Source organism: Clytia hemisphaerica, unplaced genomic scaffold (genome assembly GCF_902728285.1).
Source record: "Clytia hemisphaerica strain Z4C2 unplaced genomic scaffold, Clytia hemisphaerica genome assembly, whole genome shotgun sequence".
In the NCBI taxonomy this organism is placed as follows: Eukaryota; Metazoa; Cnidaria; class Hydrozoa; order Leptothecata; family Clytiidae; genus Clytia; species Clytia hemisphaerica.
The window spans coordinates 1-50,840 of record NW_027104419.1 but is presented as its reverse complement, the minus strand read 5'-3'; the positions used below and the strand labels follow the sequence as shown (position 1 = coordinate 50,840).

The 50,840-nt window shown below is 35.8% G+C and overlaps 3 protein-coding genes and 1 long non-coding RNA gene across 5 annotated transcripts; 2 read left to right on the top strand and 2 right to left on the bottom strand.

The window, feature by feature from the left end:
- The first annotated feature begins 2,521 nt into the window (after positions 1 to 2,521).
- Positions 2,522 to 6,793, top strand: LOC136820278 (sodium/potassium/calcium exchanger 3-like). The gene is made up of 3 exons (XM_067076470.1): positions 2,522 to 3,261; positions 3,902 to 4,060; positions 5,397 to 6,793. Exons 1-3 carry the CDS (start codon positions 2,541 to 2,543, stop codon positions 6,335 to 6,337), a joined length of 1,821 nt encoding a protein of 606 aa, XP_066932571.1. The 5' UTR covers positions 2,522 to 2,540; the 3' UTR covers positions 6,338 to 6,793.
- Positions 6,794 to 7,597: 804 nt separating this feature from the next.
- Positions 7,598 to 12,382, bottom strand: LOC136820277 (metabotropic glutamate receptor 7-like). Its single transcript, XM_067076469.1, has 5 exons — positions 12,169 to 12,382; positions 11,443 to 11,735; positions 10,091 to 11,168; positions 9,469 to 9,807; positions 7,598 to 8,952 (listed from the first exon to the last, which is right to left on the bottom strand). The coding sequence occupies exons 1-5, from the start codon at positions 12,323 to 12,325 to the stop codon at positions 8,354 to 8,356; spliced, it is 2,466 nt and encodes an 821-aa protein (XP_066932570.1). The 5' UTR covers positions 12,326 to 12,382; the 3' UTR covers positions 7,598 to 8,353.
- A 19,849-nt stretch (positions 12,383 to 32,231) lies between these two features.
- Positions 32,232 to 33,894, top strand: LOC136820276 (uncharacterized). Its single transcript, XR_010848549.1, has 2 exons — positions 32,232 to 32,379; positions 33,704 to 33,894. It is a non-coding gene; the product is annotated as an uncharacterized lncRNA (long non-coding RNA).
- A 226-nt stretch (positions 33,895 to 34,120) lies between these two features.
- On the bottom strand, positions 34,121 to 41,818 carry LOC136820275 (uncharacterized). Of its 2 annotated transcripts, none has more exons than XR_010848548.1 (2): positions 34,376 to 41,818; positions 34,121 to 34,185 (listed from the first exon to the last, which is right to left on the bottom strand). XR_010848548.1 is itself a non-coding variant. In XM_067076468.1 (2 exons), the coding sequence occupies exon 2, from the start codon at positions 40,991 to 40,993 to the stop codon at positions 35,159 to 35,161; it is 5,835 nt and encodes a 1,944-aa protein (XP_066932569.1). In that variant the 5' UTR covers positions 40,994 to 41,090; positions 41,281 to 41,818; the 3' UTR covers positions 34,136 to 35,158. The 2 variants fall into 2 exon arrangements, 1 of the variants encoding a protein (XP_066932569.1); XM_067076468.1 differs by having other exon boundaries at positions 34,136 to 41,090; positions 41,281 to 41,818.
- Between the last annotated feature and the right edge of the window lie 9,022 nt (positions 41,819 to 50,840).

Below are 50,840 nucleotides of genomic sequence, written 5' to 3'. Positions count from 1 at the left end.
TTCAGAGCATGTCAAGGTTGTCCCTAAGGAAAATTTCCAATATAAAACTCTGCCCCTAAGATCCGTTTCCCACCACAAGAAAAGCCAGAAAAACAGTTAAATATAGCCAGTTTTCAATGATTTTGCCCCTGAACTGTAGATATTATCAAAATTTTGCCCCTGCCCTTGAAAAGTGAGCAATCTCCGCCCTTGAGATCTTGACGATTTCTGCCATACTCTGAAAATTGGGCCATAGTTATGAGCCATCGACAATCAACAATCCTTTTTTTAACAGTTTCAGGCCGTAAGGGGGGGGGGGAGAGATCAATGGCTTTTGTTGCTTGGAGAGAAAAATCAGATGGGAGATTTAGCACATTTGTCTGAATAACACTAAAACAAAAGCTTCAACGAATTGTGCCCACCTGTCTGAGCTAGATCTGGAAATGATCTGATCTAGCTTTAAAGGGCAATGCTATAAAAGAAAGGGCAATTTCATAGACAGAAACGTAGTGGTCCCAACTGTTTTAGTGACTCAGATATTAGAAATGTATTATAACTTTTACTTGAGTCCCGAATCCAATATTTTTGTAACGTAAATCAGGACTAAAAATTTCTCGTTGCAATATATGCTTTTACTTGAGTCCTGAATTCAATCTTTTCGTAGGCCAATTCAGGACCGTCCCGAAAGCAACCCTTATATAGACAGATTTGGGACTGTCCCAAAACGTTCTGTTTAAAAATGTGCTATAATTAGCACGTATAAATAAAGATCTGGCCCACACTTCAAATTCAAGCCACCGTTTCGATCTTTTAGTGACTCAGATATTAGAAATGGTTATATATACTTTTACTTGAGTCCCGAATCCAATATTTTCGTAGGCCAATTCAGGACAAGCAACCTTTTTGTTAGCTAATTTGGGACTCTTAAGTAAAAGTATATAATGTAACAAACATTAAACTGGCGCTTTTTCGACAATATTATTAGGGAGTTATTCGATAAAGAAAATTCAAATAAAAAACACTTTCTTTTTAGTTTCATTATTACTTTTACTTGAGTCCCGAATCTAACCTTCTCTTAAGCAAAACCGGGACCGTCCACAATCAAAGGATTTCAAAGGCAAATTTGAGACTCAAGTAATTGAAGTATATAGTATACATCAAAGCATCGATCAATTGTTTTTTTATCGATTTTGACTTTTAAAACATGTTGTTCTAGATTGGGACAGTCCCGAGTGGGACTCAAGTTAAAGAGCTACCATTTTAGTTAGAGTAATTTATTTGAATTGTTACCCAACCTAAAAGTTCAGAATTTGATTAGCTTTTCAAGGCAAGGATACAGTAGCTCAGTCTGGCTCATTTTTTATCAAAAGATTTCTAGTTCTTGCAGGTTCTTGAGTTATTATGACAAATAACCGAACTTGTCTATTTTCTTAAAAAGTGTTGTGCATGGTTAAGCAAACCTGAAGTTATTTTCCTTTGAAAATACAGAGCAATTTATTTTCCTTGGGAAATACAGAGCAATATTAATTTTTCTTTGAAAATACAGAACAAGCCGTAATGTACTGTTTTAAACTGTGAAACATTCTTTTTGCATTTCTAGTACTTTAACCGGATTAAATTTCGCGAGATTAAATTTCGCGAGTCAGAGTTTTGAAATATTTGGCGTGGATTTAAATTTGCGAATAAGCCAGAAAACAGCTGAAAATAGCCATTTTTTGCCATAAATGGAGACTTGGAACTAGTTTCTCCGCCAAAAATACAATTTTAAAAGTTTTGTGGTGGATTTAATTTCGCGAATCAGGAATCTCACGAGTGTTCGCGAAATTTAATCTCGCGAAAATTAATCTGATTAAAGTAGTCAGGCAGCACATGGCCTTTTTTTAACTTTGAAAGTAGTATACTTATTGGTTTTTTTTTATTTTCTTTAAATTTGGTCCATTGAAAGGCAATTTTTGAAATGGGTGATACATGTTTTCAAATTTTTTGCTGACCAAGTCCATCATCTTTTTACAATACAATAAAAGAGCCTGAGTCCACCAAAATTAGTTTATTAAGTTTTAAAAGAGACCTTTCTAAGTTTTTGTTTATTTTACTGAGATTGTCTTGTACCTTTATCTTGTAAGTGGCTTCATTCTGGAGTGTCATGTTCAGGTTTTCAACCTTAAAAGGCAGGAATTTTAAACCCTTACACATTTTTTCAAAACTGAAGCTTAATTCAAAAAAGGCCTAAGTCAACTCTGCAAGATTTACTAAGTTGCACCTATTACGTACGGATATTACTAGGTAAGTATTCAACGGCCTTGAAATTTGCACGATCTGAAATTAACACTGTGCATAATCAGTGTAGTGTGACAAATGTTTTTTTGTTTTAGGTCTAATTATGTCTTTAATTTTAAATTATTTTTAGGGTATACCTCACACTGATACTTTTGATATTTTCTTCCCCTCTTTAAATTTTGATTTTTTTAGCGGTGGACCAGCCCTACTTTTTGAAACATCAAACTAATTGACCCTCATTAATAGATTCTTTTTATTTTTAAAGAAAAAATAATGAATGAAAAATGAAGTTAAAGTATTTTGCATCATCAATAATTCAATTTGGAATAATCAATACGGCCAATGCTCAACTTGACACTCAAATCAGCCACTTGGGTCAAAATGAGACATGTTTTCGCCCAACACTTGATAATTTTCCTAAAGACTTGTTTTCTGAGGAAGATCGAATGAAAGGAGCTATAGCTGTGCACTGGGTGGTCGCTATTTACATTTTCAGTATTTTATCACTTTTGATACAAGCTTATGTTATTGGTGCCATCAAAACGATGGCTGATAGTTTTCGTATTGCCAGTGAAGCTGCAAGAAATACAATGGTAGTGGGTGGACAGCTTTTACCAGAGTTTTTCGCATCCTTGATTGGGATGTTCGTTTCTAAACAAAACCTTGGTGCTGCAACGGTCATTGGATCGTGTGCAGCAAACAGCCTATTGACGCTTGGTGTTGTTGGCTTAACCTTACCGAATCCTGTCAAGTTAAGTTGGTATCCTCTATGGCGAGACAACATCTTTTATTTGTTTACTGTTACTGTGTTGCTATGGACAACTTATGACCACGAGTTGAAGTGGCAAGAGTGTACGTTCTTGGTGCTGTTTTATTTATTGTATTTGTTGATCATCAACTTCAACCATAAAGTGGAGCGTGGTGTGAGACGGTTGGTTTTGATGTACCGAACAGGTGACGATGAAGCAGAAGCTGACCAAGAAATCGAAAAGACTCCCATGATCGGTATGAACTTGTCTTACTGTTCTTTCTTGGATTACATCAACCCCAAACTAATCATTATCTTGATATCAAAATCAATTAAAGTCTGTCTCAATATAATTTGCAGTGGAGACAAAAAAGGCTATAATTTTTGATAGAATTTGAATTAATTAGCGGTTTTGTGCTTGTTGAAAAGATAAACAGGAGTGGAATATTATCAAAAAGAAAAAACTCAAAAAAGATCGGAAAATGAAGATCGAAATGAAGAAGAAGAAAATCAACTTCTTCAATAATTGTGCTATAATTATCATTTTCACACGAGTGATTCTTTGATCTTAGAATATCATTAATGTGAAAACACTTTTCAAAGAAATTTATTCCATCGAAAGATATAGTCCAAAGTTTATCAATGATTGACTTCAAAAGCAATTAGCGCCACAAGTGATGTTTCCAGTCAACACCTACTCCTGCTGTGTCCTTGTTCTTTTAAGTTCAAAGTTTGATGAGCAAGTGGGCTATAATACTGGAGTATCGTACCTGCGATATCAATAGAGAGACTTTCTAAAAGTCTAAAAGATTTTAGTGGCTGATCTTCCAGGATCTTCTGTGCAGAATATTGAATCCTTAGACTAATTAAAAATCAATTTGGTTCTATTTTTTTAAGAGCGTAAAAGGATGTTTGAAAGGCGGAGTTCGAAAGTGGTTGTCGATCAGACAATCCCTGAAGAAAACTCAGATGATATATCTGGTGATCATTTGAATTTGGATATTTCATTGAAGGATGAAGACACATTCAGTCTGCACAATGAACACATGGAACATGGTGAGCGCCCTTTTTGAAAGTTTTCGCTTCCTAGAAAGTTTAGTATGGACATTATATAATAGGGATTAAATTTACTGGATTTCTCAGGATGGTATCAGAGTGTCATCCGCGAAATTATGTCTAAATGGAAATTTGAACACTAGGATGTTTGTGGAGCAACACTCCAAAAAGTTTAATAAAACTTTTAAATGGAAATTTAAAACAGCCTTTGAAAGTTAACTTGAAAAACCAGCTTGGACTTGGACTAAAAAACACAATATATCTCCCAAGAGTGTAATTTGCAAGGTCGTATCATTAAAAAGCACTCGAAAATGGGCTATTCCATTTTTAAACCATACAGGGGTATTGACGAACTTTTCCAGGGGGGGGGGGGCTGAGCCTTGATTTTACAAGGGGCTTTTGGTCATTTTCAGATTTTCCAAGGGGGTTATTAAAGGTTTCCAGGGGTTCTCTCCTCCTAAACTGGCATCAATAGTCACTTTCCAGGCCCTTTTTCACAAAATTTCACTTTCCAGGGGTGTCAACTCCTAATTTCCAGGGGATAGTTTGTTATCCAAAATTTCCAGGGGGGTTAGTGAAGAAAGTTCGTCAATACAATACCCCTGTACAATTTTTTTTTGGAATAGCCCAATGTTTAAAAGTTGAATTTTCTTTAACCCTTCGAGAATCTTGCAGAGGGAGGCAAAGAGGTCCTAGGATACTGTATCTAGTGATTGTTGAAAATGCTATTGACGTCAAATTTTGTGCTATGTATTGATAATCCAAGCTTGCAGCCAAAATTTCAGCAAAATCAGACAAAGTGGTTATACTAAAAGTGAGCATTTCGGGTATAAAATATGGACCAGTCTGTAAAATTGCCACTGCTCAAGTGATTAAATTGAAAGTTTGCACATTGTCTTACATTGTCAATGTCTATCACTGGTGAAAGTTTCAAGTCAAAAGCTCCAGTGGTTCCTGCTGGTGTTCAACGTGATTGAATTATACAGACCGGTTTGCAAAGTGCCAAATGTTCATGGGAACGAATTTTTTCTGTTACTACTCTCTTTCATTTAACAAATCAGCCTTCAGGAACAAATTTCAGTCAAATCAAACAACTCAATCAGTCAATACATGATTTTAGTCAAGTTTACTTTCTGGTCTGTAAAATATAAGCCAGACAAGTGGCCGAACAAATTATTATCCATATCCCATCAATTATCTATATCTACCACTGGGTTAAAATAGCACTTGACAATCTTGGGATTTTTAGGCCCCCTCCTATTAAAAAGATAGGAAGATACTCAAAGGGTTAACTCAAATTTTTGATGTTTTTATTTGGGTTTTCCTTATTTAATAGATGGTATATCACTGTGCACTGAGGATGGTTACATTTCCGCTGGAGGGTATGGCTATGCGTCAGATGGTGGTTACCTTTCTGAAAGAGGTTATCATTCAGAACGTGGGTATGGCAGCATCAACCCAGCCTACCTGTCTGATGCCAAGGAAGGTTATGCATCGGAAGGAGATTGTCTGGTCAACACCCCTCGACAGGACTACAGTCAACGTCATGTTTCAAAATTTGCACAACACACTCAGCGAATGACCCATCGTCTTAAGAGAAAACTGGTTCAAGGCTCTTATTACACTACCCTTGATATGGATCAGTATATAGATGGACCTTTATCGCCCTTTGAGATCCCAGATAAATGGTACTTTAAAATCCTATGGGCTTTCAGTGTGCCGGCAGTTTGTATTTTCTACATTACCATCCCTGATTGTCGAAAGCCAAGTTGGAGAAAGTACTATCCGCTAACCCTGCTTTCTGCTACTGTATGGGTAGCTGGTCTTACCTATGTTCTTGTGTGGATTGCTGCTGAGATCGGTTATTCCTGGAAAGTTCCCGATGCTGTTATGGGATTTGCTTTCTTAGCTACTGGTTTGTCCATCTCTGAGATAATGGCTACATTTTTGCAAACCATTGCTGGTCACGGAACAAAAGCTGTATACAGTATTTACGGAAGCAACGTCTTTAACATCACCATCAACCTTGGTTTGGTTTGGTTGATCGGTAGTATTGTGCATGACCCGTACGAGTTAAACAGTGGCTCCATTGTTTACGTCAATCTGTGTCAACTGATCATCGTGTTGACACCGTTGTTGTTACAGTTCACAAGATGGCGCTTGAATCGCGTGCTCGGATTGGTCTATTTGTTTTTGTATTGTTTGTTCACTACTATTGTGGTGTTGATTGAATATGATATCATTGGGAATATCAATCCACCTGTTTGCCAGGAATAAGAAGGATAACGACAAAAAACTTTGCATTTATGTAGGAGGATTGATCAAGCCTACTTGGTATTGTGTGTCTTTTAAAAGATACATTTACTAAACTTTAGCGGTACGGTCGACGTACGGATGGGCTTGTATAAAGTTATGCATGAGAAATTTATTTTTCTCTCATGGTATCGACATGTGTATTGACATTTTTTGTGTTTGGAAGAAATGAATGATTGAATGAATTATCATTCGTTCAATAAGTCCAAACCTTTAGACTATTTTATTACTCCTCGAGTTATTTAAATTTTTAGCGTTTTTCATACACTTTTACACATTATTTTGTATTTTTCGTATAATTTTATTAAAGTAGAGTTTTATTAGCTATTTTTAGAATATTAGTCATTATAGAATTAGGGGGGCTTTTCGGGGATTTATTTTTCGTATTCTATTACAACTTATCAAAATTTTTATTATATCTATTATCAAAAGAAAAAACAGTATTTATTTATTTTTACGTTCAATCAGATCAAATCAAACAAGCATTTTTTCTGACAGTGACCTGAAAGACTTGTTGCCAGGTAACCGAGTGAGTTAGAAAACAACCACCGTAAATACCACAACACTTCAGTTCAATTTAGGTTTAGCGCATTTTCAAACCGCATACCTTATCGGCCCTTTTTACGCCGGCCCTTATTTAACGCCGGCCTTTTTTACGCCAGCCCTTATTACGCCACAGCCTGCTTTTGAGCTTACGCCAATTAGGGCCGTAAATAACGCTAAAATTTGTTAGAATCGCTATTTATGCTTTGATTTACATTAAAATATCACTTTTCAGTAGTAATCTGTTGAAAATTCTATTCACAATCACTGATTTTTGCGAAGTTTTAGATATGGAGTAAAACAATAGATAATTTTTTATCTTCGAATCATATAAAATCAGAGAAAAATGGTAAAAAATTAACGCCACTTTTAATCAAAATTTGCAAAATTTTGGCTCTTTTAACGCCGGTCCTTATTACGCCAAGAGCCGAAAAATAACGCCAATAAGGGCCGGCGTAAAAAGGGCCGATAAGGCAATTAAACTGTGATAATTCACATCGTTCCTTAAGTTTTCAGACGATTGAGGCTGTAAGGATTTGGAAATGGGTTTTCTTTACATTGTATTTTCTTTTCTCTTCAAACACACACTATAAATACAACATGAAACTTATACAATTCGAAAAAAAAATCCAATAAAAAGAGGTAGAAAAGTTGTTATTTGCAAGATGAAATCACAAAAAGTTTGAAAAACTAAATGTTTAAACGCGTCGGCACATTGGGAGAGAGTTTAAAAGTGTTACAGTCATTATCTATAAAAAGGACTATACATCTTGTAAATAAAATTATAATTATTATAATGTAAAAAATATTACAAAAATTCTCTTAAATTCTCTTTAAAGTCTGTTCGAAAAGCTTTGTCATGTTGAGAAATTTGAAACACACTGTACAGGGTTATAAATTAATGCGATCATAGCTTTTGGAACAAACTTTCATTTCTGTTGAAAAAAAAATATGTATAATATGTTCATCTTTTGTATAAATGTCCTAAAAGTTTTTTCCTTTTGTCATACTATTTTTGGATTGTCTTTCTAGAATGGTTTTTAAGAATCTTTCTTGTCTTAGCTTGACCTGGCAATTTTTCATGGAAAAGATATTCTGACACTGTAATCTTTGGACTGCTTTGGATCTTTTTATGAAAACCCCCTCTGGTCAAATCACTAAAAAACTCAACATTAATTATTATTTCAGTTAAAGCTAAAAGAACACATTACTCAGACATTAACGTTAAAAGACAATCCAAAAGATGTTGTTTGGACAGTAATTGTAAGGTATGTTCATTTGTTTACTTGTTTGCTTAATCTTATTTCACGTGGTGGTCTTCTTTGACCTAAACTGACCTCGTCATTCTTCTGAACATCAATCTATGAGCTTCGCCATTAGAAAGCACTCAGTATGTCCAGCAAGGAACATTATTTATTCGTTCACCATCCGTTCTATTTAGGCTTCAGCGTCATTTTGTTTCAATCTCATCTGCACAACGCCATGTTGTTTGAAAGCGTCTGAACTATGGATGGCTGTAGTCATGTGATCGTCGTCTTGGGGAATGGGTTCTGGTGATCGCTGAATCTTCCCATCTTTAGATTTGAACAAAACGTACCATACTTTGGGCCAGATGAAGAAAAAATAGAAAGACATGGCCATGAGAATGCACATGACTGCTTGTCCGACAGCTAATTGCTCGTTTCGGACACGGTAGAAGATGATAACTTCAGCTAAACCATTCATGTAGAAGATCAAATAAGTGATAAGCAACCATTTAAGTTCTTCACAGATGTCCTCCATCTTGGTGGAAGAGCACGACATGAAGTTACCGATCAACGATAAAGCAATGTTGAAGGAGAAAGCTACCCAGAATCCCCAGGAAGCCCAGCTGGAACATTCGGCGTATTTTACGGCGTAATTATCGGTGGCGCTGTGCATTGTTTGCGGTGGGTACAGGTTGTTGACGATGATGAGGATTAGAGCTTGGATGAAGATGAGTGTCATGATGATAATGAAACGTGGATGTTTTCCTAAACCACCTTTCACAACTTGTCCTGTGGTAAGAAACAACGAAATGATGTTCTTAAAGTACTTCTTACATAGTATCTTTTGATAAGAAATTTGATTAGCTGATAGCTACTCTCAGGTGACTAAGGAATAAAGGCCCTTCCTCGTTTCTTAATCAGTGCCGTAGCAACTGGGGGTGCAAGGGGGGCTAATAATATCTTTTAAAACACATCTTATGTTAAAGATTGATTTTTATGTTGTTTTTTCTCGAAAACATTTTATTTTGAGTGCATTTTCAAGCAATCTAGAGCTCAAATTTTCAAAATTTTCCCCCTCGGGCCAAACCATGGTGGTGTCACTAAACTTCAGCCCCCCCAATATAAAAATGCTTCTTAAGTACAATGAAAGTTTGAACCTTTCTAATACGACTCCTCCACTCCATTTATTCAATTCACTTTTCAGGCACTGTGGAGTAATAAAAAGAAGTGTGGATAGAGATTTGTCTTTTCAATCTTTTACATGAAGAAATTCCAAAGAGTCGTTAAATAAACTTCCCTTCTTACCGTTTTCATCATAGAAGTCGTTGACATAACTTGTCCGCGTCATCATCACTGCAAAAATGACCGTCAACCCGATGTTCATGACTGCGATGTAACCATTACACGAACTCACTGTCGGTGTAACAAGCAATGGGATTGGTGCAAGGGTCAACAATAAACAACCAATCAGATACAAGCACAGAAGATTGTAGCCAGATAATTGGATGAGTTCGTGATCAGAGTTTTGGCTGATGATACCAAGAGCCAGTAAGATGAAGCAAGAGGCGAGGACGATCAAGAAGATTAAGAAGGAGCCTTTTGGACCAAACCATTTGAAATTTTGAACTTCGTACTTGACGTATCCTATGAAAAAAAGGTAATTACTTCAAAATGAAATTATCTTCGTATCAAAAAACAATGTCTTCAGTATAAACTTCTAGCCTATACCACTCCTCCCTCGGGTGGTTTTTTATTCTAATTTTGAAAAGTCTTGGCGCGGTCTTTTTTCAGTAAGCGAGAAGGAGTTTGGTGCATTTTAAACTCCCTAATTGCACTTCTAATTTCAATTTTAAATATATAGATGAAGTTTCAGTATATCTATATAATGTTCCCGAATCAATATGGAAGTCATGGATGATTTCCTCACCTGTTTTGTCTGGCTTTGCAACACAACCTTCACATGGTGTCAAACACGTGTTCGAGTTGGTGATGTTGCTGAAGGTGCCGTTCGGACAAGCTTTACATTCCCAACAACATTTGATGACATCATTTGTGAATTCTCGGTAAAAACCCAATGCACATGTCTCACTGCACGATGAGACTGGTGTTTCTTTGCTACCGTTCTTCCACTCGATGTTTTGTTTGCTCAACCTCAATGGTTCTCTGTTCGGTTGGTTCTCCCATGATCCAACAAAAACACCTTGTGAAGATGATTTCTTGAAATTCTTCAAGACGTACCTTGTACCCTCAGCGATCAAGTGATCATTGAATCTCAAATCATTTCGTCCAAGAAATTCGATGACTAGTTCAAGACCTTTGACTTTCTCTAACAAATCACGTCCTTTGAGTAATCCTTCAGCAATAGTGTAGATGGATTCATAACTGTAAATGGCTGACGACGAGGCTTTGGAGACTTCACTTTTGACCTTATCCTCAGCTTGTGTGTTGCCGCCATAACTGTCATATAAAGCTTTCAACCATGGTGAATTGGTGTAAGGTCTGGTCACACTTCCAATGCGACCCTCAAAATTGAGGGTATCCCTGTCTGGGTGAATGTAGATCATTCCTTGAGTAACATCGCTGTATGGTGCCAGGGAATCCCCTTCTTTGCTCCAGTCTTGAGTGGAAAAAATGATATAATCGGTCATATCCTCATCTACAAGTTTTTGGTAAAATTTTTTCTCGACGTCTTTTGCGCAATGCATAACAATCACTTTGATCAAGGGTTTTGATTTCATTGTAGCGATGGTAGAGTCCATGTTGCTGTCATCTAGATTGTAAACATCAGCACAGTTCTGGCTGGTTTTCAAAGAATCGGTCAACAATTTGGATGCTTGTTTTCCCTGGTAGTCATCGGAGAAGATGGCGTGAACGTATTGTAAGTTGTATTCGTTGATAAGGTCGATCACCACTTGTACAGCCATTGTATTCTCAGGGTAAACACTGATCAAGTTTTGGACTGCTAATCCTTGTGCACTGGTTACTTGCATCAATTTAGCGTTATCCTGTTATGAAGAGAGAAAGCTGCAAGTAATAAGGAAAGAATAACCGTTCCTGTTATTTACATTTAACTCGCAAAGGTCTATGACATATGTCAAAATAAACAACGTTAGCACACTTTTTCTTTGGATCAAGGTAGATCCACAGTACTTGCCGTGAGAATATGCCCATAATGCATTCTTTTTTTAAAATCACAATTGGGCTGGTACATAATTGAGCTCTTGCATGCTTACAACACAAAGTGGAGGATAATGTTGGCTTTGCACAAGTATAATTTACCTTTGAGTAGCTGATTTGTGGGATGGATTCGACATTCAATAAATTCAATGAGTTCACAGAATCCAGATTGAAAGCTGATAAGACGATATCCACAGGTTTGGGTGCAGAGCTGTTTGTGGCGTACGCCAGGGCGGCTTTGTTGAATTCGTAGATGACCTTTCGTTCGACCACTGAATCACTACAACTATCACGTATGTTGTATCCGATGCTGGTGGACGAAATGAGACTGGTGAATCTGGAGGATGCAGAGATTTGATCCACAGCAAGTTTGATGGCTTCTGCGTGTGCAGCACCTGAAAGGTTGATTGATTGCGCTAGTATAATTTAAAGGAAGCAACTGAGGGTTTGGTAAGGAAGCAACTGAGGTATTGGTTAGGAAGTTACTGAGCGTTTGGTAATGAAGCAACTGAGGGTTTGGTAAGGAAGTTACTGCAGGAAAAAAGTTAGCCCACCATAAAGATTGTGGAATCTTTCATGGATTTCAAAGAGTTTGCAGGGCATATTAACAAAGGAAACTCTTATGGATTTTTTTCGCTGGTTTTACTGGTTTCAGCTTGTTCTGCAATGGCCACGAAATTTGGAAAATGCTTGTGACACTGAATACTGAGGCTGACACATTATTCTACTTGCCATGTTATGATTGTTGATCATTATGTGGAACCAAAAGGCAGCAAAAGCTTTTATTTACTCACAAATTGTTAATAAATCATTAAATTGAATCTTTACCTTCAGGATTCAGAGTAGAGCATTTTCCATCTGGGCCATTTATAGTTAATGGTAAGATGGCACCAATGATGTAGCCTCCATCCCTATCATATTCGACTGTAGCTAGAGCAAGGTATGGTAGGAGAGTGACGAAGAGTAGTTGGATGGCTGGATGCATCCTGGAGGTAGCGGTTTGACAGATGGTGGTTTTTTATCTTTGTTTAGTTTACTATCTGGAAGACAAAAAGGTGATGGATTAATGGGAAAATTATTTGCCAAGTTAACCAAGCAGCTTCAGTAAAAATACACTTGGTGTACATGTATGCGTATATTATAAACTTATTCTCTCGAAACTGTAGTCAAATTCTACTTCTGTGCAACGCGCCGCATGCCATGACGGTATATAAAAGATAAATTACTGGTGAAAATGATAAAAACAGTTAATCAGATATCTTTCATCAGCCGTACAGAAACTTTCACAATTTTTACTAAACTCCAGACCGTACATGTTTCACTGTTTTACCCAAATAAAAAAGCAAATCGTTTTTAGACTCCATCAACCAAATTGCGTTAATAGATTGTGTTTGTTTTCATAGTAAACCTCTTGTCTAACCTCTCTCTGTCTCTCTCTATATATCTCTCTCTCCGCTAAAACTCCTCGAAATAACGAAACTTGATAACAACCACTTCAGTACCATTTCTGAAGAGCCAGCCTGTTTAGATATATGAATACACACGCAATTCCATACGCCTCTATATAAACCAATACGATTAATGAAAAAAGCCCAACTTTATAGTTGGTTTACTCAGATAGAGAAGAGACTTAGCGACCGAGAGTTAGTGGATAGTCGGTGGCCAATTATGATTAGCCAATAATAAAAAGACTCCTTTCCATCTTGTCAAGACAGCTATAACAACTGGCCCACAAATTAACGAATAAAGAAAATTCAACCATCTAAATTCGTTCAAAAACCAATCGGCAGAAATAAAGCAAAGTTTTGCTGCTAGTACTTAGTATCATCAAATATCGTTTCACCATTCCATAAGCACAGACCATACATTTCAACCGAACTGAATGTTTTTCTTTCGACTTTCTTCCGAATTACAAAATTTTCGAAAAGGAACACAAAATGACAATAAAGAAGGATGTCATCAGTTGGCTTACAAAGTGAAACAGTGATACTCAGGCCTTAATTTGGGGGCTAAGACAAGACTTAACTCTACACAAGATTTATAGGTTATTTCAACAACAAAAAAGAATGTGAAATGTTAAAACGTATGCTTAAAATTCTAGCATCTCTCTTTAAGAACGAATTGATATATTCATGACGAAATATAAAACATGCAAATTCGTATGAACATCTGTTCCGTTGCACCATCAAAACACGATTCCAACTCAACTACAACCAAGTAAAGTTGACCAAGCATCTCATCACCTTTAACACCATATAAAAATCACTATCTTTCATAGTGGAAAAAATCTTTCATAAAACGACAACTGTTCTCTTATTTAGACGGGACAGCGCCAGCCATTTTTCTGATAAGAAACATTTTTTTGAAAGTACTTTGCTAATTGAACATCGTCACGCTGTCAAGTAATAATAAGATGAGACAACATAAAGCAATCAATAGAATAAAAAGTAAGCTTTCTTTCTTAAATCTGTAACCTCGTCTTATCAAGCTATTGGAAAGATGATGAATAGGGAAAGCAACCCCCTTCCCTGGTTCATATTCATTCTTGTAAGCTTCACCGTGTGCAACTTTTTCATTAGAAACCTATTTCACTATCCCAATACAAAAAGGGATTTTTGACAATGTGATGATTTGGCAAACTCCTTCACTTTTAGATTGAAGGCAAAATATTCAAGCTCACGTTATCAGATTGTCAATAATATGGCATAAGTATGGCTAAGTCTTGCCAAAAATGTCAGTAATGTCATGGTTGATGCCTAGGAAAACATGTTCTTACTGCAAAGGCCTGTTCCACAGACACGATCTGATTTTTATAATCATGGAATTAAAAATCGATTTGTTTTTTCTCTCAACTCATTGTACTACTTATCGGCTTTTGGCTCATGTTTTCATGAATTTCTCAATTCATATTTTGTCATTAATCGGCTACATATACTACTACCATTCAGCTGTCTCCCCTGTTAGGAACGCTTGTGTTAATTCGACATAGTTTTGCCAGGATCAAATTATGATTATGATGTTTACAACCTAGAAGAGGAGAACAGGTATTTTCCATTAACTGCCTCGCCAATGTTTCTTTCACCTGCTTATTGCTTAAAGAAATAGTGTTTATTTTTCTAATTATGGTTAATCACAAGATGAATACACCCCCTGACTCTCATTAAGGAAAGTACAACGTTGAATTTGGAAACAATGTTTCAAAAGTCTTTCTTAAAACCGGAAACTTTAACATCCAGCTGAGCTTTAACATTTTTGTCAACATTTAAATATCTCAAGCAAAAGCATTTTATGTCATTGAATTTAATAAAAAGAAGCAATGACGCAATCTGGTGCCAATGTATTTTGTGGTATAAAACTTGTGTGGAGGCCACTTGGGGTAGCAAGTAAATTCAAAATTCTTGTGCGCATCTTCCAATTTTGCTGCCATTGCGAGCGTTCTTCGTTCGAAAATTCTTTAAAGATAGATAATTTTATTGAAACACCAATGAATACTTGCTGTTACCTCTAATATGACTCTAATAGTAATATAACTTTTGTTATCTGAAAACTGTCTACAATTTAAGATTCTTTTCGATGAAATTTTTTTTTCAATATCAACTTTTTTCTGGAATAATCGAGTTAGAAAACCTCGAGTTAACAATTTTCGAGATGGGAGTTTTCGAGTTACTTAAATCAAAAGTTTCTTTTTTTATAAGCATTGCACTTATAAGCATATCTAGGCTCAGATATGGGGAAAAATTAAGCATATGTCAAGCATTACTTGAGCCTACGAAAAATGTTTTTTTCCTGATTTTGGCTTTTTTTGGCTGGAATTTTACCGATTTTCAGTATTTCCCTAAATTTATGCTTTAGATTTAAGCATCCCCTCAAGCATTTTTCAGCCTTATTAAGCTTTCGACCTAAGCATTTCTGAACCTGTTTTCGGATTTTTGTATGCTTATAAAAAAAAACATGTATCGCACTCAACTCTAACTCGATTTTCTTTTTCGCCAAAAAGTTTTTTGAGTTAGCCACCGAGAAATATTCGAATTACAGAGAGTACATCCTCAGGTTATTCCTAAGATGTTCTTAACGTTTAGTCGATTTTTCACCCTGATGTTCTTGTAAGCACTAATTCTTAAAAAGAAGGGACAAGCTGGAGTTTTTACAAGCTCTTATTTGATTTGTGTGTTCGTTAAGATGTAATAAAAGAATCTTATTACTTTTTCTAAAGAACGCGTCATCCCTATCACTGAAGTATCTTGTAAAAACTCCAAGGCATCTCAAAAAGAAAAGTGTGTATTTACAAAAAGAATTGGATGGGATTTAACCAGCAAATGAGAAATAATCAGTTGAATGATTTTTGCAATCTCGTTTCGGGGGGGATGCTAGATTTGCGAGGTGACGAGTATATGTCCGAGCCAAAAATCGAAAATAGACCCCCTAGAAAGAAATTTTTTTGACGTTTTGGGACCCTTTGGCCTTTTTTCCCAAAAATCTTTGTCGATTTTCACTCAATTTTGGTCCAAATTTTTGAAAATCACGAATGATAGAGGGAAATTTCGATTTTTGGGAATTTTGGAACCTTTCAGAGTAGTGAATTGCTTGTTTGTAACCCTTAGAGAGAGTTTCCAGGGTGTAAAAATGGGACCCTTATGGGACTCACACATACCTTTTTACACAGACGGATTATTTGGCAAATTCTTCAAATTATATTCCCTCCGGTTGCTTTTTGAATATTCCATATTAATTTAGAATTATCTTTTGAAATTGTGAAGCTGATCAACGAGCTGATGTTTTCCAAAAGGTTGCAAAATAATTTTTCAACTTTTCAACATAGTTAACTCGGATTTTTCTCTACACAAAAAATCTTTGCGTTTAACGCAAACTTTTAACTTTTTCTATAAAAATATCCGATGAAGCTAACTTGAAAACTTATTTGTGAAAAAAGATTCAAGTTAATGCACTATTTTTTAACTCGAAAATCTTCTTATGAAAATGATAAACCTTGCCAAACGATGACATTTGCTAAACAGTGCCATTGAGCTCAAAAAGATCTGTATCGAAAATACTATAAAGCATTATCGGCGTGTTTAAATCAAGTCTAGTGTTTCCAATAGCTCACATAATCAATCCTTTTTTTCAAAGCTATCAACAACACATACCTCATAACTCGATTTTCAGAAAGAGCATCATTCAATAGAAAGATTGTCCATTTTTTTGAGAACATCCTCTTGAACTTTTGCTTTGAGATCTCTTAATCCTTTATTAATAAGCCAATAATGGAAATGGAATGCGTTTTAAATCTTCCATCTATGCTAAAAGTGTCTTTTATTACCGAATCTTTGATCTTGCAAACATGGTATATAAAGTATATATCAATCTATCTCCCTTTCTTTCTCTTTCTCGTGACGAATCAACGCTTATGTACTTTTTGCCAAGTTTTATACCCTAAGATTTAAGAATTTACTCAAATTGGGTCCTGACCAGGAATATGGGAGTGTACTTTGCAAAAAATGGGTGCGTGGTTTATGTAGACGACAAGGGTGGGGTTTTTACACCCTCCTTAGTTCTCTTTACCTTTTACCCTGTTTACACCACCCTGGTACTTTACTTTTTACAGCTCTTGGAAAACTTTTAGAGATAATGCATAATTTAAACTTGCTGCACCCACCAAGTCAGGTTTCGTGAACATTGATTGGTCAATAAACGATCGCGCAAAAATTGCAAAATCTTTTAAAACCCAAAATTGCTGAAATATTGGTCAACATGACTTCAAATGTTGATAGGATCAATTTGACATTTTTTATGGGTTTCTAACATGAAAAGTTATTCATGGTTGTTTTATATACCCCTTGGTCCTATCAAACTCAAAATATATCCTGGTTTAAAAAGCGTTAACGGCAACAAAAGCAACAGTCAAAGACTGATAGGGTCAAAATTGTAACCCTCAACTTCATTTTGGACCGGCGTACTGTACAACCAGGACCCGGACCGGACCCTGGACCCTAAGAAAACTCGGACCCCGGACCTTTACGAAAACCCGGACCCCTCGTAAATTTTTGAGAAACACTACCCCCCTCAAATTTTCGAGAAAACATGGAAACTTAGCTTCTTCCCTCTAGCATATAATCCCAAGGAAATTTGTTCTCGCTAAATTATAGGATAGTATAGAAGTGGATCTAATCAAGGGATTTAAAGGGTTTTTTAAGCTTTTTGAGCTTTCTTAGACAAAATATTACAAAGAAAACTTTCATACTTTAAGCCGAATCAATGTTCCGACTTAAAAATTCGAAGTCAAAGAGATAGAACAAGTCGAAGTTTAAGAATATAAATAAGATAAATTGAGGCTTAAAATGAGATTTAGCTAGGCTAGACGATTAGATAATTTGACGGAAATATCCGATGGAAGAATTTGATTCATTCTATTCAAACACAGCCATTTGATATCAAGGAATTCGGGTTGCAAATTTTGAACTGTTTATATGGAAAATGTTTATGAAAATATGGATTCCAGTTTTCTCGGAAATTTACGAAGGGGTTCGTGTTTTCACCGAAATTTGAGTGAGTCCGTGTTTTTGTCAAAGTTGGGATTCGAGTTTTTGCAAAAATTTGAGGGGGACCGTGTTTTCGCCAAAGTTTGGGGTCCGTATTTTCTCGAAAATTTGAGGGGGTCCGTGTTTTCTCGAAAATTTGAGAGGGATCCGTTTTTTTCGAAAATTTGAGGGGGGTCCGTGTCGAAAATTTACGAGTGGTCCGGGTTTTCGTAAAGGTCCGAGGTCAGGGTTTTCTTCAGGTCTAGGGTCCGGTCTGGGTCCTGGTTATACAGTACGCCTTTTGGACCCACCCGTAGGTCCTATAAATTGAACGTTGTGTGTCCGTCCTTCCACTCGTTCGTTATTGTGCTTTTCACGATCAGAAATGTTCTAAGAGGTTTTTCGGGATATTTTCGAGATGTTCCCATTAGCCCAAAACTTAGCATCATTTAATATCGAAAGCAATCACTTTTCAACCCGGGACTCCTTGAAAATTGCCGGAACAGTCTCAAAAGCCGATATAAAACGGGTTTTTCAATGTTTCCAGTTACACTCGACAGATTTTCATGACCTTGCTTTTGCACAAATAAGCTGATACTAATTCCAGAAATGTGAAAATACGAAGAAAAAAATTCCGGGTCTCCAGATCTGTAAATGTGCCGAATAAAACAGTTTTGTGGGATTAACATCATTAGTTTTCTTATGTTTTTGTAAACAGATGTGTATTAGTACTGCCATGTGTCGAAAAGAGATGTGGAAAAAATTTTTCCGGTCTGTAGAACAGGAGACATGTCGGAAATGGCGTTTTTTTTTTGCATTTCAGTGACATTTTTTAATTTTATTTGATTATTTCTTTACGGGAAAATGTATTTTACGATTATACCTAAAGCTTTGCTAACCCGGAAGCCTTAAAAGTCACCGGAATACCAAAAACCGGCGTAAAGCAAGTTTCCTTCATTTTTATGAGTAAGCAAAATAGTAATTCCCAACATTTTGAGAATTTCTGTTGATTAGCCAGGTAAAGGTCCATAAAAGTATCACTCGGCTCTACTGAGGTACCAGAAAACCACCAGTTTTATATGCTTCCCAAGAGTTTTAGCCATTCTTATTAATGAATCGAATTTCGAAATTCAATCTATAAACTCCAGGAAAATGTTTCTCTGAATCATTTCCAGTAGTTTTAACTTATCGTTAATTTTATCCATGGTTATTTTATGGATTACAATGTCAATAAGAGTAAAAGGCTAAAGAAAGCTCCTCAAGAAATATACCATAAAGAACATAACAGAATCTCTATGGTGCCCATGAGCTAGACACTTTTTGGGGCTCACTCGACGGAGGAAGCCTCACTATGATTTTCGGAAGCCTTAACTACTATATTTTAAGAAAAATTAGGGTGCTTTTTTCAAACTCACAGCTTTTGACCAAAATTTTCAACTTTTTTAGGGGGTGGTAAACGCGAAGTTTTCATTTTTGCTTGGATTTCCTTAGGAAATGAAATTACCATGTCATCTTTAAAATAGTATATCTCGGTCAATAATGTTCAAAAATGCACCAAATTTTCAAGAATTACTCCTAATATACTAATTTTTTAAAAACTGAAAAAAAAATTGAAAAATAATTTTCTAGGGGGTTTGTACCGGAGAAAATTACCGAAAAAACCGGAATTTTAGCCATTGTTTGCATTTTTTGGACTTATTTCCTTAGTTAATTATCACATTTCATCTCTAAACAGTGTTATTTGGGTTTCTTTACATAAATATATTAGAAATATGAGAAAAATGGTAGGTTTGGGTCCGACTGGGGGGTGTCCGGACCAAAAAACGGCGAAAAGCTCGGGAAAATGGCCATTTTTGACCCATTTTAGCCTTACTTTCATATTTGGTCCCTGAAATACGAATATTATGAGTTGTGTGAAATCGTTTATCCATAAAGTTCTGTAAAGAAAAGGTAAAACAATGATTTTGGACCATTTCAGGTGGTTTCCGGACCAAAAAAGGCGAAAAAAACCGGAAAATGGCCATTTTTGACCCATTTTAGCCTTATTTTCATATTTAATCCCTGTAAAGTACGAATATTATGAGTTGTGTGAAATCGTTAATCTATAACACCCAATAGTGAATGGGTTAAGAGATGATTTAAGACTATTTCAGGTGGTTTCCGGACCCAAAAAATGCGAATTAAACCCGGAAAATTGTTATTTTTGACCCATTTTAGCCTTACTTTCAAATTTAATCCCTGAAATACGAATATTATGAGTTGTGTTAAATCGTTTATTCATAAAGTTCAGTAAAGAAAAGGTAAGGCAATAATTTTACTCCATTTCCGGACACAATGAAGCGGAAAAAACCCGGAAAATAGCTATTTTTAACACTTTGTTGCCTCAATTTTGTAATTGAAATATCTAAAATGCGAATGTTGGCATTTTTTCATATGATTTCCGGTTAACCCCTTCAATGATGTGTTTGATTCGTAGTATTTCAAATTATACAACAGTTCTACATTAAATCAGTTCATTAAACCCTCGACTAAAACTTCAAAGGGGCTCAAAAAAATCCAAAGTCTTCAGGAAACTCCTCCTCATCAACATACTCATTCAGATATCGACAACATCTTCGTCAGGGAAGTTATCTCAATTTTTCTTCTTGCAAGCGTCCGCGCAGAAAAGACTGTTGTCCATGCAAGGGCACTTTCGAGCTACACACTGCTTCGTGCAGCTACAAAACATCAGTTCCAAGATTTCTTCTGGAGCTGGAAGAACAGTATTCCATCTTATCTCAAGATTACCATCGTCATCGTCATCTTCTTTCCAACCAAAGTTAGCATGATTTTGACGATTCTTCAAACACGATCTCCATACGTAGATTTGATAAGCTGTTCTCATTGTACGAAGCCTCAAGCTATCGGAGCAGGGGGTAGGGATTTCGCCTCAGCTTTGCTGTATAGAGCTTATACCTGACGTCATCAGTGCTGCTATCCTCGGCATGACCGTACATGTCGCAAACAAACTTTTGGATGTTTTCGTGCGTATTTCGTTTCTCCCAAGCGTGAAAATAGTTCCACATACTCTTTCTTCTTCGCCATTAATTTGAATGGTTTGGTCTTTCCTTTACCAGAAAAGGCGCTACCTGTATCGCAGCCAGTGAAAGCGTGAATCCCTAGAGGAGCTTGACATGGCAGATCTAGGTCTTGATCAGGGAAACGTTTCTTCAGGGAGGATCTTATTCTCTGAATGGAGATTGTTCGGGCTTTTTCCTTTGTCCCTGTTCGGATGAACATGTTCGACTGAATTTCTGTCGATGCTGCGATAGTAATCAAGAAAACATCTGTATCCGGGGTATGTATGATGATGTTCCCGAATCCAGCTTGACTCATGTGGTTAGCATGAAGAAGCATGCGGGTGTCGGCCTCTTCATAGTCGCATGATAGCTCTGGCACATTTTCAGCTGTGAGATTGGACATCAGCTTTACACATATGCCTTCGTATGCAACGTAAATGATTCGATCGCCTACATCATATTGGTCCCATTACTTGACAAGGTACTCGATCAAAGCTTTTTTGTTGTTGCTACTCAACAGGAAGGCACCCCATTGTTTGACCAACTGACTTCCAATGATCTTTTTGAATTGCGGTGAACTCTTTCAGCATTCTTGATAGATGAGTCCAAACATACATCGAAAACTATATCAATTCTTTGGGATGCAGAGTTGTGTTCGATGATGGACTCCATCATTTTATCTGCAAACTGTTGGTACGTCTTGCCCTTGGTTTTTTGCTTCCTAACAAGTGCTAGTATTCCTTCAATGATTGTTGAATATGGTTTCGGGTGCACTTGGTGAGGTGTTGTTTCTTTTTTGATTCGTGCATGAATGTGGCTTTGTTGGTTTTGACCAGCTCACCAGTACTGCTCGATAAAGACTAAGGTACTGGTCCCAACGGATAGTGGAAAACTTCTTTCCGGTCGGGTGATTGTGTCTGCTGAATTACTGCAATTTTGCCAAAGATAGTGCTTTGCTCGCTGAATTGAACCACTTGACCTCCTTTGGTTTTGACTGCCGCTGTTTTCAGTTTGGTTATGAATGTGCCCAAACTTAGACGAGATAACGGCTCGAAAAACCTATTCTCTAAAAATACATTATGAAGATTATTTAGCTGCACTTAATACCTAATATTGAGCTAAAACATTATCTAAGCTAAAATAATCAAAAATGACTATTTTGTTTTTCCCGCCTTTTTTGGGTCCGGAAACCACCTGAAATAGTCCTAAATCATCTCTTAGCCCATTCACTATTGAGTGTTATAGATTAACGATTTCGCACAACTCATAATACTCGTACTTTACAGGGATTAAATATGAAAATAAGGCTAAAATGGGTCAAAAATGGCCATTTTCCGGGTTTTTTTCGCCTTTTTTGGTCCGGAAACCACCTGAAATGGTCCAAAATCATTGCTTTACCTTTCCTTTACAGAACTTTATGGATAAACGATTTCACACAACTCATAATATTCGTATTTCAGGGACCAAATATGAAAGTAAGGCTAAAATGAGTCAAAAATGGCCATTTTCCCGAGTTCTTCGCCGTTTTTTGGTCTGGACACCCCCCAGTCGGACCCAAACCTACCATTTTTCTCATATTTCTAATACATTTATGTAAAGAAACCCAAATAACACCGTTTAGAGATGAAATGTGATAATTAACTAAGGAAATAAGTCCAACAAATGCAAACAATGGCTAAAATTCCGGTTTTTCGGTAATTTTCTCCGGTACAAACCCCCTAGAAAATTATTTTTCAATTTTTTTTTCAGTTTTAAAAAAATTAGTATATTAGGAGTAATTCTTGAAAATTTGGTGCATTTTTGAACATTATTGACCGAGATATACTATTTTAAAGATGACATGGTAATTTCATTTCCTAAGGAAATCCAAGCAAAAATGAAAACTTCGCGTTTACCACCCCCTAAAAAAGTTGAAAATTTCGGTCAAAAGCTGTGAAAAAAGCACCCTGATTTTTCTTAAAATATAGTAGTCAAGGCTTCCGAAAATCATAGTGAGGCTTCCTCCGTCGAGTGAGCCCGATTTGCCAAAATCTGGCCTCTAGCTCATGGGCTATTATAAGCACACACGATTTCAGACTCAATTTGTAGACATAAAGTCGCTGGAGAATTTTGGAGGAAAGTATCAAGCAATAGAGTTCACCTGAAAGAAAACATTGATCGAAAAATCTTATCATTTGATGAAGGATTGCCAAGTTTACAGGCCTTTTTTTAGTCCAAATATTTTCTTACACTGATGTCAGAAACAATGAATCTCGTCTCATCTAATTTCTAAAGCTTAAATGAGCCAATAAGATTTAACCTATGGATAAAAGAGCTCATTAAAAATGCACGATATATGAGATTATGAGCATGCATACATCGTAACTTTTTTAATCGTAGGGCGAGCTTGGTTACAATAGCATACTTCTCCTGTCTTTCTTTATACCTCCATGCCCGGAGGTAGGTCCAAAAATGAGTGGTCATATTTGTTTCAAATGCAAATGGTGGTTTTGTAGTTCAAAAGATATCCATATATCAACCCCCATCTCTACTCCATTGCTATGTGTTTTTCAATGTAAAATATACAAACCTTCCTCATCCTTCCTAAGACAAACTGTTTGTCTTTTTGTTTGTCAAACACTTTACCATCACCATTCTCTAGTCAAATCATCATCATTTGAAGTGATTTCTTTACACAAGCAAGGCGGAATAGCCAGTTTTGTTTTGATGTAATCGCGCATGCGTAAACTCTAAGTTAAATTTTTGACGGCAGCCCAAATCTAAAGCCTCCACCGGTGTAATTATTAAAACACCGGTGGACACCAGTCTCGAATCTCTAAAAAGTGCCAACGGTGAAGAGTGATGGAAACCGGTTGCAAAATCATTTGACACCGGTGGGAACCGGTAGGACCACTGGTTTTTTTTCGACACTGGTGTGATGGAGTATGTTGGAAATCGCGTGGCATGACACAAATATGCAAGTTCTGAAATATCTCTTTCAAATATTTAAGTAATTCAAGCTCATTTTCCTTTAAAAATACGATATGTAACATTGATTTTCCTTCATACATAAAAATTAAGAAACGTTGTATTTCTTAATTTTTATGTATCAAGCTCTACTTATGTATTGAGCACTCTTAATTGTGCAGAGAAACACAAGAAGATTTTCCTTCATAAATACCAGACAAGTGACATTTATCATTCTTTAAAATACAAGACACAAAAAGCTGATTGTTCCCTTTCTCTTCACTTACAGGTCCATGGCAGCAAACAAACTTAAGCTTCAGAATTTTTTAACAATTTACAATAATTGAAATTCTCAAAATTAGGTAACTTATAAAAGTAAATTTATAAGAGGTTGTAAAAAAGTGAGCTAAACAATATTAAATCAAGTTTGGTGGCTAAGAGAGCCCGAAGTGCAACTTTATAGGTTTAAAAAGAGGGGTATCCACTGGTACCTAGATTTTCAAAAGACATTTCTTTCAAATCGATAATTATACAGATCTAAGCTCATATTTTTTTTTGTAAAAATGACAAAGGAACCTCTGATGATGGACTAAACTGAAAAAGCCTAAACTCATACTAGATAACACCTTATGAAAATTGTATACGTCAATTTGCATAATAATTCTAACAAATGTGACTCCCCAAGTACTGTAACAATATTTGAAGTACATCAAAGTCTGATCTGAAAAAAGACAGTTCTTCTTTGGCCTCTTCTCTCAGACCGGTCTTTTTACCGTTCATGTTACATTTTTACACATGACTGACATTAAAGAGGTTTTAGAGATGAATTTGGCTTCTTCAGAAGGAAAGTAACATACTAAAGCACTGGTTTTCATGTTAAGGTATGTGTTCACCTTTCTTGACACATTCTCTTTAATTAAACATATCTTTCGAACAACAAATCTTTTTATATCAAAAGTATATATTTTCTGAAGGGGTGAAAGCCAATAATATTCTCTTTCTAATGGTAAAAATTTCAGCTGAATTTAAAAAGCTGGGCAGGATATAATTAAAATCTTAAGAATTTTAACCTTACCTACTTCAAAGAAGTTAAAGTCACCCATAGCTTTTGAATTTTGAAAAAATAATTTCGATACTATGTTCCCAATAGATTGAACTAAAAAAGTGTCTTCGGATTTTTTTGGAATTGACTTTCAAAAACTAACTCTCAAAATCCTTAAATTCTGTAAAAATCTATAAAAAAGTAAATTTAAATGTGATTTTTCCAGTTATCTGTAAATTGGGGAAAAACAACTCGGTTAGAAATAAAATCCTAAGACACTTTTTAAGTTTGATCTTTTGGAAATCTGATAAAAAAAGAATGAAGTCGATATCTAAATGCTATGGGTGACTTTAACTTTGTTAATTAAAGTAGTATGGTGTGGTAAAATTTCGTTTTTTTCTACATCAATTTGAAATTTTTAACGAGAGGATTGCTGTTTATTTGAGTAATCAGTGTAATGTGTCAAAAATATTACTATTCAATAGAGGTGAGAATAAACATCAGCTGAATTCTCTATTTTTTCTTTGTTCTTTCCGAAAGAGACAATTATTTGAGTAAATAATCCATCATAAAATGAACTTTGTTTTGAAATTTAAATGGTTATAATTCTGGATTAAAAAAAGATTTTAAGATTTTCTTCCACATTGACTGAAAAACATTTTTTTGACAAAAAAAATCGGAAAAAAGGTGATCATGTTCAAAAATAGTGTGACATTTAGGGAACTCAAAATTTGAGTATTTCTTGAATAACTTGGGAAATATTTCAAATAAAACGTTGAAATTTTATATGATGATCGGTATTTACACAAAGACCATATTTTGATGAAAAAAATGGTAAAATGAGTAAAATGTGTGGCTCCAGGTCCAAATATGTCCAAATATGTGTTTTGTCAGCCACCTCAAAGGAGGAAATGGTTTGTTTGAAAATGACACTTGAATCGGTAACTAGAGGTATCATATTATCTCAAAACAGATAAAGGAGCAACATTTTCAAACTGGTTGGTTTCAAAAAGCCACCAGTGTTGTCAGCCACATAAACGACTCATAGCTTATCTTGAAATATCTTGTAACCTAGTGAGCCACTTAATTTCGCTCCAAAACAATTGGAAAGGTTAATCGTTCTACTTATGCTTGGTCAAAAAATAAACTGTTAGCCACCAAAAATACTCATTTTATTAACAAAATTGTCAGCCACTTTGAAAATGTCACAAAACAGGCCTTTATTTTTGAACACTATCAGGTGTACACATACCTTAATAAGTCAACAGTATAAATCATTGGCCCAGCGCTAGCGATAGGGCCTTTCATTTGCAACTTTCCGTCCTCGTCCTTCCGCTGTCTGTCCGGCCGTTTTGGTAGAAACGGCGCTTAAAACCAGTAACACACTTTTTAATTTTGCAGTCTGGGGAGGGAAAAGCTTGCTAAAGTCGGATACTGGCTATAAAAGATATATTTTCTGATTCCGCGCTCCTTCAAAAAATTTTCAAAACAAAACAAGATGGCGGTCGAAGCGAGGAGGTTGATTCATACTTTCTTGAACATTTTCTTTGCTTTAGTGGTCAAGAGACTTTCAAACCAAAGAAATTTTGTAATGATTTTTCTTTATAAACCTTTTTCAACATTCTGTCATATCTTATAGTCTTTGCTCAAGTTTTAATAAAGTTTTATGAGTGAAAATTCTACCTAAAAATCACCTTCATTTTTTAGCTTCTTGTTTTCAAAAAGATTTTATTTTTAGGAAATAATGGCTTCCGATATAGAAATAAATAAACTGAAATGCAGCTGAAGATTGGAACTTTTTTCTTGATGCGACACAAGAAAACAGTCACTTCTGGATATGTCGCTGTTTTACCAAAACAACAGTCAGTGGTGGGACGTGTGCGTGGTATGATTTTCAAACTCAACACATAATTATTACAAGTTAACTGATTCTGGAATTTGGTAATGGACACTAAAATGGAGCTTGTGTGTAAATTCGAACAAGATACGAACTTTTTCCATGATGTTACGCGTGAAAATGTTTATTTCTGGTTCTGTCTCGTTTGACGATTGGTGGCTTGATTTTTCAAACTCGACACAGAATTATTTCAAGTAAGCTGATTATGGAATTTTAAGTTATTGGAGACTAAAATGCAGCTCAATGTGTAAATTTGAACAAGATTGGGACTTTTTTCATGATTCTACGTATATTAAATAAAATGGTCTTTTCAAAAATGGTCTCGACTGCGGTCGAGCAATGATGATGATGATGAAATAAAATGGCCATTTCTGTTCTGGATCTGTCGCATTAAACGATCGGTGGCTTGATTTTTCAAACTCGACTCACATAATTATTTATTGTTTAAAAAGTATAAACTGATTCTGGAATTTGTGATGGACACGGAAATGCAGCTCATAAGTAATTTGAACTATATTGAAACATTTTTCATGGTTGCAACGAGGAACAGTGAAAATGATCATTTCTGGATCTGTCACATTAAACTGTTAACTCACATTAACCACATGAATTTTATTTGCCTGGATATGCAGACTGTAAACTATTTCACCGTCTAGTTTTTTAAAGATTATTTTTCTGGTTTACAGTCTGGTCCAACTAACATGCCTACATGGATATTTCTCCCTGCATATGTGAGTGCACCTAATTGGTTAAAAAGCGCCCACTCACTATATATTTGCGGGTATTTTTTATATTTTTCTATGGGCGCGCATAATTTATGGAAATTTTCCACCTAGGACATTTTTATTCCAACCCCCCGCCGCTTATTAAGTTTTGAGATTTTTTCCAACCTCCCCCCCGCTTATTCCAAACCCCCCCCGCTATTAGGTACCCAAGAGTATTCAACCGTGAACCTGGGCCTGTAGACCCGGTTGGAATGGAGACCATTCAATAAAGTTTCAAGCGTCTAACTATTGAGAAGTACCGCGGTGACTTTGAAAATATTTTTCCTGTCTTTGATCAACATGGTCATACATTTGCTGTTTTGCACGCTCGTTTTCAACACGTTACTTTTCGCTGGGCCTTCACGCCCAACGGGCTTCTTGTTTATTGATAATAAAGTAACAAAATCTGATTTTTTTACTATTTATCCCCGATCAAATCTGAGTTTTCACGTTATGCCGATATCTTCTATTGATTTGTTACAAAATTATCCACATCATTCAGGACACAAATAGTGACGATCTATTAAAATTAGTCGTTTGTTTCTTATAAAAAAAACGTTTAGAAACCAAAATTTCATGCTCTTAAAATATTCTTTCATGTTCAAGACTTTGTGAGCAAAAAAAAAACATGGATCTCATCAAAAACTTGAGTAATTTGGCTAAGAACATTGATGTATGCTTATTAATAGTGATTCTTATACATAAACATGTGTTTTTTAAGCCAAATTTTTTGAAAAATTCTGCTTGAGCCATCTTTTACCTATGATGGTACCCTACTTTCATGCAAAAAATCAGAAAAAGTTAATGATCCAATTTTTCACAAAGTCCAAAAAACCTGTTTTTTAGCCGTTTTTTGGCCCAAATTTGCTAAAAAAATTTGTTTTTAAAAGTCAGGCTCCGTCACATTTGAGGGTTTATAGTTATGCATCTTTGTGCAAAAAATCATAAAGAATCAAAGAGTCAATCTCGAGAAAAGCTAATATCTAAGTAATTGATACTGTGCTTATAAATAAATATCAAATGTTGCCAGTTCCTCTATAAAAACACGCCAAGTAACCAAAATTTCATGTCTAAACACACATATTCTTCAAAAATAAGCCCTCATGAGCAAAAAAAACATCTATCTCATAAAAAAATTGAGTAATTTGACTAAGAACATTGTTGTATGCTTATTAATAGTGATTCTTATAGATAAACATGCGTTTTTTGAGACAACAAAATTTTTTTGCAAAATCTGCTTGAGCCATCTTTTACCTACGATGGTACCCTACTTTCATGCAAAAAATCAGGAAAAATTAATGATTCAATTTTTCATAAAATCCAAAAAACCTGTTTTTAGCCGTTTTTTGGCCCAAATTTGCCCAAAATTTTTTTTATTTTGAAAATTGGTCTCCGTCACATTTGAGGGTTTATAGTTACACATCTTTGTGCAAAAAATCAGAAAAAACTAAGGAGCCAATCTCGAGAAAAGCTGGTAACGAACGAACGGACAGAGGTGAATTTAGGACCTCCACCGGGGTAGGTCCAAAAAGCCTTTACTTAAATAGGAAAACAAAAGAAGGGAAGAGAAAGAGAGAGCGGGTTAAATGATCTAACCCAGCTGTGCCCTATTCTGCCAATGTAAAGATACATTGATTTTTCCATTAATGACAGGGAACTTTCCCATGGAATTTCCCTATCCACAAAAAACAACTTCAAGAGTTCATTTTGTCTGCACATGTGCTAAAAAGGAGAGTTGTCAAGAGAGACTTATTGAAAGAATCGATACTTAGGAGATTTCATAAAATTTCATTTTATTGTTTCATCCAATTTCAGATCTTAAACAAGAAAATAAAAAAAATTTAAAACATCAATTTTATTCTTATTTTTTTTCCATCATTCTGTCCTAAACTTTTCCTCATAATGTCATTGCTCTTTTCAAACTTCATATTGGAGAAAATTAAAAAAATATGTTTTGAGAAAACTTTCATACATTAAAGAACGTTTTTAGTAGGGAAATTGTGTTTTAAGTTATTAAAGACCTGGACACTTGCCCTTCTTGCTTTTATAAAATGTAATTTTCTATAAAGTTTCCTTTTCATGGCTGTTCAGTACAAGGTCGGAAGAGCATATATAAATAAAATATTTGTAAAATCCAATTTTATTTTTATTTTATTTTTGCAAAAAAAACGTCAGCGATTCCGTAAACCAGAAAATAAAAAAGTAATTGCCTTAGATATAGAAAAGATTTCTAAACTTCTTCACATTTCTGGACAAATTTTAAAAGCTAGCAGTATAGACCTGCTGACTGGCTCTGCTCTGTTTATTTTTGATTTTGTCGGTCACCGGCAATCATTTATAACGGCCTTTTAACTGCTCAAAGAGAGTCTGCTAATAGACTGCTTGCCACTAAATAGGCTGTTGGCTGCTCGGTTGCTCTCTCGATCAAGAAAAAGCCTCTAATAGAGGCCTTGAGGCTGTTATTGGAAAAATTCCATTAGCTGCTTTCATGGCCGATCTTCTACGTTAGGTCGCTTGAAATTTCATTTTGCCCGCTATGAGACTGGTCTTTTACCCACTTTAGCCGATGGGACTTTTGTGTACTTCAAATCGCTTGGGGAGTCACAAATGCCTGACATAGTTATTTAAATTGAGCTATCAAAAAAGATTTCAAGTTTTTAAAAGAAAATGTACCTATTTTCAGTTTTTCCAGCTAATTTTCTGAAAAAAGCCAATTTTCCAGTTTCTCCAGTATGCGCAGCCACCATGCCTTATAAGAATTAATAACAAATACTTTGATTTCAAAGCAATTATAGGCATCATTGTTGATTCAAAAAGATGGAAAAATAGCAGAGAAAATACAGGAAAGTACAAAGACAACTGAATTCAGCATCAATTTACCACCACTGCAAACCATCTGGATGTAGTACAAGTTAAAAAGGAAGATCCAAATACACACTTGAATGTCAGAAGTGCATGCAATGCAATTGTACACTACATTTTGTTCAAAGTTCCCTGTCTATCAAATCCAGTTATGTCTAACATACAAAAATAAAACTTGCAAAAACATTATAAAAGCCCATGACGTAGAAATCTATCAACTGAAGTCTGAAAACTTCAATACTATGATCAGACCACAAAGCTACGCAGCAGTCACATTGTGGCAAATAGAGAAGAACATAGAAAGTGCAATTGGAAGCAAATCAGGATGAATGATTCAATTTTTCATGGAGTTGACAAATTTCAGGAGTCAACCAAGATTTACAGCAAAGAATACCTAAATGAAAAACTCTTACCTATAATGATAAGCCTATACCTCTGAGAAAGCATACTAAAATTTCTTTTCAAAAGTCCTACCAGAGACTTCGTCAAAAGAAAAAATCTGCTTGCCTTCAGCTAAAGGTTAAGATCTTTTTGCCTCCAAAAAATTGATGGTAACGGGGCAATTTTTTTTATTTTTGCCTAAGTCATGTGAGAAAACAATGACTTATCACAAAAGCCGTCTATAGAAGCCCGATCACAGTTCGATTTGCAAACAAAGACAAAACTTTGTTGGAAGCAATCACTAAAGGATCAAGATTGCCGTTCCAGATAACAGAAAATATAACTATAAGTGAAAGGACAATCAAAGAGTGGTGTATGAAGGCCCAAGAAATTAATAATACACCTTATTGGAAATTCCACAAAAACAATCGCGCTAAAATGGATCCGTTGAAAATGGGAGGTAAACATAAATGGTAGCGCTAAAAGTTCCTTCGTAAAACAAGAACTCATTTGCTTATATCTGGCTTTTTTATATGTTCCTAAAAATACACTGAATTTGAAAAAAACAAGCAAAGCAAAGGGCCATTCCAGAAAAAAAAAATTACCCCCTAATGGATGACATCAATTTTTGAAAAAAGTTTTGGCACGGAATTCCAGGCAAACTTTAAAGAGAAAGTATCGGAATCCCATGAATTTTACTTAATTTTGCATTAAAGTATTGGAATTCCATGATTTTTTTAGGTTACAGTAACGGAATTCCACGGTTTTGATAAGTATTTTGTAAATTTGTTACGGAAATTCCGGACTTTCTTGAACTTTGTCCTTTCTAACCCCACAAAAATTGGCCACATTGACAAATCTGCTGGTGATCTGGGATGAAAGCCTTGAATTAAAAAGTTTGTAAATAAGCTGGAAAACAATTACTACTGTCAGAAACAAGAGAGAACCCCTAAATACCTTCCGAACATTCAATGTTTTGGTCTGAAAAATTAACCCACTCCCCTGTCATCATATAAAAAATGTAGACCTTTATGAATGAATACTTTACAAGTATAAATGTTGATGAAATAAGGGAGTGAAGAAATACCTGGAATAGTCCTGATGTAAGCTGATGCTTCAATCTGAATTTGGGAGTCATAGTCAGATAGTTGTGAATCTTCAGAGTGATAAAATTCGAAAGATCGAAAGCGTGGAAAGTAATCATTTTAAAAAGGAGAGCGGGAATAGGTTGACTCGATTAGTACAAAAGTGTTCCGTTCACGAGAGAGCCCGGTTTTAGCAAAGTTGGTGCCCAAGCTTTTCTCTCTCGAATGAGTTATTCCGAGTCCGAGTAAGTCCGTAATCTCTCTCTTTCGTGGTCTCGATTACTCAAAATTAAAAAAAATTAAATAAATTGGCGCGAGAAAGCTGAGTAATCCTGTTAGTCAGTTGTAGCACCTCTTTGGAGTGGACTGGTGGAGGCAGCACAAGGCATAGAACTGAGATCCAGATGCGCATGAGCCCAAGAAGAGAAACGATTGAAAGAAATGGCAATCCCTGAACACCAAAACCTAAACTTTGAAAAACCTTTTGGGTATGTTACTTTTGACTTCTTTATGAAAAAGCTTTAAGATGCTATGTTTATTTTTTTACACCTCTACAATTATTGGTGGTTCAAGTTATAGTCTGTTACCCCCCTGTGGTCGATATGGACATTTCCTTTTTTTGAAAAACTTCAGGATTATGAACATTCATGATTTTTTATGAGAAAATCTTGGATTTTCAGATACTTGGAAATATAGAAAATAGAGCAAATTTTATGGATTTTCCAATACTTGGTACGGTAAGAAAATGGAGCCAATTTTATGGATTTTCCGATACATATGACTAAATAACGAGAAAAAATCCTGGATTTTCCAAAACATTTTTCAAATTTCTCAGGATTTCCAAGTGAAAAATAAATCCAAAAAACCTTGTCATCCACATGGGGGGGGGGGGGTAATGGTTTTTTCTGGAACTGCCCAATAATAGATTGGGCCCTTCCAGAAAAAAATTGTATAGCAGGGGATGGACGACAGGAATTTTCAGATAAAAGGAGCACTTGGAAATCCAGTTAATTTTTCTAAAGTGCTTGGAAATTCCACAATTTGTCAAAATTTTGAATAAAGAGATTTTTCCACCAAAAAATTGATTTTGTAATTAGAAATCCAGGATTTTTCAATTGTTTTTGTATTGAAAATCCAGGAATTAGAAAAAAATATTTTGCCTCTCAATTTTTCGTCCACCCCCCCCCTGTGATGGACTTGGAAAAGCAGATTGCCTAGTGCTCAACTACTAAAATTTTATGGTGTACTTAATTTTGCGAGAAACACCCACAAAATAAAATAGCAGAGAGAATTTTTTAAGGGATCCACTGGATGTTTTGTATGTTTTTTGACGAAAAACAATTTTGACGCAATTTTACAGAGCTAACCGTTATACAGCATTTCCTATGATATAACTGCAAGAAAGTAAGAATATTTTTTCCCGAAGCTCAACCAGCTATTTATGTTAAAATTTTTTACATTAAAAGCAAGTTTGGATAGTAATCCGTCAAAAAGGATAAACGTAAATCCACTTGTATGATCCAATTTTTAGGAAGAGCCGTCTTTTTATGAACTTCCAACCCTAATCAAAGATTGTTTTCTATTCCATCCCATTTCTCTGTGTGGACAATGTCAGTACAATACAGTCTAATTCATAAAATACTACCAACAGGTGAGGGAATTGAAATTGATTGCACTGTCTGAGATGGTACTGTAACTGGTGAATTCTAAAGCTTTGGTAGTTCCTGAGTTGTGTAGATTTCTCTTCGTTTTGAGAGTTTTTGGGAGACATAAATGGCTCATCTTCTAATGATTTTTATATTCTTTTTACAGGTTAAAGAATAAATTTGGACATGTTGTCATCTTGGCTGGTATTAAATTTTGGAAGAACAATGTCGTGATGGACAAGCTAAATAAAGTTCAATTTTACTTTCAGTATTGTGGATATGGTTAAGCAATTTTTTCTACCTTTTGACAACCTTATCAATTTTTATCTAACTAATTTTTATTCCAATTAACAATAGGTGTGATTCAGACTCAGTCAAGTTTGTCATGGAACTACTACAGACACTAGATTTACTGGGCAAGTTTTATTTTGATCATTTGTTTATTAATCGTATCCTCTGCGCTCTAACTTTAATAAATTGCAACCATTTCTAACCCTGGAATTTTTACTCAGTGCATGCCCTTGGATTATGTTTAATGTTGAACATTTCCTTTTGTGGTACCATTTGGTCTTGGTTTTCATTGCCTGTTAATGCCACACAGGAACTGACATTAGGGATTGTACTCGTCAATAAACATATATTGTACGGCTAAAACAAAATAGCACAAAAACTAAGTTACAACTTTATCCTTAACAAAATTCACAAGTTCTAAGGTCTGTATTAACTAAACATACAAGAAATGCTAAGAGCCTCTGTACAAAGGTACAATAATACAATGAAGACAAGCATACAACAAGAGATGAATACAAGAGAACATGTAACATAGAAAGACACTTACTAAGGACACAGTGAAAAAGGCTAGGAAGCCATCTAGGTCAACCAGCACACCACTAGACAAACATATACACAAGTGACAAGTGAATCCACAATACTTTTATACACAACAGTACATTCACAAGATGATAGACAATTAGTATGCATGAGTTAACATATAACAATACAATAATACAATAACATAACATGACATCACTATGACAACATTGACACACCTCCAAAACATGACAATTGAAAAAGCTACCATTTTGACAACATGACACATCACAACAAAAAACGTGTAATTTACAGACCAACATTTAACATTGATAATTTACAGAACAAAGTCAAAATATATAAATGAATGTTACTAAATGTATTAGACTTAATAAATAATGGCTTAGATACTGAAAAGACACACAAAAGACACTGCAAACAAAAAGAGACTGGAAACAAGGGAAAACACTGACCAAACAGAAAAACACAGAAAAAACTGAAAAACCTAAAAATGGGGAAAACCCCAAACATCCTGAGGAGAACCATAAACAGACACTGTGCCTCAGCCGCTACATGGCTCCCCTCAAGATGTGCCTGATCCTCAAAACATCTTGAAAAATCCTACAAAAATAATTTTTTTTTTTTAAAATAAATTTTCTATTACTAACAAGCAAAAATGTTTTTGGTTTGAATAAATCTTCCTATTACTAACAAGCAAATTGTTTTCAAACTAATTTTTGAATACATTAAAATATTTCATCCTTTGTTTGGCTCCTTGGTGGGGAATTCAATTCCATAACTGAAAATCAGTTCAATTTTTGGAATCACTTTCCAATATCAAAACAAGTTTATTAACAGGCCGAGTATATTTAGATTGGCCTTGTTTAATTTCAACAGTTCTGACGACTCCATCATCACTATGTCGAACCGTATCGACTAAAGCCATTTTCCATTCATTTCGCTTAGCGCCGTCTTTAACGAGAACTATATCTCCAGCTTGTAGATTACGTTTAGTGTCGTTCCATTTGTGACGTATTTGAAGGTGTTGTACATACTCCTTTCTCCACCGTGACCAAAACTCGTTACAAATATGCTGAACTCGCCTCCATCGCCTTCTTGAATACAGGTCTGCTTTCTCGAAACGTCCTGGTGGTGGCATGACAATGCTAGATTTCATTGTCAATAGATGATTTGGTGTTAACGGTGTTGGACTCTCTACATCACTGAGGCATTCAACAGTTAATGGTCTTGAATTCAAGACAGCCTCTATTTCAACTAATAATGTTCGAAAGGATTCATCATTTAACGAATGACCATGAGTGGTCAATAATGAATCTAAGATTGCACGTGTAGAGCGTATTAGTCTTTCCCATACGCCTCCAAAGTTGCTTGCGTATGGTGGATTGAACTTCCAGGAAACAAAGTCTGCATTTTGTTCCATCAGATAAATCTTGATTGCTTGATCATCCAATTCATTGATCGCTTTGACGAGTTCGTTTCGAGCTCCAACAAAATTTGAACCGTTGTCACATCTGACCAGTCGTACTGGTCCTCTTCTTGCAATAAAACGTCGTAGACACATGATGAACGAATCAGTGTCCATAGAATTAACACTCTCTAGATGGCAAGCTCGTGAATTTAGGCACGTGTAGATAATACCATAACGTTTGAGCTCGCTTCGTCGTTCTTTGATGAGGAAAGGACCAAAAAGGTCCAGTCCGACGTAGGTGAATGGTGGTGCATCTTGTAACCGATCTTCGGGTAGATCAGCCATCTTTGGTGATTGAGACTTCCCACGTAACTTACGACAAGTTACACATTGATGAAGAACGTGACGAACAAGGGAATTACCGTTGATACACCAGAATCCCTTTTCTCTCAGTCTACACAACGTTGCGTTGCGCCCTCCGTGTTGCATCTCTTCATGAACTTTTTGGATGACACTCTTTGTTGTTGTTGATCGTCTGGGTAGCACGATGGGATGCTTCTCTTCATATGGGATGTTTGTTGCATTGTTGATACGTCCACCAACTCGAAGGATATCTTCTCCATCGACGAATGGTGCCAATTGATATATCGGGCTCGTTTTCTTCAGTGGTTCCTTCTTCTTCAATTGGTTGATGTCGTCAGGGAAGGCCTTCTGTTGAACTAATCTGATGATAGCCTTCTCTGCTTTCTGTTTGACTTCAACTTCTGACTTTTGCCTGTTTGACTTTCGAAGTCGAATCATTCTGTATATGATACGTACCATCTTTGACCACGAGTTAGTGCGGCTTTCGAGAACATCGATCAATTCTGGTTGAACTTTGGACGTTTGAACCTTGGACGTTTGAACCTTGGACGTTTGCACCTTGACCTTCTTTACTTCTTTGTCGTCATTTGTCAACTTCAGTACGTTAGGTTGCTTTGGCCATTGTGCTTTGCTCTGATAGAGGAAATCGGGTCCCCTAAACCAATGTCTAATCTTTTCGGTTGCTGTCAGGTTCAAACCTTTCGACGAATGATCGGCTGGGTTTTGTTTGCTTGGGACGTAATGCCATTGGTCAAGTTGAGTCTTCTCACGAACAAATTGAGATCTATTTGCGACAAATACGTGGAATCGTCTGGTATCATTTGAGATGTAACTCAATACAACTTGAGCGTCGGTCCAGAAATACTCGTCATTGATTGTGGTATCAAGCTCTCTCTTAAGGAACAATGAAACTTTGACGGATACAACAGCCGCTGATAGTTCCAAGCGAGGTATTGTAGGTCTTTTCAATGGCGCGACTCTTGATTTTGATAACACCAGTTGGCAATGAATACTTCCTTTGTCGTTCAAGTACCTGATGTAAGATACCTGTCCATAACCTTCCTCCGCCCCATCCGAAAAGTGGTGAAGGGATATGTTGACGATGGTACCAAAATCTTTTGGCTTCAAGCATCTATGGATCTCGAACTGCTCGATGGACTTCAATTGTAATTTCCATTGTTCGAATCGTTTCAATTGCTGCTCAGTGAGTGGTTCATCCCAACCGTGTTTGTTGGCACAAATTTCTTGTAGAATCTTCTTTCCTTCTAACAGGAAGGGTGAAATCAAGCCCAACGGATCATACATTGAGCTGACGGTCGACAAAACTCCTCGTCGTGTTGATGGTTTCTCTTTGAATTGAACTTTGTAGGTGAACACATCACGTTCTGGGCACCACTGCATGCCCAGGGCTCGTTCGTTGGGTATTGTGTCGGTTGTCATATCAAGGTCCTTCAGAGACTTCGATCTTTCTTCTGGTGGTATTGATTCGATAACTGAACGACTATTCGAATGAAACTTAGTGAGACGAAAACCACCTTCTTTGCACATCAGTCGTGTGTTGTTTACTGTTGAGATGGCTGAGTCTTCTTCCGGAAAAGACTTCAGCATGTCGTCTACATAGAAGTTACGATGCAATACTTCAGCTGCTTGCTCGCCGTACTTGGATTTGTTCTCGGTAGCAGTTCGTCTCAGTGCATGATTGACACAACTTGGAGATGATGTGATACCAAAGTAGTGGACACACATTTGATATTCTTGCAACTTGCTTTCCAGGTCCCCATCTGGCCACCATAAGAAACGAAGATAATCACGTTGGTCGTCAGGTACTCTGACCTGACAAAACATTGCTTCGATATCACCCATAACTGCTACTGGCTCCTCTCTGAAACGCACGAGGACACCCATCAACTGGTTTGTTAGGTCTGGTCCCTGTAGTAGCTCTTGGTTCAGACAATAACCGTTTGCCTTCATGGAACAATCGAAAACGACTCTGATCTTGTTTGGTTTCTTTGGGTGGTACACACCATGATGCGGTATATACCAGGTTTTGCTATCAGCTGGTGGTTTATCTGCCTTGGTTGCATATCCTTTGGAGATGATGTCGTTCATAAACTTGACGTAATCTTCATACATTTTCGGTTGTTTGGATAGTTTTCGTTTCAACCAATGTGCTCGTTGTAGTACTTGATCGAAGTTGTTTGGAACTACTTTTTCTTTGAATCGGAATGGAAGTGGTGAAACATAATGACCATTTTCAAACGTTGTCTCGTCTTCCATCATTTGGATGAAACGTTTGTCTTCCATGGATACCACTTGGTAGTCATTTGATTCGTGAAAATCGATTGATTGAGCGGTGATTATCATATCTTTCAGTGAAAGATCTTTGATGGTCTCTCGAACATTAATACTGACACGATTAGATGAAAACGAATTCTTACTTTTGCTGCTCATTGGGCCGGATACACACCATCCCAAACGAGTTTTATATGCATAGGGACCATCACCTTCACTTTGAATGACTTCTATTGGTTCCAAGGCTTTAGGACAATTTGTTCCGATCAGTAAACCGATAACAGCTTTCTCAGAAACCTTTGGTAGGTAATGTTTGATACTTGATAAATACGTCCACTTTTTGATTTTGTCGGATGTTGCAATGTCACTGTCATCAGCAGGCAGTGATAAACGAGTGTAACACTTGGGAAGGTTGATAATATCCGTGCTGTCAAAAGATGAAACCTTAAGGTGATTGATAAACGAGGTATCTTCTCGATGACTACCAGCCATGGTTTCGATTTCAATGGTGGTCTTGGTTCCAACGATACCGAGTTGAAATAGGACGTCTTCAGTGACAAAGGTACCTTGTGAGCCATTGTCTAACAGTGCAAACGTCTCGATACACTTGGTTGGATTTGATGGATGAGAGATGATGACTCTGACGATACTCAGACTGACGGATTTTGAACTGTTGGAGATGCAATTAGAGATAACTGGTGGAGACGGTTGAGTTGAGGACGTTGTCTGCGTTGACGTTGATGGTGCGGGTGCAGGTGCGAGTGGTGGATGTGGAGGAGTAATGATAGTCGAAACAGTAGGATTTGCTGATGGTGGTGTCGTTCGAGTGAATCTGTATTCATGGAGAGTTGTTGGATGTGACTTGCTGCAAACAGCACAGGTTCGCTTGTTCTTACAACTTTTGGCATTGTGCGAAGAATCGGTTGGTTTCAAACAGCAGAAGCATAAACGTTTGCGGAAAATGAACCTCTTGCGGTCAGCTAGATCCATCTTGTTGTAGTCTTGACATTTCTCCAAATCGTGCGGTGTTTTGTAGTTACAACAAATGCATTTATCCATTGAGATGAGGTTACTTCTGAATCTTTGTCGATCTTGTCTCTTGTTGTTGTTGTTGTTGGTCGTGTTCTTTGAAAGGTCACTGATTGCCTCCCTAGAATACAACGGATCGTCAAGGAGTACGGTCTCTTTGCTGATCAGATCGACAAAATCTTCTAAGCCGGGTTCCCTTTCATGCTTGGACCTGACTTTGTATGCAGTACGATTCCATCGGTCTTGTAGGTACGTTGGCAGTTTGCTTTGAAGAAGTTGTAACAATTCTGGGCTGTTCTCACTAGCTCGACCGATACTTGCCATGGATGATTGGTATTTAAGCAAGAACGTCTCAAATCTATTCAACGAAGTAGCATCACTTGGCTTCACTCTTGGCCATTCTGCTAGTTGCTTTCTATAATCAGCTGCTATCTTGAAAGGACTTCCAAACTTCCTCTCAAGTAATTCTTTTGCTTTCGAATAGCAAATGTTGTCTGCCAAGTAGATACAAGACTTCACAAGCTCCTTTACGTCTCCTTTGGTGTACTTGACTAACAATGTCAAACGTTCTCTGTTATTCAAAATGTTCTCCTCTACAACTTGTGTGAAGGTAGCAATGAAGTATGGGTAGTCAGTTGAACTTCCTGAAAACACCTCTAACTCGATGGAGGGTGCTTTTGTTCTTCTCATCAAGGTCAGAATTTCTGATGCTGTACTGTGGTTGACTTGCTCAACTGGTTCTTTCTTGACGTGATACTCTGGCCCACTTTTGTCTGGCTCAGCCTTTGCATTTTCATGATCTTCCAGGTACTTGGAAACATAGTCGTACTTTTGAACTTTTTCAATCTCTGCTAGATCATCATCGAGACATGGCTGATCCTCATCTTCCAATACCTTCAGTGCAGCTTTAGTCTTTTCAACTTCAAATTTCAACTTGAGATTCTCTGCCTGCTCGTACATTTTCTTGATTGAAATCTCCTCCTCTTCAAGCTCCTTTTGCTTTTGCTTGTACTGCTCTTGTTTGATGATTAATTGTCTTTCTTGCTCTTGCTTCTCTGCTAGATACTTTTGTTGCACTTGCAGCTCAGCTAGCTTGGCTTTCTTGTCGAGGATCTTTGATGATCTACTTGACCTTGATCCTGACTGTGAACTTTTCTTTGACTTGCTCTTGATTGACGAAGCTGCATGGAGATGTTCGTGATATCTCTGTTGATGTGCATGAACATTCTCATTCAGTTTTTCAGCTTGCCTATCAGCTACTTCTACTTCCTCCTCATCTGTCATAAGGGCTTTGCTGCTGATGTTAAGTTGTGAAAATTCTGAAAACATCTTTTGAAGTTCTGCCTCGTTATCGTTAATTGCTTTCGAATCAGCATCTGTTTGGAGCATAGTGTCTATCTCTGAAATCAACTTGTAAATCTCTTTGGCTTTACTTTCTTTAGCTTTGTACAATTTTTCTAAATCAAGTAGCCTTTTCTTCTCAGTGGGTACACTAACCCTTTCTGACTTTCTAGTTGGTTGAACTGTTGACATGGCCTTCCCACAAAACCACGGTATGTGTCCTTACTGTTAATGCCACACAGGAACTGACATTAGGGATTGTACTCGTCAATAAACATATATTGTACGGCTAAAACAAAATAGCACAAAAACTAAGTTACAACTTTATCCTTAACAAAATTCACAAGTTCTAAGGTCTGTATTAACTAAACATACAAGAAATGCTAAGAGCCTCTGTACAAAGGTACAATAATACAATGTAGACAAGCATACAACAAGAGATGAATACAAGAGAACATGTAACATAGAAAGACACTTACTAAGGACACAGTGAAAAAGGCTAGGAAGCCATCTAGGTCAACCAGCACACCACTAGACAAACATATACACAAGTGACAAGTGAATCCACAATACTTTTATACACAACAGTACATTCACAAGATGATAGACAATTAGTATGCATGAGTTAACATATAACAATACAATAATACAATAACATAACATGACATCACTATGACAACATTGACACACCTCCAAAACATTACAATTGAAAAAGCTACCATTTTGACAACATGACACATCACAACAAAAAACGTGTAATTTACAGACCAACATTTAACATTGATAATTTACAGAACAAAGTCAAAATATATAAATAAATGTTACTAAATGTATTAGACTTAATAAATAATGGCTTAGATACTGAAAAGACACACAAAAGACACTGCAAACAAAAAGAGACTGGAAACAAGGGAAAACACTGACCAAACAGAAAAACACAGAAAAAACTGAAAAACCTAAAAATGGGGAAAACCCCAAACATCCTGAGGAGAACCATAAACAGACACTGTGCCTCAGCCGCTACATTGCCAATAATAGTTATGAGGAAAGAGGATGGAGAAAGTCTGACTATTTATGTGGTTGTTTAGAAAGTTATTGATGGTGAATTCTTTGACCATTCCAACTAATCGATGCTTTTGAAGGTTTAGACTGTTTATGAGGTTTAAGGTTTGAGACTAATTATGTGCTTTGATAATCTTCAAACTTATCGATTAGTCCCACCCATCTTCTTTAACTAAGACTGTTCATCTAAACTTACTTTGAGGGCATATTTCTTCTCACCATCGAACCCCTCACATGTTTCCACCTTGCAACTGTTGTGCTGGTTTGCTCTTCTTTTCTTTATTTTTTTAGTGTCATGAGGTGGATCAAATGATGTGGAGCATTATTGTATGCACAATAATCAATGGGCAAGTTACTTTTGCTTTGTTTCACTAAATTTATCCTTTGCCCTTTCTTTTTACAGTTTTCCTAAAAGTGCTTTATCTTGTGATAGTTTCTGTCCCTGGGGTATGTTTGATGTTGATCATTTCCTTTTGTGGTACCATTTGGTCTCAGTTTTCATTGCCAATAATAGTTACAAGGAAAGAGGATGGAGAAAGTCCGACTATTTATGTGGTTGTTTAGAAAGTTATTGATGGTGAATTCTTTGACCATTCCAACTAATCGATTCTTTTGAAGGTTCAGACTGTTTATGAGGTTTGAGATTTGAGACTACTTTATGTGTTTTGATAATCTTCAAACTTATCGATTAGTTCCCCCCCCTTTATCTAACTTCACACTATACGTTCAATGTCATCTTACTTTATGGACAGAAATCCTCCCTCGTAACCTCTGACCTCCTGCATACTTAAAAGGGCTTTTTATTTTGTAGTTGCTGCATCTTGTTGTTGGTTTTCTTTTTATTTATGTTTTAGTGTTTGAATGGGAAACCAAAACCTTACATCGAATTAAACAAGCAATCGATAAGACATCATTAAGTTAATCAAACCTCATCTGTGGAACCTGTTCAAGTAACACCTCTTGTCAACACACCAACTGGAACCAATAAATACCAAACAGATGTTATGTCTAACTGTCTATTGTTGTCTGCTGCTCCAATAAACACACTTCATGTTTGCTACAACAAAATCTGTTAAGTAAAATTCTCTTTTGTCAGCTTTTCTTTCTTCCATGCCCAAACTTCTTGCTTACGGTAAATATGGTGATTGCTACCGGGCATCCTAGAAAAAAGTCTCCCTCTTCGAAGTGAACTTTCTTGACTTCTGGGACTGTAAAAAATCAGTTATTTTTGCATTGGAAAGAAGGAGGGTAAAATTAAAATTTGAGGGGTCATTTGTCAAATTTGGTCAACTAGATCGAAAGTTATGGTCTAAACTTTAGAACATTACTTTTCAAAAAAAGTCTAAAAAGGCGAAATATTGGGGTAAAAAATTTATTGTATAACAAAGACACAAAGGTTATTGCTTTTTCTCAAGTTGACCAAATTTAACAAATGACTCCTCAAAATTTAAGTTACACTTTCTCTTTCCAATGCAAAATCATTGATTCTTAAACAGTTCATGGAATTTTAGAAAATTCACTTCAAAGAGGGGGACTTTTTTCTGGGACACCTGGTATTTTTCTTGAAACTCTGAATTTGGCGAAATACAAGTATCATGTCATCCTTTTCGTAAGAGACCTTGCTTAAAGTTAGATACCTAGATTTTGACATGTTGCAATTCTTCTATTGTTGCTGATTAGAAGCTAAATGTTTTATTTATACCATTTCACCAAGCATGCCACTCATAATTTTTTATCCTTTATTTATCATTCAATATATAAATGAACTCACTTACTGACTACGAACTGACGTACTAACTCTACACTGACTGACTGACTGACTGACACAGACTTAGCAGGGCCAAATACAATAGTTTACTTTTTGCTTGAATATTTCTGACCTGGAAATTTTTGTGTCAATGTTGTATTTGGCCCTGTCTTTATAGAACTCACACTTAATTTATCTTTATTCATCACTCATCACCAAGCTTCTAATTAAGAACAATAGAAATTTTAGACATGGTGTCAATTTTGTGATGCTAAATTTTGAGCTAAAAACATCGAACCTTGTGCTTGCTATCTGCCAAGCTCCACAGATCTGGTGCTGTTTTGCTTTTTTTGTCTTCTAGAACAAGATCAACATCTTCATAAGTTACAATCCAGTATATGTCAACACTTACAGCTCTATTTTGAAAACACATCAGCATTGATTTTGTTGATACTCAAAGTCCACTCGTCGTCCAATTGCACAGTTTGTTAACAGCCAGAGTGTCAAGTTGTAAGTATGTTCTTTCATTTATGTAACTCGTTTTACGATTTAATCACCTTACAATTTAATGTTTTAAACAAATTTTAAATTAATGTGGGATTTGTATTTTGATAGTAAAATCTGTTGAGAAGTATTGTTGTGTTTCTGACTTATTTGTATTGAAAATATTTGAAAATGTTTTTAATCCTATTTGTTTAATTTATGATTTTAGAATTTCCTGTCAATATCAGACGAGAAGCCAACTAACTCGTACCAGACTCAATCGCACAAAATTCCCATATGAAAGATCATCTTACCATTCGACGTTTACAGAGCTGGATTTATAACTATACCGCTGACTTAAGTACACAACTCAAAACACAATCAAGTGAATGAAACTCCATCCGGCAAGTTGATTCTATTTTAACCATGATCTTTCACTTGTTCATCTCTCTTTTCACATGAAAGTGTAAATTTTTGATCAAATAAGTCATTTCCTCAAGGTTATGCGAAGGAAGTAACTTTCATAGGCACTCCCTTTTCATGTTTTTTTAGAGTTCTACTTAGCAAGAGTTTCATTACTTGTACAATCAGCTAATTGTTAATTAAAGTTTTTATCAAATAAAGACTTTAAAGACGATTAAATCTCATTGTGCCTTATTATTGTGGTTGTTGAGTCGATTTGGATGTTGCAATTGAAAGCTTTCAATTAAGTGTGGGGTTGGTTGTTGTATAAGAAGAGTGTTCGTGGTTGTTGTTGTGCAGTTGGTTTGTTGTGTAATATAGTAATCAAATACACGCAAAGTAGAAGCTACCATAGATATTTCAAATGACTTTTTCGGCCAATCTTTTACACTTTTGTAAAGCAAGACGATTAAAGAGACTTATTTTCTTCTTCATTATTCAATGACTGTTTTCTTCACATAAGCTATCGTTTAGCCTGACACGTAAAATTTCATTTATTTTAAACTTACAACTGCAGTTATCTTTCCCCTCTTCTTTTTCAATTGGTGCTCGTTCAATGATTCGATCTCGAAATTATCCACCGCTAATTCACTTTCAAACATATCGGTCATTGCTCAACAAATTACTCGCTGTCAAATTATGTCGATCGCTGCTGACGTTCAATGATTCGATTTCAAATTCTATCCATCGCTAATTCACTTTCAAACATATCGGTCGTTGCTCAACAAATTATTTGCCTTCAACATTTGTCGATCGCTGCTGAAACAAATCATTAACGATCAAAGTCACTGCTCACGATGAAAAGAAGTCTACAACACCAGGTAACTAACACAAGGGCAAATATTTGTTTTTTCCTTAATTGAATTATTGTTTTCTCTGGACAGTGCTTAACCATATCCACTTTACTAGAATCATAATAGTGTTTGTAAACAATATATCGTAACTTTTCTTGGTATCAGAAATATGTTCAAAACGTAAATCGGAAGTGTTACCTTTACTTGGTACTGAAACGCCCATTTGAAAGCTTCACTTAACTATGTCTTGGTTTCTCTCGTTTAAGTTTTTTCTATAATTCGAGCATTTAATTTCGATAATAAAGTTTGCTTTTGGACACATTGCCTACGAGCTTAAAACATTTAAGTTAGACAAGTTTGGTTTGATGGTATTGCCCTCAAAATAATTTTTCATCTCCATGGCATGTTCTTATTTTCTTAGACAAATAATTTTGGCATGGCCTTTTAATTTCTTCTTTTTTATTTAATAAATTAGTTCTGTGTTCCTTAATTGCAAGTGCTTCTTTGAATTTTCTCATTTTGAAATTCCTTTCTCTGAAAAGTACTTTTACGTCATCAAATTTTGCCTCGTGATTGGTTTGTTTCAAGTGAGACAAACCAGATACCTTTTCTTGCTCCCCGTTTGCACCCCGATATAGCTACCTTTTCGTATAGGCATGAACATATAAACAGCTGGCCATCTATCTTTTATTGTCTCTTTGAAGCGAGCTTCGTTGCCGCCTGTTTTTCAAAATTGGTATGAAAAATCCGACAATATTCCGTCATAATTTTATTTCTTTGAATTATTTAGGTAAAAAGATTGATAGAGCTTGAACATTACTCCTAACGCACAAAAAAATTATTTTCGATTTTTTTTACAAGTTTGTAATATATTTTATCAACTTTTTCAACTCTCAAATGCAGAATTTCAACTGCGTGTATACTTTTGAATCCCTTTTGTCACTCCAATAATTTTTTTTATGACTTGAAAAAAATAGATTGCCAAAGTCGGGAGCCTGTGTAATAAGAATATCGAAATTTAGAATGTGACACTCTTTAAAATTATTAGACACTTTCAAGTGAAAATTTTGAAATATTAGTCGAAGTTTTGACAAGTTGACGATGATTTTGCCTCTGTTATCTTTGTATCCAAAATATAAGCCCTAAAAGTTTGCGCATAATCAGGCTTGAAACAAAAGAATTTTGTCACAACACGCTAATTATGCAGATTTTTTATAGCGACAACAAAAGAAACCTATTTACTCGACATAAACTCTCTAGGCAAGAGACCTGGTATATGTCGAGCCGTTTTTCCATTGTTTTCAAGAAGGTCTTTATCCATCTCTTTACATTCCTCTGATCGAGTATATATAAATTCTAGGAAAAAGGAAAACATTTTTCTTTATAGACATGTTTTGACCTTTTTATTTCAAGTTTTTCTTTCTTTTGAAAATCTAGGGAAAGATTAGCCTACCTAAAAAGTTAAATCGGTAATTTTATGATAAACTAACTTACTAAAATACTGAAGTTATAGTTACTACAAAGTCCATTTCAAATTAGCTGACAGTGTTTTTTCAAACCTCAATAACTTTTGATAGAATTTAAATTAAGTAGCGATTTTGTGCTCGTTGGAAAGACGAAATGGAGTGGGATATTGTCTTTAAGAAAAAAAACTCAAAGCCCTCAAATAAGGTCGGAAAATGAAGAAGAAGAACGAAATCAACTTCTTCAATTCAATGATTGTTATAATTATAATTTTCAAACGAATGATTCTTTGATCTTAAAACATCATTAATGTGAAAAAATATTTTAAAAATAATTATTCCATCGAAAAATATAGTCCAAAGTTTATCAATGATTGACTTCAAAAATCATTAAAACACAACAAAAAAAAGCCTTTTTTAAAACAACCAGGGCAAATTTATAAGCTGTATTTTTTGATTGAATAAACAGTTTTTTAGTCTTTGACACTTCTCTTTTGTTTGGAGTTTTGAACAATCGAGAATAATTTTTCGAGACAGAAAACTGTTTTGTCATCTGATATTTCGAATCATGTGTGTCTCGATAATCTCTACGATTTTGATTTCTTGTCAACCACTTTTCATACTTCATCTATTTCATTATTAGAAAATAAATTATTTTAAAAACATTAACATGTTAACATTATTTAAACCCATCATTCATTGTATATACTTTCATATTTCAATCCTAGATTTTTTTGGTATTTCTTTATTTTTGTATTAAATTTCTAAAATATTCAAATTTTTCTTTATATGCAAGAGAATATGTTTTGTAAAACCTTCTATGCATTATCAAATAGAAATAGAAATAGAAATTGTTTTTCTATACCAATCATACGCTAAAATGGTGGGGCAGCTGCGTTTTTCGAATTGTTTGTTAGGGGGGTTGACATGATTATAATAGAAGGATTTTGTGCAGTCTTGTGACAAAAATCAATTTTTTTCTCGAAAAAAGCAGTGCATAGTACGTTGTGGTTTTAATTTTATATCCAAAATTTTATTGTTCATCCATGAAAGAGCGAAAAAAAATTAGCAATACGTTCCGATTAACCCCCGTCCAAAAAAGGATTTGAAAATACCCCCCATAGTAGAGGGCATTTTGTAAAATCGCTCGACTGTTTTGTTAAAAGCACTTGTTATACATTTTTGGAAAGCTAAGGGGTAGGGGAATCGAAATTACTATGTTTCCAATTTTTTTTCGGACACTTTGGTGTGATTTTCGGACAAATATGACGGTCTCAGGCAAAAATCATAGGGTTAAAAATTAATGAAAATTTTAGCTCGAGAAAACGGAGACCTGTTGTATATTTTTGGAAAGCTCTCAAAAAATTAAGATTAGAGATATATTGCAAGTATAGGTGATTTCAGTACCTAACTCGAGATATTGAGCTTCAAAAAGCGCAAAAACTGGACAAAATAGCTGTTTCTGGCTGAAAAACACGGTTTTTCAAGGGTTAATATCTCGAGTTAGGTAAGAAATCACCTATACTTGCAATATATCTCCAATCTTAATTTTTTGAGAGCTTTCCAAAAATATACAACAGGTCTCCGTTTTCTCGAGCTAAAATTTTCATCAATTTTTAACCCTATGATTTTTGCCTGAGACCGTCATAATTGTCCGAAAATCACACTAAAGTGTCCGAAAAAAAATTGGAAACATAGTAATTTCGATTCCCCTACCCCTTAGCTTTCCAAAAATGTATAACAAGTGCTTCTAACAAAACAGTCAAGCGATTCCAAAAAATCGAACAAAATTCCCCCTACTACCACATTGGAAGTCAATTATTCGTTCAAAATATCATGTGACTTCGTGCAAATTTTCGGAAATCAAAAGGCGTGGCACTTTCTACGAAGAAGTTTTACTAAAAAACAGTTTTCAACATCGATGCACAGGTTAACATCGTTAATTTTTAAAGGTGCACAAGCCTTAAAATTCACGAAAAGAACAATAGATGTTTTATATGTTCTTTTTCATTTTTTTTCCATTTGAAACATAAAAAGGTAATTCAAGAAAAATTTTTCCCCTACTTTATGTACTCCCGTTGTTGATGAAAACTGATTCAAATTACCCTTAAAGATAGAATTACATAGCATCAACTATACCATCTTTAGTATCCTAAGGGCCTTTGATGCGTAGGGTAAACCGGCGTTTGCGACGACAATAAAGCTAAGGCTACACTGAGCAATTTTTTCAGGCGCGTGCAATGCAATAATTGTTGCCAATTGCGCTGCACGCGCCTGAAAAGAGTTAAAGTCTAGCCACCAAAAATATATTGTGCAATTATTTTTGAAATTAAAAATTTCCTTCTCACAGCTTATTTCATCCAGCCAAAAAATGAACTTTTATTAAAAATTCCATTCTATACATCAAAATACTCTTCGAGTGTTTTGAACAATAGGACAAAAAAAGTAAACAAGAAGAAAGTTTCTCCTCTTTTTTTGCAAAAAAAATTGCAGAAGGCTGCAATTTAATAGATCTGATCTATTTTGTTACAGCTTGCAGCCTCCTGCAATTTTTGTTGCAATATGTTTTTGCCTTTTTATTGCGTTGCAGAAAAGATAGCAAGGAATTTGACTTCGCTACACTCATTTTTTTTTCGGGCTTGCAAGCGCCTGAAAAAAATTCTCATCAATGTAGCCTTAGCTTAAGGAAAGCTTTCACGCTTGCCATACAATATAAATGAAATAATAATGGAAAGATCTTCCCTGTCGAAATGTCTAAGTCAGAGAAAGATACCTGTATGTAACCTTATTCCTACTTAAGTTTTAATTCAGAAGAGTAGACATTTCTAAAACATTACTCAAATTAACCATCATCATTAAAGGAGGCCCCCCCAGTCGACCCTCAATTCACGTATTCACGCAAAATTTTTTGCTCATTCACGTATTCACGCGCGAAAAAAAACATTTTCACGTTCACGCGCTGATTTTGCTTTTAATTCTTTTGTTAAACGATTGTGATCTTATTAGGCTAAATTTGACCTTTTTATAGCCAACATAAAGTTTTCTGCAGTTTTTTGACCTTATTCTCGACAGCGTCGACCTTTAAGACTCTTACAATTATTGGAGCTTTCATAGGGAATGTTTAAGTCTGTCATCACGTCTATCACGCAAAGTTACAAAAATCTACCTCTCTGGCGACGTGGTTAAACCCTGCCTGAATTTGCTTTTTAAGGGAGGTAAGTGCAAAGTTAACCTTAGCCTTAAGGTTGTCCCCGAATTTTCTTCGTCGCAGGCCTAATAGATTATTTTGAGAAAATTTAATCGAGGTTTGGCCAAATTCATGGTCTGGAAGGTCGCGAGCTTCAAAGAGGTGGTACAACCAGAGGACGCAATTCCAAAGTTTACCCCCTGTCTCATGGAAGAAAAGCTGTGGAAAGGAAAAAGCGAGCGAGCGAGCGCGAAATTTTTTGACAACTTTCACTCTTTCATTGCTGAGAAAACGGCCTTAACACACTATTTTACCCTGATAAGCCTGGTTTGGCAAAATTCATTCAATCTTTGATTATTTTCAACACTGACCATTTACTGGTACAAATCTGGTACGGCGCGCGAGTGGTACCTCTTCACGGTGCGGCGTCACAAGGTTTTTTCTGAATGTCCGATGATGCAATAATATAAAATTTTTTTAGAACTATCTACCTACTTTTGTAAATATCAGAATCAAATACCCTCACTGCTCCAAGTTCTGCGGTAGCATTTTGTGTACTGCAGTTATTAACAATATAAGCGATTACAGAAAGACGACCATCATTGGCGCCGAGAAGAAAATTTCTCATTTAGACTTTTTTGTTTTGGCTCAAAACACTCGAGCTGGATGCAATATTTGCATCACAAAATGCGCCCGAAAAATAAGGAAAAATATTTGTTTCTGTTTCAATTTTGATTATGTTTGAATAACTTTACAATGGTAATAGGTCAATATGATATCAAGGATTATGCGAGCGAAGCGAGCAGAAAATTTTACATTTTAGGTTTATTCAGTTTTGTTT

Excerpts from the sequence above, each read along its gene's own strand:
- LOC136820278 (XM_067076470.1), top strand. The coding sequence starts at position 2,541 with ATGAAGTTAAAGTATTTTGCATCATCAATAATTCAATTTGGAATAATC. Across the intron at positions 3,262-3,901 it reads CGAAAAGACTCCCATGATCG|AGCGTAAAAGGATGTTTGAA; the intron begins GTATGAACTTGT and ends TATTTTTTTAAG. Across the intron at positions 4,061-5,396 it reads CAATGAACACATGGAACATG|ATGGTATATCACTGTGCACT; the intron begins GTGAGCGCCCTT and ends CTTATTTAATAG.
- LOC136820275 (XM_067076468.1), bottom strand. The coding sequence starts at position 40,993 with ATGTCAACAGTTCAACCAACTAGAAAGTCAGAAAGGGTTAGTGTACCC.
- LOC136820277 (XM_067076469.1), bottom strand. The coding sequence starts at position 12,325 with ATGCATCCAGCCATCCAACTACTCTTCGTCACTCTCCTACCATACCTT. Across the intron at positions 9,808-10,090 it reads TGCAAAGCCAGACAAAACAG|GATACGTCAAGTACGAAGTT; the intron begins GTGAGGAAATCA and ends TTTTTTTCATAG. Across the intron at positions 8,953-9,468 it reads CGACTTCTATGATGAAAACG|GACAAGTTGTGAAAGGTGGT; the intron begins GTAAGAAGGGAA and ends TTCTTACCACAG.